Below are 72089 nucleotides of genomic sequence, written 5' to 3'. Positions count from 1 at the left end.
ACGGCGCTCGGCCGTCGCATTTGGGTGACAATCATGCTTCGTGAATCTCTCATATTTTTATACAAAAATTATTTGTTCATATTGTGATAATGTACGTTTTTTATTATTGTAAGTTGTGTTTTCTGTAGTCGGGACACGAAATTCAATATAAAATGACTCAGTTGTTATTTTAGCACAGTATTTATTTCCTATATTGACTGTTGTAAAATATTCCCAAGAAATGTGTATACAGTGCTCCCATACTTATTTGCTGCCTTTTAATGTTCCTGAAGCTAAAAATGTTTGAGAACCACTACACTAGAAACATAGTGTAAACCAGAAATGTTATCATTTTTCTTGTTTTTCTTCGAATATCACACGCGTCAATTTAATTAAAATGGGAAGTTCATGACGTGAAAATAATTAGAGTGGTGCCACTGAGGCAGTCTGTGCGACGTGTGTTTCAGTGACGACACGTGAGCAGGTGACCCCCGCTTCCCGATATCTAGGACATCGACGAATCTCAGGTAAGAGCAACGCTGTGTGTCTGTGTTCTCTTGATTTCGGGGTTGTCAGCTACCTTGCGTTGCTCCAAAGGCGCGACACGATAGATACGGTACTTCAATTACAGGCAAATAATAGGCAACGGCAATGGACCTAATTCCAGAGGTGATCAGATGAAACAGTACTGCATTTGGATTCCAAGAATAAAAAATATCTGATTGCGATTATTCGCTGGGAGACTACAAATGGTGGGATGAGTGGATTTCGTTCCGCCTCACACAAAGGCTCCATTCATTATGGTACATGGGAGTTACGTCTTGAATGTACACACTGAGTGTAGGCAACTGTAAAGGAAATCAGTATATTTGTTGTTCAATAATAATAGAAGGTAAATGTTGAAATTAATTGCCAGTGCACAGCCTATGCCTCTCGAACAGCATCAAATAGGTTTCCTAGTTTATTGTCGCCACACAAGTTACTGATCTCCTTCAACAGTCCATCAGACATTGCGGACAGTTTTAGAATTTAATCCAGGACACTGGCGTAAAACCTGGTGATCAAGAAATTTAGGCACTCCCTTCTCCTTCTCTTGTCGGGCAAATACACTAGGTGAAAGTTTCTTTTAGCTCAACGATTCGTAACCGCTATCTATCTCCAGCTCGTGTGCCGCCACATAGGCGTCTATTGGTGACTTCGGCTACAAAACACGTGTCGCTGAGGAAGTGTTTCCAGTTCCTCAGCTTCTCCCGGTATACTTTATAGCAAGACAGTCTGCAGGTGAAGGGTCGGACATCCACGTGTAACAGGTACAATATTTCGGCAAGCGACCACATTGGCATCATCACATGCATATGCGTAGATCTGTAGTTAAGCTAGCTTGGTCGCTTAAAAAATTGATAACAGCAGGTGAAGAATGACTTGATTCATCTCAAAGTATGCATATTTTGTGAACAACAAAGTCGTTCTTTACCTCCTCTATGACTTTTTATGTGACCTGGCCAACTTCACTACAGAGCTATGTATATTTATTCGAATGGCCACTAGCCTCCTACCTGACTTTATGTCACATCTTCGTCATCAGTTGTGCTGTTTAACTGATTGCCAGCGGGGACAGAGCTTGTATGTCGAAATCCACACCCTCCGACTTGGCGATCCGTATGCTGTCCGTGTTGAGGCAATTCCCCTTCCTTCCCTCCCAACCCCTCCTCCCCCCTACCCATCCATCAAGTCTTTCCTGCCGACGTTCGCTCTGTGTACCACATGTAGGCTATGTTCTTCTTCTTGACTGCGGATTCCCAGGCCTTACTGAGGATCTACCCAGTGTCACAAGTGACCGGCGATTCCCGTATTAGCATCTCGATCTCGACAGATTCTTTAATGTCACAGATCCAGAGACATCCTGTGTGCTGGACTGAGACTGGAACTCGGAACCATTGCCTGTCACAGACAAGTGCTCTATCAACTGAGGTACCCAAAGAAGACTCATGAGCCTTCCTAACAGCCTTTCTACAGACCCAGAAGTTAGATGTCCCTGTAGCGGTCATAGCATTGTCTCTTCCGTGTGATTCCGACAGGCAAGTTGCCTCCCCGGCAACGATCGTCGAAAGTATGCATCATTTAACTTATAAAAGTCATGCCACATTGGCAGGATATCTGATGAGCCCTGGGTTTCCGTAGTCTGAGGTCGTCCTTGGCATTACCAAACACTGCCTCTGTCTTAGGCGGCTGGCAAAAGACAGTCTTCACTTAATGTTTCCGGAGAATTCGACTTATCTTTTCAGATAATACGCACATGGATTAAATACAGCACGTGCACCCTCCCAAGATTCCTTCTCTGTTTCCAATGCTCAAAGGTGCCTATAACCTTCTTTTATAATGGTGCAAACGCGTGGCGGCTAGCGCCATCATTCGTGGGCTCGGAATCGCTCCAATCAGGTGTCGACACATACGAAAGAACAAGGTCAGAGCTCGGAAGTTAATGCTACTTTTAAGGTGGGTTAATAACGTCACATTGACGCCTCTTTTCACCAAAATTTTTCCGAATTCCACCATCACATACTCACTTACCCGCATTTCCACCCTTCTTTTGACACCTTTGCGATGGATGTCAGAACCGCGACGTCCAGCACTGAAATTCTTTCATGGAGTGGTCTAAAAGACTCAAAGGAACCAATGCTTTCCATCGAGCGTGGTTTACCGCTCATTTTGCGGTAAGATATGACAGTTCCCAGTATAGTGAGCAATAGGACGACGTTCTTGGGCCGCCTTTGACGTATCTGACAACAAAGCCCCTCCCCCTCCATGGACGATTCAACCCTTCTCTAAGGATACCGTGGGTCAACCACGTTGAGTGTGATCACAGCCATTTGGAGTACAGTGCGGCCAGAATCTCGTGTACAGTGTGGAGTCACTATGGACCATTCAGTACCATTACACGAAATTTTTACGCGATTTGGAGCAGCAAAGGGTGTTTCTTCAGCTCTTCAGTTTGACTCCTTCCTGTGGCATGATCACACAGGAGTGCAAAATGAACATACGTTTGAAAGAAACAGCGAAGATTCCCTCTGAGACCAGTCAGTTGCCGGCCGGTGTGGCCAAGCGGTTCTAGGCGTTACTGTCTGGAACCGCGCGACCGCTACGGTCACAGGTTCGAATCCTGCCTCGGGCATGGATGTGTGTGATGTCCTTATGTTGGTTAGGTTTAAGCAGTTCTAAGTTCTAGGGAACTGATGACTTCAGAAGTTAAGTCCCATAGTGCTCAGAGCCATTTGAACCAATTTTGAACCAGTCAGTTCATTAATACCCTCATTGCTACCCGCTCCCCCTTGTTGAGTACTTTAAAAATGTACCTGTACAGAGACAATCTCTGACGCATTTCTTGATACTTGCAGACAGACAACACCTCGACGTACCTCCGATTCTGTATGCTTCCTAGCAGGCGCAAGAGTAGCACCGTAGCCTGTCTAGACACCTCTCATCTCTAATAGCTAGACTCAAATTGAACTACGTATTTCCCCATAAACACTTTCGTTGGCTGCACATCGTAGAGACACATTTCTGCTCTTGTGGAGAGGATGTAGCTCATAATTTTTTGGGTGCCCAGTCTATATCGCCGTCCAAGATCAACTTACAGATATTCTACAATATTCTGTGTCACCCTATGTCATTGGTCAGAGACAGACATCATCTTGACTGGAGAAACACTAGCCCATGCATATGTTGCCTTTAACGCTATTATACAAACCTCTGCATTTGGAGAAGCCCATGCATATCCTGCCATTAACACTATGATACATACCTCTGGATTTAGAGAAATGCACGCTTTTGCTATCACCCGTGGTCTAGCGGTAGCGTCTTTCATTCATAGTCAAAACGTCTTCGGTCCCGGGTTCGATCCCCGCCACTGCCTAAATTTTGATAAATAACCAACATTGGCGGCCGAAGACTTCCGGCATAAGAAGACAGACTCATTCTGCCAACGGCCTTGTCATAGAGGACGGAGGAGCGGATAGAGTTTCAGGGCACTCTCTTGTTCTAGGGGTGGGAAATAGCCCCTAAAGGCGGAAGAATGATCAACGACATGAGGATGCAGAAGGCAATGGAAACCACTGCATTAAAGACACGTAACGTGTATCCACAGGACATGTGGCCTGTAATTGAAGAAGTGTCATGATGATCTCTCCATTGGCAAAAGATTCCGGAATAGTCCCCCATTCGGATCTCCGGGAGGGGCTGCCTAGAGGGAGGTTACCATGAGAAAAGAATTAAATAATCAACGAAAGGATAACGTTCTACGAGTCGGGGCGTGGAATGTCAGAAGCTGGAACGTGGTAGGGAAACTAGAAAATCTGAAAAGGGAAATGCAAAGGCTCAATCTAGATGTAGTAGGGGTCAGTGAAGTGAAGTGGAAGGAAGACAAGGATTTCTGGTCAGATGAGTATCGGGTAATATCAACAGCAGCAGAAAATGGTATAACAGGTGTAGGATTCGTTATGAATAGGAAGGTGGGGCAGAGGGTGTGTTACTGTGAACAGTTCAGTGACCGGGTTGCTCTAATCAGAATCGACAGCAGTCCAACACCGACAACGATAATTCAGGTATACATGCCGACGTCGCAAGCTGAAGATGAACAGATAGAGAAAGTGTATGAGGACTTTGAAAGGGTAATGCAGTATGTAAAGGGGGACGAAAATCTAATAGTCATGGGCGACTGGAATGCAGTTGTAGGAGAAGGAGTAGAAGTAAAGGTTACAGGAGAATATGGGCTTGGGACAAGGAATGAAAGAGGAGAAAGAATAATTGAGTTCTGTAACAAGTTTCAGCTAGTAATAGCGAATACCCTGTTCAAGAATGACAAGAGGAGGAGGTATACTTGCAAAAGGCCGGGAGATACGGGAAGATTTCAATTAGATTACATCATGGTCAGACAGAGATTCCAAAATCAGATACTGGATTGTAAGACGTATCCAGGAGCAGATATAGACTCAGATCACAATATAGTAGTGATGAATAGTAGGCTGAAGTTCAAGACATTAGTCGGGAAGAATCAATACGCAAAGAAGTGGGATACGGAAGTACTAAGGAATGACGAGATACGTTTGAAGTTCTCTAACGCTATAGATACAGCAATAAGGAATAGCGCAGTAGGCAGTACAGTTGAAGAGGAATGGACACCTCTAAAAAGAGGCATCACAGAAGTTCGGAAGAAAAACATAGGTACAAAGAAGGTAGCTGCGAAGAAACCATGGGTAACAGAAGAAGTACTTCAGTTGATTGATGAAAGGAGGAAGTACAAACATGTTCCGGGAAAATCAGGAATACAGAAATACAAATCGCTGAGGAATGAAATAAATAGGAAGTGCAGGGAAACTAATACGAAATGGCTGCAGGAAAAATGTGAAGACATCGAAAAAGATATAATTGTCGGAAGGACAGACTCAGCATACAGGAAAGTCAAAACAACATTTGGAGACATTAAAAGCAACGGTGGTAACATTAAGAGTGCAACGGGAATTCCACTGTTAAATGTAGAGGAGAGATCGGATAGGTGGAAAGAAAGCATTGAAAGCATCTATGAGGGTGAAGATTTGTCTGACGAGATAGAAGAAGAAACAGGAGTCGATTTAGAAGAGATAGGGGATCCAGTATTAGAATCGGAATTTAAAAGAGCTTTGGAGGACTTACGGTCAAATAAGGCAGAAGGGATAGATAACATTCCATCACAATTTCTAAAATCATTGGGGGAAGTGGCAACAAAACGACTATTCACGTTGGTGTGTAGAATATATGAGTCTGGCGATGTACCATCTGACTTTCGGAAAAGCATCATCCACACAATTCCGAAGACCGCAAGAGGTGACAAGTGCGAGAATTATCGCACAATCAACTTAACAGCTCATGCATCGAAGCTGCTTACAAGAATAATATACAGAAGAATGGAAAAGAAAATTGAGAATGCGCTAGGTGACGATCAGCTTGGCTTTAGGAAAAGTAAAGGGACGAGAGATGCATTTCTGACGTTGCGGCTAATAATGGAAACAAGGCTAAAGGAAAATCAAGACACTTTCATAGGATTTGTCGACCTGGAAAAAGCGTTCGACAATATAAAATGGTGCAAGCTGTTCGAGATTCTGAAAAAGTAGGGGTAAGCTATAGGGAGAGACGGGTCATATACAATACGTACAACAACCAAGAGGGAATTATAAGAGTGGACGATCAAGACCAAAGTGGTCGTATTAAGAAGGGTGTAAGACAAGGCTGTAGCCTTTCGCCCCTACTCTTCAATCTGTACATCGATGAAGCAATGATGGAAATAAAAGAAAGGTTCAGGAGTGGAATTAAAATCCAAGGTGAAAGGATATCAATGATACGATTCGCTGATGACATTGCTATCCTGAGTGAAAGTGAAGAAGAATTAAATGATCTGCTGAACGGAATGAACAGTCTAATGAGTACACAGTATGGTTTGAGAGTAAATCGGAGAAAGACGAAGGTAATGAGAAGTAGTAGAAATGAGAACAGCGAGAAACTTAACATCAGGATTGATGGTCACGAAGTCAATGAAGTTAAGGAATTCTGCTACCTAGGCAGTAAAATAACCAATGACGGACGGAGCAAGGAGGACATCAAAAGCAGACTCGCTATGGCAAAGCAGGCATTTCTGGCCAAGAGAAGTCTACTAATATCAAATACCGGCCTTAATTTGAGGAAGAAATTTCTGAGGATGTACGTCTGGAGTACAGCATTGAATGGTAGTGAAACATGGACTGTGGGAAAACCGGAACAGAAGACAATCGGAGCATTTGAGATGTGGTGCTATAGACGAATGTTGAAAATTAGGTGGACTGCTAAGGTAAGCAATGAGGAGGTTCTACGGAGAATCGGAGGGGAAAGGAATATGTGGAAAACACTGATAAGGAGAAGGGACAGGATGATAGGACATCTGCTAAGACATGAGGGAATGACTTCCATGGTACTAGAGGGAGCTGTAGAGGGCAAAAACTGTAGAGGAAGACAGAGATTGGAATACGTCAATCAAATAATTGAGGACGTAGATTGCAAGTGCTACTCTGAGATGAAGAGGTTAGCACAGGAAAGGAATTCGTGGCCGGCCGCATCAAACCAGTCAGTAGACTGATGACAAAAAAAAAAAAAAAACACACTATGATACAAATCTCTGTATTTGGAGAGGTGTCATGATTAGGAAGTAAGGAATGTTGATGAATGAAGTCGTATCGTATTCAGCTATGAATCACGGTTCTGCAAGATCCCCGATGACCTTCGTCAGCACGTAGCCCGGCGACCGTCATGATGAAGGGTTCTATCGGGTATCATTTCAGGCCAAGGCTCGCTAGGCCTACGAGATGTGTGGGAGCTGCAAAAAGCCTGTGACGCCACAGTGTCGGCTTGTCCGCCACACTTAGCTAACGCTCGGCTCCGTGCAAGGCACGGAAATCAATATTTAATTGAAAAGTTACCCATTAATGCTCTTAAGATTTTGTGCACTATCAACAATTTATGTACATTTAAACACACAGTCAAGAATTATTAAACTGGCCTGAAAATGTTACTCGTTCTCCGTCAGAGACGGCTACTGGCACTCGTAAGACCTGCAGTGTCACGTGACGTGACGTATGCACCGCCGCCTGTCTTTCTCGCGGGCCTCAATTTCTAGTGGTGAGGTAAACACGTCGGGAAGCAAACACATCCAGAGTATTACTTCTCATGTGTGTACCATGATGCCATTTTTCAACAGTACAAGACTCGTGTTTCTATGAACTATTTTCGAGATGTAGAGATACTCCCAGAGCCACCGAGATCTTAGGAGCGCCCCATAGAACATGTGTGGCGCACCTCAGACGTAAACTCCGTCCCAGTTCCAGCACCCAGAATATCAAGGACCAGTTAGACAGATGTGACAGCCTTGAATCAGAAGAGGGTACAATCGGCTGCATGACATCCTTAAGAACAGAATCAGGCCAGAGGGAGCGCAACTCAATAGTCGGAAGTGGACTCATACTTCCGAGATTTTGCAAGGTTAACTCGGCTTTGTAATATCTCAAATAACATCACACACCATGTCAAATCGTGAAGTTCCTTTTCGTTTCTTCCTACCTTGTGCTTGCTTCACTTTTTTGTCGGGCAATTTATTACAAAGGGTGGACATTACCAAAAAATCTATATCTCAAATGGGCAAATTACATCCCGAAGAATTTCTAGAAAAACATTCACATGGAAAGGCTTGACCATAAAGTTGTTCAGCAGCATATACCATTTAATTTCGGAGACACACACACATACACACACACACACACACACACACACACACACACACACACACACGCACACACACATACATATATGTATATATATATTTATATATATCATATCCATTAAAAAAATTAATTAGACATCTAATCAGTTAAACATGGCTACCTTAAACCATCATTAATCTAGAATTTGCTTTACAAATATCAAGACTAAGAAGTGTGACTTTAATTAATAACACCAAAATAATGATTGATAAATTGGATAATGCTCAGAATAAAACGGTACAGTAATATAAAAATAATCAAATTCATTTATCCCAGGGAACCAGCTCCTTAAACACAGCTGGGTGAATAAAAAATTGCTCCGTTTAAGAATATTAACTGGATCAAAATCAGAATAATAATTAACATTTTAAAATGTTACCTTAGAGAAAGTAGAGTCAAAACAGTATATAATTAAGGGAAGAAAAAGTGCCTGAAACAGTTATAGACCACTTGTAAGAACTTCAAACAGTACTGTAAGCAACTTCATGAAACATGAGAAACAAATAAATGTCATTTACTACATGGGATATTAAATGCCCACGGCCAGTTTCCAACCTCGATGAACGACAACTTAACTTTGCCAATTAGTTGTGTGGACTAGTGGCAACAGGGGTCATACACAGTTTGAGTGCCTCTATAATGGTTACACAAAACAAATGTGGTGCCCGATCTCTGAGCGTCAGTTCCAGGACGAAGCCGAGCGGACTGAGTTCCAAACGTGGACGATTAACCCAATCAAGGTAGTCCCACAGATGCAAGTACATTGACAGTTAGGTTGGGAGGTAGAACTGGCAAAAGAATGGTTCAAATGGCTCTGAGCACTATGGGGCTTAACATCGGAGGTCATCAGTCCCCTAGCATATGTTTCTCCAGTCTGTTACAGGTCATCTCATGCCAGACAAGTAGACATTGCCCTCAACGAAACTTGCAGGTTGATCACAGGTTGCTTAAGACCTACCCCAACTGATAAGCTCTACTGCCTGGCTGGAATAGCGCCACCATGGATACGCAGAACAGTGGCTGCCAACAAGGAGAGACTGAAAGTGGAACAGGACAGTGCCCACCCACTGCACGGACATAATCCACCACAGCAACGGCTGAGATCACGAAAGAGCTTCCTGAGAACATCTGAGAAACTCACCATTTCACCAGAGAAGGCAAGGCTGGAGTCATGGAAGAAGTCGGCGCCTCACCTGCAGACGCCAGAAGCTGAAGAACTACCACCTGGACCCAACGAGAGCTGGCTGGTGGGAAATCTTTAAACAGATTACGATCAGGAATTGGACGATCCAGAGACAACCTGAAGAGATGGGGCTTCATATCAGAAGATACGTGCTGTGATTGTGGACAAGAACAAACCACACGCCACATGCTCCAGTGCCTTTTGTGTCCTACATCCTGCACGAAGATTGATCTCCTGGAAGCCACTCCAAGCGCCTTGGAGGTTGCAAAGTACTGGGCACATGTAGTATAAATACAATTTGTGTATATATATGAACATATTTATTGATATGTATGGCTACTGTAAATTTGTATGTTTCTGATTCAAGAATAAATAAAAGTCCCCTAGAACTTAGAACTCCTTAAACCTAAGTAACCTAAGAACATCACACACATCCATGCCCGAGGCAGGATTCAAACCTGCGACTGTAGCAGTCGCGCGGTTCCGGACAGAAGCGCCTAGAACCGCTCGGCCACTGCGGCTGGCTTACACTTAGCAGCCCATGTGGGAAGTGCTAGAACACACAAAGATTTCCATTCGTTTTCAAAATAAATAAATGCACAATATGAAAACAAATCACTCACGTGCAAGTTTAAAGAATGTCGCATTACAAACTATCAGAACCAAAGCAGGTGAAGGCAGTGATTTGAAATACAATCTCAAACCAGGTCTCAGCCATGTTGGTTATACAAATGAAGATGGAAGCAATTACAGTGCGTGGATCCGAAGTTGGGAACAGAAATACCTTCACTTCGAGAAGATCGGTTTCAGTCTTCACAAATATGACCGTAATTCACAAACGGAAAACGCCAGGAACCAGTTCTGCCTGTCGACCAACGTGCAACCAAAATATGGCCTCCATATCCTGCAGTGCTACCACAGCGTGCAACAAGCACAACAGCGCACACTTCCTCGTAAACGGTCCTGCCGAGCTCGGCGCACTCACCTCGCTGCCGCTACCCCAACTCTCATTTGCTTAGCATACCTTCCAGTAATGGAGCGCTATCCAGCCACACAAGCAGCGTTGGGTCGACTTGAAACGAGCCGCCACGGCTCACTTTCCACCACCAACACCAGAATTTCCCCTCTCTACCCCTTATTCTGAAGAGGAAGCGATGGGAGTTATGTGGTGATTCTCCTTGACCTGACTAGTATGGAGCCAGGACTTCTTCTCGTTAGCCAAAGTACGAGCTAGGAGACTGATCAGACTCAAGAAGCTTAATACCTCACACGAACATAAAAAGTGGGGGAACAGCTTACTGGAGACACCAGCCCCGCCTTTAGACCCAACACTAAAGTTGTGAACAAAAATGCGACGACCTGCCTTGGCCTTAAATTGATAGTAACAACCCACCTGCAAGCGATGCGTCAGCTCGCTGTTGCAACTAACCCTTTTCCGATTACGACTGATAAACGTCTTAGTATGAATCAGTTATATAACGATTGGAATTCACGATATCCAGTGATTCATGGTGCTATACGACCGTTTATTTGAATAAAAGCGTATGGACCTGATGATGAAAAAAATGAAATGCCGAAACCGGTTGCTTTAAGAATAAAATAAAATATCTTAAAGTAAACGGCTGTTGGTGAAGTTTACTGACATTGGAAATTACTTACCAGCCGATGTCCCTGGCCATGACGTACCATCAGAGATAACGTGACAAGTTACCTTACAGTGAAACTCTCACTTATGAACCATAAATCAGCCAATGGAGAACTGAGTTGGCAAGCAAACTTTAACGACGTAGGTGTAGCTTGACTGGTTCATGCTGAGCAGAATCTAAGGCAAAGTTAAGCCAAGGGATTGACAGGCCCCACTTCTATGACCTAGAGTGAAATATAACTGACGCATGTTTGAGATTTTGGTTCACCATTTCCGAGGAGCATGGTGAGCATTGCCGCAAGACATTAGGTCACGTCAGGCTTGCAAGTGGACAGACCATAGGCCAGAGAGGGAGCGGGTAGAGTACTGACCTCTGGCACAGGGAAGAAGGTTTATCTGTTTAGCAGGAGTAATAGAAGGCAGATTTCAGACTACCTAACAGATCAAAATGAAAACTTCTGTTCCGATACTGACAATGTTGAGTGTTTATGGAAAAAGTTCAAGGCAATCGTAAAATGCTTTTGAGACAGGTAAGTGCCGAGTAAAACTGTCAGGGACGGGAAAAACCCACCGTGGTACAACAACAAAGTTAGGAAACTACTGCGAAAGCAAAGAGAGCTTCACTCCAAGTATAAACGCAGCCAAAACCTCTCAGACAAACAGAAGCTAAACGATGTCAAAGTTAGCGTAAGGAGGGCTATGCGTGAAGCGTTCAGTGAATTCGAAAGTAAAATTCTATGTACCGACTTGACAGAAAATCCTAGGAAGTTCTGGTCTTACATTAAATCAGTAAGTGGCTAGAAACAGCATATCCAGACACTACGGGATGATGATGGCATTGAAACAGAGGATGACACGCGTAAAGCTGAAATACTAAACACCTTTTTCCAAAGCTGTTTCACAGAGGAAGACCGCACTGCAGTTCCTTCTCTAAATTCTCGCACAAACGAAAAAATTGCTGACATCGAAATAAGTGTCCAAGGAATAGAAAAACAACTGGAATCACTCAACAGAGGAAAGTCCACTGGACCTCACGGGATACCAATTCGATTCTACACAGAGTACGTGAAAGAACTTGCCCCCCTTCTAAGAGCCGTGTACCGCAAGTCTCTGGAGGAACGGAAGGTTCCAAATGATTGGAAAAGAGCGCAGGTAGTCCAAGTCTTCAAGAAGGGTCGTCGAGCAGATGCGCAAAACTATAGACCTATATCTCTGACGTTTATCTGTTGTAGAATTTTAGAACATGTTTTTTGCTCAAGTATAATGTCGTTTTTGGAAACCCAGAATCTACTATGTAGGAATCAACATGGATTCCGGAAACAGCGATCGTGTGAGACCCAACTCGCTTTATTTGTTCATGAGACCCAGAAAATATTAGATACAGGCTCCCAGGTAGATGCTATTTTTCTTGACTTCCGGAAGGCGTTCGATACAGTTCCACACTGTCGCCTGATAAACAAAGTAAGAACCTACTGAATATCAGACCAGCTGTGTGGCTGGATTGAAGAGTTTTTAGCAAACAGAACACAGCATGTTGTTATCAATGGAGAGACGTCTACAGACGTTAAAGTAACCTCTGTCGTGCCACAGGGGAGTGTTATGGGACCATTGCTTTTCACAATATATATAAATGACCTAGTAGATAGTGTCGGAAGTTCCATGCGGCTTTTCGCGGATGATGCTGTAGTATACAGAGACGTTGCAGCATTAGAAAATTGTAGCGAAATGCAGGAAGATCTGCAGCGGATAGGCACTTGGTGCAGGGAGTGGCAACTGACCCTTAACATAGACAAATGTAATGTATTGCGAATACATAGAAAGAAGGATCCTTTACTGTATGATTATATGATAGCGGAACAAACACTGGTAGCAGTTACTTCTGTAAAATATCTGGGAGTAAGCGTGCGGAACGATTTGAAGTGGAATGATCATATAAAATTAATTGTTGGTAAGGCGGGTACCAGGTTGAGATTCATTGGAAGAGTCCTTAGAAAATGTAGTCCATCAACAAAGGAGGTGGCTTACAAAACACTCGTTCGACCTATACTTGAGTATTGCTCATCAGTGTGGGATCCGTACCAGATCGGGTTGACGGAGGAGATAGAGAAGATCCAAAGAAGAGCGGCGCGTTTCGTCACAGGGTTATTTGGTAACCGTGATAGCGTTACGGAGATGTTTAACAAACTCAAGTGGCAGACTCTGCAAGAGAGGCGCTCTGCATCGCGGTGTAGCTTGCTCGCCAGGTTTCGAGAGGGTGCGTTTCTGCATGATGTATCGAATATATTGCTTCCCCCTACTTATACCTTCCGAGGAGATCACGAATGTAAAATTAGAGAGATAAGAGCGCGCACGTAGGCTTTCATACAGTCGTTCTTCCCCCGAACCATACGCGACTGGAACAGGAAAGGGAGGTAATGACACACCGTTGGGTGGCTTGCGGAGTATAAATGTAGATGTAGATGTAGATGTGGCGGTGCGCGCTCTCTTTTTCTTACAGTTGAACCGGCGAGCAGAGAGGAAGTAGTGTGGGAAGAAAGAGGTCATGTGCGTCGTGTCTCCGATACGTGGCTTGGGCCGTGTGTGCCGTTCTGGGGAGTCCTGAATTTGTCGCTGTGCTGGACCTTCAGATACATGGGTCGTCCGTTGGCAGAAGCTGGAAAACAGGGAGTTAAAAGTCAAGAAAAGCGCGACCGTACGGAGCCATGACACGATAGCTGACAGCAGGCGAGCCCGAAGGCGCATTTTGCTGCAGCCTTCCAGCTCCTGGTACGACAGCGGTCAAAAACTTGCAGCCAGGAGGAGCCTTGCGGCGAGCTTTCGTTTAAAAGACCGCATGAGCAGCTTCTGGAACGTTACTTTAGAATTCTCTTATCATGTGGTTTAGCGTGGTTTTCGTATCATGCATTTCTCCTTTTGCGTCTCTGCCGCTTTGTTTTCATATGTGCGAGTTTGCTAGTGTACGGTGTTCTGGAAGTGATCTTTCCTGACAGCAAGCCATTATTATTGTCATCGCGTTTGACTAAGTTCAGTCTTCCGTTGGAAAAAAACCCTCCTGGTTTGTTTATTGGTTATTCATTTACTGTTTTCCCTTGATGTATACATATATTAGCGTTTCGCAACGTTTTTAAACGTTGTTATTGGATATGTTAATACACAGTTCTGAAACTTAACATTTTCCTTCTTTGCGCTCAAGTGGAAGAAGTTTACTGATTATTAAATAACGTTTTGTTTGCTTCTGTATACGAGACGTGTTTTGTCGGTCATGGACCAGTAACTGCACTTTCTGTTATATGTCTTGGATACTCTAATAGTTGTAGAATTTTGGCTCATGAGTATGAGTCTTGACCAAGGTGTGGACGTTGTATTTAGTATACAAACTGCCATTTCTTTCTTATCTGTCAAGAGGAAAATAAACTGATTTGCCTGGTCTGTGGGTCACTGAGATCGGCGTATTGCTGAGGCATGATTATATGTACTTTCGCGTTATTTTAAAAAGTGTGCTTTGTGTGTTTTAGAAGTAGCTAATCAGGGTGCCCCGGCCAGATTATTGTGAGGCGTGCCAGTGCCCCCGGATGTGAGGGCCAATCTTGTTTATGCCCCTTTTGTTTATTCTCCTCAGCGTCGGAGTCAGTCTGAGACTTTGGTACTTGATTTTGAGAAGTCACACTTTATAAGTTTTGGGGTTTGTTGCTTAATTGAAGGTGAGTAAAGTACTTTCATCTCTGTTGAAACTTTACTGCTTGTATTGCTACTTGAAACCCGATATGAGACTAGATATTTTAATGGTGCTCCAATTTCAGTTTTAAATTTAGCGGATCAAACGAGAAATTTTTTCTTGGCATTTAGGTACTCATTATTCAGTTTGGAGTTTAATTGGCTGTTTCTGTAATCGTAAAGAATATTACTGCGTTGCTTCTCATCCTCGTTCTTTTTAAAGTTGGTTTTTGCTCTTAACAAATACGTTTACCCTTGTAGTGCACAAGATGTTCAATCCGCCGCTCTTATGGTCTTTCCACGTCCTATCCTACAAGCGTGCATTCATTAATCACATTACGGACGGCTGCGGATAACAAGAGGCAGTAGTAATGTGCTGGACAGCATTCTCAAAACTAAACTTCTTGAATTCCTTGGAAATAAAGGCGGGACCATTGTTACTCACGAAGCGCTTGGAGTGATCTAATATGGAAAATATCTTGTAGAGATAGAAAACACAGAAAGCGGTTGCCTTGGATAGACCATTGAGCCTCACCACAAACTATTAGCGAGCTAGGTGCAGCGCTTACTACTTGTTCGAAAGCTCTTATAGTGTTACATATTGAAACTGAGTATGTAGAGGTTAGCCAGTCTACTTGAAAGCAGGTGTGTAAGAGTCAGGCACAACTCACTCATTGAATTAACCGGCATGAGGTTCTGAAGCAACTGCAAGTGATTGCCGAACAGATAGTTCCGTTGATCACTTGCTCGGTCAATTTAGAGAAGAACGGGGGCGCGTTAGTGTTCTTGGTTTAGAACATATCGACACCTACATCTATATCTATATGGGTACTCTGCAAATCACTCTTAAGTGCCTGGCACCATCTTCACAATACTTCTCTGTAATTCCACTCTCGAATAGCGAGCGGAAATACGAACACCTATTCTATCCGTGAGAGCTCTGATTTCCCTAGTTTTATTATGATCATTGTTTCACCCTACGTAGGTAAACGTCAACAAACTATTTTTGGATTCGCAGCAAAAAGTTGGTGATTGAAATGTCGTGAGTAGATTCCGCAGCAACGAAGTACACCTTTGTTTTAATGACGTCCATCCGTAATCTTATATCATGTGAGTGACACTCTCTCCCCTGTTTCTCGACAATGTAAAACGTGCTGCTTTTCTTTGAACTTTCTCGATGTACTCCGTTAACCACATCTGGAAAGCATCCCACACCACGCAGCAAAAAAATGGTTCAAATGGCTCTGAGCACTATGGGACTCAACTGTTGTGGTCATAAGTCCCCTAGAACTTACCTAAGGACAGCACACAACACCCAGCCATCACGAGGCAGAGAAAATCCCTGACCCCGCCGGGAATCGAACCCGGGAACCCGGGCGTGGGAAGCGAGAACGCTACCGCACGACCACGAGATGTGGGCACCACGCAGCAATACTCCAAAAGAAAACAGAACAGAAAATTGTATGTACTCTCTTTAGGTTATCAGTACCTTCATCTAAGTGCTCTGGCAACAAAACGCGCTCTGACGCTCGCGTTCCGCACAACATTATCTTGTGTTCTTTTCCGGTTTAAGTTGCTCGTAATTGTAATTCCAAGATATTTAGTTGAATATCCGGCCTCTAAATTTAATTTCACTGATCTGTCGTGTAACCGAAGTTTAATGGATTCCTTTTAGCACCCACGTGGATGACCTCACAGTTTTGATTATTTACTATCAACTGCCAATTTTATCACCACATAAATTTCTTTTTAGATCTTTTTGCAGTTTCTTTTATTATTGATGACTCTACTGGACAGTAAACGACAGCATCATCTGCACACAGCCTAAGACGGCTGCTCAGATGGTCTCTTAAATCTTTTATAAAGGTAAGGAACACCAAAGCGCCTATGACACTGCCTTGGGAAACGCCAGAAATCAGTTTCATTTTACTCGATGACTTCTCGTCAATTACTACAAACTGTGACTTCCCCGACAGGATATCAGGAATCCAGTCACATAAATGAGACGATATTCCATAAGCACCCAATGTCACTACAAGCCGCTTGTGAGGTACAGTGTGCAAATTTCCAGTCCTTGGGTACGGATTCTTCGTCGAGCGAGCGGTTGTATATGATTGTTAAGTATTGAGCTACTGCAACAGCATGCTCTGTAAGGAACCTAATTGGTACCCACTCTGGACCGGAAGACTTTCTTTTATTAAGTGATTTAAGTTGCTTCACTACTCCGAGGATATCTACTTCTAAGGTACTGATGGTGACAGCTGTTGATTCGAAATCTGGAATATTTACTTCGTCGTCTTTGGTGAAAGATTTTCGGATGGAAGTGTTTAGTAACTTTGCTTCAGCAGTACTGATATCGATCGTACTTTCATTGTTATCACGCAGAGAAGGCACTAATTTTGTCTTGCCGCTAACGTACTTTAATACGACCAGAATGTCTTTCGATTTTCTGCCAGAGGTAGTGAGGTGGGAAAGAGCTTCAGCCGTTGATCAATTGGTCCAACTTGTGGTCATGGAGGAGAGATAGCAGGGAGCAGATTGGGTGTTAGCTCTTTTGCTCCGTTTCTTAATCCCGTTGTTCACTTGCTTCAGAGAAACTGAACTTTCCGATGAACTGATTACTCAGAATGAGGTTATCCCATGGTTGACCGTACGTTTTGAATTTCAAGCCAGTTTGTTTGAAATATCCCCTCGCGTCATTCTACAGGTCTTGTACCCATTAACCCATAGGCTGTTAAGTAGAGTACTTTCGCAGGTTTTACAGGGGCAAGGGCTTCTGCGCAATTTACGCAAGCACATTATTGACTTACAGTTATCCCCCCACAGTAGAAGTTAATTCGAATATAAACATTTTTTTGCGAGTGCATTCCCTAAGTGAAACACTGGCAAGATGTATTGAGGAGATTCACATGGCAGTCTTTGCTTTAGAACTTCTGGCTGCCGAAGGGGGAATTATTAGCAATATATTCGAAGACATGGAACCTGATAATCGCTGCCGTACAACCTTCTCACGGAAGCCCATTTCATACGCGGAGCTTGATGATTTGGTAATTGACATGAAGTGATTAGGTTTGCGGATGAGCAGTGAGAATTGGATAAGGAATCTCCAAGTTATCCACATGTCAAGCAGGGAATCGCACGAGTGTCCCTTCGTGCGAACCCAAGCCGAAGGTTTGCGTGACTGTCCAGTAAGACGGGGTCTGCGTCTGGAGAGCTGACAACATCACAAAAGAGAAAGAGGCGCGCTCCTCTCCCACTCAGGTGCTGCACCCATATTAGTTACTAGCCAGGTGCTCCTGAGTGCATTTGTTCAGCTTAACTGGGAGCGAATCTACCCCTTGTTAGATTCTGTTATCACTATTTTCGTGTTGGAGTACAGCTCGTACGTGGAGTTTAGAACCATATGCAAGATGCTTTCGCTATGGGCTTCAACTCAGAGATGTCGGGTTGTCAACGGACAGGTGTTGCCCCTTATGTGGGTTGTGGGGCAGGCTAAGTATACTCTACTTTCCCTGACATGTTGATTTAATTGCGGTTAAGAATTACTCAGTTAACCTTCTTTTGGACTGTTATTTTATACAGTGATGTCTTGGTTTTGGATAACGCTCGTGGAGAGTCTTTATTTAAACTCTGCCCTTATGTAAGTACAGCCTTACGCTGTTCTCTGGTCTTCTAGAGCGTGATTACGCTCAGCCCAAGAACTCTGAATTTTTAGTTTGGTCATGTCGCACCAGTTGAGCCTATCCAAGTTATCCAAGTACTTTGCTATTTCCATGACGTCCTGACTAACAAACTGGGGCTAATAATAAAAGTAAGTACAAAATCCTCATGACAGCTGAGGTTACGGGACGATAAGCACTAAATAGACTTTCTTCTCTCCCCAAGAAAAAAATTTTGCAGCGGTTAGTGAATGATATTCTCTGTGATTGCCTGTTTCGATCTTCCACATCACCGTATCATTCCCTATATTTTTTTGTGCCTAAGGGGCATGCTGGGTCCTCGTGAACTATAGGGCGCTGAATAAGAAAATTTTTTGGGAATCTGTTCCACCTCTCGTCTCTTAGACAATGTATTGAGCGACCTCAAATTCATATCAGTTGGCAGCTATTTAGAGACGTCGTTGTTTTCCTGAACATTTTCAGCTTGTGGAGGAGGTATTGGTCTGTGAGTGAATGGGCTCTCTGTTAAGCCGTCAGATATTACTTTGACCTGTCGACAAATTACCTTCTTTTCGGCATTTAGTTTCGCCTAATGGGGTTAGTATCGGCAAAAAGCGGACGCTCGATTTGCGAAAGTTTCCACCTCCGGGCGTGGTCAGATTCTTGGGCATAGCCAAATTCTTTTGAAAATTTGTGCTATTACTGGGTCCTTTTAACAACTTGCACAAGAAGACTCAAGCTTTTGAGTGGGCTAAAAGCAAAGAGGTATGCATTGAATCCTTTAAGGCGACCCTTAGCAGCCCTCTGGTTTTGGCAGTTCCCGACATTGAATCCTTAGGAAGGGCTAGCAGTAGTCTTATTGGGCTGTAATTGTGTAATTGTGTGCGAGTTTGTATCCTTACTAGGGTTAGGAATAGCAACAACCTCCTAGTGTTTCCACGCAGAGGGGAAGCTGCCAATTCATAAGCTGTTAATGAAGATACCGGTCAGGGTATGGACTGCGCCTTGCGCCATTTGGAGGAGGATGGTGGTTTTGATCTGATCGACGTCGCCTGCTTTACGGGGTTGAGGTGGGGGGGTCTTACCTGCACTTCTTCCTCAGCTACTTCGTCAATAACGACGTCCTCGTCCCGATGTCCCAGAAAACTGGTAAACATTCTTCTAATGACCTTACGTGGTTGTCATCACCTACGTCGTCGATAGGCGTGAAATTCTCCGCCGGTGCTCGACTTGTAGAGGTGGAATGCGGTGTTTATTCGGCATAAACTGTTTGGTAATGCGCCATGCGCTATTATAAATTCTGAGGGTGCCTGTTTTGCCCTCCCAGGCCTGATTTCGGTGCTGGTCGACAACAACTTCTATTTCATGGCGAAGGCGATTTAATCGCCGTTTCGTCGCATGTTGTCGTGTCAGCTGATATTCTCGAAATATATGGCTTTTATCCGTGATCAGTTCCAGCATATTTGGCGGAAGCTGTCGGGAGAAATGTCGTTGTTGTTGAGGCCGGTGGGGAGTGGCTGTATCAACGGCTTGGAGTGCGAATTGCGTGAGTACTGTGTGCGCCTCCTCCGCACCGGCTTGGTCAGGGCTAGGAATGACAGGAAGGGTGTCTTGTAGGTGCACGTTAAAGTGATTCCAGTGGATGTTCCTTAACTGACGTCGGTTATTTACTGGGGAATTTCCGTCCAGACCGAAGTCAAAGATCACCGGTCCACTATCTTACGAAAGTGCGCACCTAGTGGATGCATAAGACTGGTTACCAGCGCCTTTTAAGATGGAAATGTCTGGGGTATCAGGGTGCCCACGATGTGGATAAATAGTTGGGTCGTAAGGCCCTACTATTATCACATCATATGCCTCAGCTATGCGCAAGAGGCGACGCCCGCTGAGGTTGGAAATGGGCGAGTTCCACTCGGCATGTTTCGCATTCAGATCACCGCCTATGAATATTCTGCCGCGTGTGGAGAGGAGCTAATCGACATCTCGTGGTTTTAAGTCCCCTCTAGGTGGGAGATATGCTGCTATGAATGTTACTTGTCCCATCGACATGATGACTGAGATATCTGTTGCTTCAGTACATTCAAGCTCAGGAAGCTGAACGAGGTGATGTCTCAGTTTGGTCTTGACTAGATGGCAGTGCTACGTCCCACCGTTTCACAGGCTCTGAGCAATATGGGACTTAACTTCTGAGGTCATCAGTCCCCTAGAACTTAGAACTACTTAAAACTAACTAACCTAAGGACATCACACACATCCATGCCCGATGCAGGATTCGAACCTGCGACCGCAGCGGTCGCACGGTTCCAGACTGTAGCGCCTAGAACCGCTCGGCCACCCCGGCCGGCACACCGTTTCACAATCAGTGCGGTAGCAGCAGTAGTTAGCAGCCCGCACATGTACTCTGGGCTTGAGGTGTGTTTCACTCATCAAGTATATATCAATTGTTCCTTCTCTTAGAAACTGACGAAATTCGCCCTCCTGTGTACGAATTCCATTTGCATTCCAAACACACACAGTTAAACTACGTACTGATGTACACTATTGGCCATTAAAATTGGTACGCCAAGAAGAATTGCAGATGATAAACGGGTATTCGTTGGACAAACATATTATACTAGAACTGACATGTGATTGCATTTTCACGGTATTTGGGTGCATATATCCTTAGAAACCAGTACCCAGAACAACCACCTATGGCCATAGTAACGACCTTGATACGCCTGGGAATTGAGTCAAAAAGAGCTTGGATGGCGTGTACAGGTACAGTTGTCCATGCAGCTTCCACACGATACCACAGTTCATCAAGAGTAGTGACAGGCGCATTGTTACGAGCCACTTGCACGGCCATCATTGACCAGACTTTATCAATTGATCTGGAGAATGCGCTTGCTAGGGCAGCAGTCGAACATTTTCTGTGTCCAGAGAGGCCCGTACTGGACTTGCAACATGCGGTCGTGCATTATCCTGCTGAAATGTAGGGTTTCGCAGGGAGCTATTTAAGGGTAGAGCCCCGGGTCGTAAAACATCTGAAATGTAACGTCCACTGCTCAAAGTGCCGTCAATGCGAACAAGAGGTGACCGACACGTATAATCAATGGCACCCCATACCATCACATAAGGTAATACGCCAGTATGGCGATGACGAATACACGCTTCCAATGTGCGTTCACCGCGATGTTGCAAAACACGGATGAGACCAACATGATGTTGTAAACAGAACCTGGATTCATCCGAAAAAAATGACGTTTTGCCATGCGTGCATCCAGGTTCGTCACTGAGTACACCATCGCAGGCGCTCCTGTCTGTGATGCAGCGTCAAGGGTAACCGCAGCCATGGTCTCCGAACCGATAGTCCATGCTGCTGTAAACGTCGTCGAACTGTTCGTGCAGATGGTTGTTCTCTTGCAAACGTCCCCATCTGTTGACTCAGGTTTCGAGACGTGACTGCACGATCCGCTACAGCCACGCGGATAAGATGCCTGTCATCTCGACTGCTAGTGATACGAGGCCGCTGGGATCCAGCACGGCATTCCGTATTACCCTCCTATACCAACCGATTCCATATTCTGCTAACAGTCATTGGATCTCGACCAACGCGACAGCAATGTCGCGATACGATAAACTGCTATCGTAATAGGCTATAATCTGATCTTTATTAAAGCCGGAAACGTGATGGTACTCATTTCTCCGCGTTACACGAGGCATCACAACAACGTTTCACCAAGCAACGCCGGTCAACTGCTGTTTGTGTATGAGAAAACGGTAGGAAATTTTAACATTCCCTCTTTCTCTCGAGCATATTGTTTGCGTCAGCTACGATATCTGTGTTTTTCACTCTCAATTTAATTTATAAGTGTTTAATGCAACTTTTTCCTTGATTTATACAATAGCTCTGACGTCAATGGGTGCCTGCAAATTCTCGTCAACAGTACGCTGCAGCACAGTTCCTTGTTAAACACTACGTTAATTGCGAAGCTTCGTTGATTGAATGACTGAATGAAAATAGCTCTAGAGAGGTATCTGTCTGTTAGAACCGTCCCCTCTGGTAACTGGAAATGCTGCTATGTGAATCCGCAGAACGCTTGTAATTGCCGGGTTCCGCGTATAAAATAAACGAAGGCCCAAAAAATCCTCCTGTGCTGCCCTGATGGCTGTTCGCAATGGCACACTTTTTTGCCTTATCGCCACATGAAAAAAAATAGTATAAAAAAGAAATAAAAATAAATGCAATGAAATGGTCTCTCATCCAAAGCTCCTCTTGCCCAGTGTAAATATCCAGCATACACTGTTATTTTAACATTTTCTTTGATAAACGTACTCCTCACCAAACTATACGACGAGACATATATCCAATGTATTAATACTAATAAGTTAGACTGTATTATTTCTGTTCCGGAAGCCTTCGAAAAGTGTTTTGTCTCTCAATAACGTCGCTGACTCTGTTACCGTTTGTCAGACACCGAACACATGAAATATGAGACTTAATGAACTTGTCAGTTGTTCACACGAATCTATTGAATGTTTCGTCTACTTGTAATAAGTATACCTTGTGTCTTCGCAGGAAACTACTTTCTTGTTCCCATAGGACCACTTCTTCATGTAACGTGTTACTTAATCATCTAATCCATACAACTGCTTCATCATTTTTTTTCAATATTCCCCAATTCATGAGTATGAGTAATAGCAATAACAAAACCTTTTTGGCAGTCGGTATATATGATGCATTGCCCTAAATTTAATTCTTATCCCTTTCATCTCCTTATGAACGGAAACTAAAGTGAACTTTCCTCTGTTAAAACTCCTCCATTCTTTTATAACCATAAGTGAAGTAGACTGAAATCATTGGTTGATGAATTTACAATGTATGTTACAAGCAGTAATCAGGATACTTATTATTCTACGAAAGAAACATTACTAACATGATGAATTTTAAAGAGAAAAATTCACTCTTGGAAGATATCAACGCCACAAAATCTCGCTCGAAATTTGGGCCGTAATTATAATTGTACTCAGTTACGAAAGTCAGAACGCACAGATTTTAGTAGATATGAGTGAGTACCAGTTATCACTCGCTCCGACCCATGGCAGCTGCTTAATGTCAGAGCGCTAAGTACCGTACAGTGAGTAAGTGGTTTTCGAAATACTGATTTCAGGTTAGTAATATGTTTCGTTCATTGTGTCAAAGAAAGCGGATTATAAGCTGTAGTTGGTTGGTGCTACAAATATCTTTGCTTTGAACATTTTGCTACTGCGATTCACAAATGCACTTTAAATGAATAGAACGAATCAGTATGTTTTTAAAGAAGTAGCGTACCGCTATTTTATATTAAAGTAGGTGTTGAGCGTTATTTTACTTGGTTTTTAAAGCTGGCTCTGTTTAAATGAAGGGGGATCCGAAGTTTCTCAGCGTGATTATTCTCATTAAATTGTAAATTGAAAGTGATTAATTTCATTTCATAATAATTCGTCAGATGCTTACCTTCATTCGTTTAGATTTTGAGGAGTATATACATTGTTGCAGAATATCAATACTAGACTATTGTTAGAATAATTTTGAACTTAGACTGCGCAACAAAATTAAACGATCTCATTTGCGAATTATCTCCCATTGGGAAGCATAAGTTATAAATTTGGCTGAAAAGTGCCTACAACCCTTATCTGTGATGGTGCAAAGGCATGCCTCCTTGAGATACGTCAGCGTGGGGCTCGCCGACGCTTCAAAAGGTGAAGTGTTGACCAATGAAAAAAAAGGCCACAGTCCAGAAGTTCATGTGAGCTGTAGTTCTGTCCAGCGCCATCATACACGATGGAAAGGCTGCCACACCTCCAGTTACCCACATTTCAACCACTCTTTCGACGCCTCTGCGATGGAGGCAGAACAGCGCAAACCAGCGTTTAAAACACACGGTAGTTATGCAAAATATTTTAGACCCACAGCCGTTCAGAATCGACACAAAAAGGCCTGATGAGGTTGCACAAAGGGCGCCATTAGAATCACGCCTTCGCTTTGGGCTTCTATTGCCACACATTTCGAACTCAAAAACGACAGTTCACAGTGCAGTGAGCAATAGGATGATGTTCTTGACAATATTCGACACAAGCCGCCAACCACTGAGCGTTTCAACTTTACACCAAGGACACTGTGGAACTGCAAACGCATTGAATGTGATGTTACCCCTTCGGAGTGTAGCTCTACCGCAAATTTTGTCCTCCTGTACAGCTTGTAACCACTAGTGACTGTTAAAAGCAGTTCGAAGAAATCCGAACGTGTTTCGAAGAAGCAAAGTGCTATATGGTTTCTCATAAATTCTTTTTCCTGTCTTCTTATGACTTGACCACGTGGGGTAGCAGCATTAAAATGTATGTGAATAAAATGGCACAAGGCCCGTCTACGTTCCCCTCAAGTTCGGCAACACCTTAGCTGTCATCTATGCTTCTAACCTGAGCACAGCATATCTACCTGCCAGAAACTGCGAAACGTACTCAGCCTCGTGGCTGCACTGGCACCTCCGGGTGAAAGGTCTCTGTTGGATTCCTTTCATGTTTAATTTCTTAAATCTGTTGTCATTTATGGAGTAAATTCCTCTCCTAAATCTACTGTGGCGTTTCTGACTATCTGGGAGGAGACCGAGTAGTGGAACGTGTTACTTTTACACATAAACAAGAACGATCTGTCACACTACTACACTTTAACACACAGTTTATATGTAATTCATGTCACACAGTCAACTACGGAACCTACATCCGCTTTCTGTTATATACTGTATATGATAAGATACTGTCATCCCCCTTCCCTTCTGTGTGAGAGGATGAATGATCAAATGTGTTTGTAGTTGCATGCTTGAGGGTAGCAGACAAGGCTGTCTGCTAGAGAACAGTAGGACCAACGTCGGAACAGGTAGCTACGCTTTCTTAAAGCAGAGAGGTTTCTATCCTTAGTATAGTTCTGTCCGTCCGTTGTCATGTTGGTATAGGAAGCTGCCCCTCTGGCCCCTTCCGTTTGTCTTTGTGAGCCACCCTCAGGAAGCACGCTCGGTAGTAGGGCAGTTGCTGTGGAACCGTGGCGAGCGTCTGAAGTGGTAAGATCTCCGGCTAAGCGCGTGTCTGCTAAATCCGTATGACAATGGATTTCTTAAGTTCAGCCTAACTGAAAACGTAATACCTTGATTTCAGATTTAGCTCTAAATTATCTAATGCTATCTTAAATTGCAGCGGAGTGTAATTCTCGTGTGAAGTTCAGATTATTTTGCGGTAGTTGCTTTGTCATTACTTTGTGAGTAAAGTGGAACCACGTGTTGATCAGTAACTCTAACTAAGTTCATCAATCTTAAATGTGAATGCTTGTGTGATTATAACGTCTCGTCTTGACAATATTTTACAATATAGCAACTTTTCTTCATGCTTTTCTTTATGTTCAACCCACGTGGAGTGTACTTTGCGAGACCAGTACCACGTGCTCATATAACTGTTTGACCCATCAGGTTACTAGTAAGACGTTAGTAACCAGTTCAAGGTTTTTCTTTTGTCAATTGCTTTTCGATCGAATTTATTTTAATTATCAAAATTACTGTGGAGTTATACGCTTTCTGTAAACCAAGTTGACCACGTGGAGCATGTGGTGTAATCATCAAAGTAGCCTTCAGCTATTCTTTTTGGGAAGATTTCACAAAGAGTTAATATGAATTTAGTATACCAGTGTGTGGTAATTACATGACGGACACGATTGTGTTACGAACGTAATTTCTTTGGGTGAAAACTGAATCTGTTGGTTGTGGTTAATTTCTTCTTGCTTATGTTTCAACGATCTTTGGGTGTTGTTTTGTGAATGCAGTGTTGTAGGCAGTCTCCCAATCTTGGCTCCATATTTGATGTGTTTCGTAATATTAAAATCTCACATTTTTACAATCCTTAAACAAGGCACCAGCTCAGTTATAACTCACGTATAATATGCTGAAATTTCAATGAACAATCTTAAAATAAATTTCCAAATATAAAGTGATTTCTTTCTTTTTATTTAAATTCTCCTTTTTATATATAGATATATTACCGGTTGTTGTATGACTGTAAAAGATTATAATCAATGTTAGTCTGATTGGTAATGTGGTAAACCTAGACTAGTTACCTGGTGAAACAGTTGCGCAGTAATGGACGGTTAACTTCTCCCCAGACAGCTCACAGCTTTTAACCCGCTTTTATTCTACTATTAGCACCCGATTTCAGCATAGAAAATTCTTGTAGCAATATTACACATGGCGGCCCTGTTCTGTGATTCCGCTAGACTCTGGAATCTCTGAGACGTTAGATTGCAAGCGTTGTATAATCTTAATTTTTTTCCCTACAACGCTCAAATAACTTCTGCGTTGTTTCTGAGGAGACTTTCTAAGGATTCACTGTGTTGTTGAGCGGCGTTGTGTTGTTTATCTTGTTGTTTTGTTTTCTATATTTGTGTGTTTTATATGTGTGTGTGGTTTTTTTTTTTTTTTCTCTCGCTTGTAAATTCCACTGTTTCGATCAAAGATAAAAATTTGTTTTGCGTGTGAAAAAGTGAGTACTAGGTTGGGTACCTTTCGTGTAACTGTCGAAATTTTTGGGGGATACATTTACTGTGATTAGTGTGTTGCGTACTGGGTATAAAGTGAACTAATGCAGACACGTAACCAAACTAAAAGTAAGCGGTCCGACAACTTAAGCAACATGGACCAAGGGGATAATTTGATTTCGAATGTTAACGCGTCGGGCGGTTCCGAAAATGCAATGGGAAATACTTCAGACGAAATGCAGAACAGCACGAACGGGCTCACATCAGAGCCACAAATTAATTTGCCTCCAACTAACCAAATTGATTTAGCAGAACTCATGAAAGCCTTATTGCAACAAAATAAAGAATCATCCGAAAAATCGATCCGCGAGCTAGGGGAACAAATGACGCAGAAAGCAGAGAACAAAAAGAATCATCAAAAAAATCGTTCCGAGAACAAAAAGAATCATCCGAAAAATCGATCTGAGAGCTACGCGAACAAATAGACAAAAAACTAATCCAGCAGACAAATAAAGTCGACAAGTCGATGCAGAGAGTGTCCGATGATATCTCACAAAGAATAAACAATTTGGCAAGTGAAATAAAAACTGATATAATGAAAGAATTAGGCCGTACATTTGAACAAATCGATGACCGTCTGCAAGCCTTAGAACTGGGCAAGCGGAGTGGCGAGGCCGAATCTAAAGAAAGCGAAGAACGGCTACTTAGGAATTTCCAAGAGCTGAGGGAAGAATGCCAAAGGGAACACCAGCAGGTACTCTCGAGGGTCCAAGAGGCGGAAACACATTGTCCCACGTCCGTTAGCAACACAATAGCGGACAACAGTTTAGCGATCCACACGTTGGAACAGCAAGTAGAACAATTGAAGCAGACTGGGGCGGAGGACAAGAGACAAATAGATGATAAGATTGCGGCATTAGTGGACATTGTAGGCACGATGAAGCTGACGGAAAGCGAGAACAATACTACACTGGTAGCGGCCGCAGAGACCGAAGAAGTGCGTTCGCTTCTGAGATTTCAGAAGGGACAGTTCGAAGTGAACAGGCGAAACAAAGCTGTAACAGGCGAATTACAAGAACGCGTGGCGCATCTGGAAAACTGCATGGCGTGTGATTCCGAACTCGCCAATAGCACTAAAAATAGCCGTACGAACAGTGCAGAGAGGGACTCCGGCCACGAGGGAGATTTTGACGACAGGGAAGAATGTAATTTAAGGGGCAGACATGAGAGACATAGAAACATTCAAGGGCCTCGCCAGGAGGAACTGCGGGGATTTGATTTCAAACATTTCCTTACAGTAAGAAAGTTTGAGATATTCCGAAATTCGCAAAAAGGAATACATCCACGAGCATGGCTCGAGCAATTTGAGTTCTGTCTTCCTCCCGGCTGGGCAAGTTCACATAAGATAGAATATATGTGTGGCTATTTGGAAGGCGAACCGGCGATTCGCATGAGGTCGGCAGCGCGTCACTGCAACTCCACTCGGGAGTTTCGACAAGCCTTTCTCTCCGCCTATTGGTCGGAAGCGGCACAAGACAGGGTCAAACATGACATAATTAAGCTGCCAAATTTGAATCAGTCTGGTTTCGGCAGCCCTGCACGCCTATTCGACCACATGCTGCAGGCAAATCAATTTTTATACGACCCATACGGGCCTGCGGAACTAATTAGGATATGCATCACCAAATTGCCGATGCACTTGCGGCACGTCATTCTTGCGGGACGATGCAAAGAGGACGTGGAAACGTTTAAAACACTTCTCCAAGAGTTGGAATATAATACAGCAGAATGCCCGCCTAATCAGGCACAAAGTTATTACGGGGCACAGCAGCGCGACCGCAGTCGTGGCCGTATTACTAATCAACGGCGTGACTGGTCGTCGCGACGCGAACGAAACAATAATCGGGACCGGCCGTATAGAAACTGGGGTAACAGTCGCGAGCACAGGTGGAACAACGGAAATGATAGAGGACGTGGACAAGATCGTGAACGCTACAGGTACGGCAACCAGAATCGATACTACGATGAATACGGTGGGAATAGGACTGTAGGCGGAGCACCTCATGATGTTGAAATTCGGCCGGCCAACCCTAGACATAATCCAGCAAATGGAAATGAACAAAACCGACAATGATAAATGATCAGCGCAGAAGGCGCCCAATCGGAACAAATGAGTGACATGGCAAATGAGTAGAAAGGACAGTGAGAAGTAGAGAGGACGGTGAGGAGAAAGAATTGATTGGTTTACATTTGTGATAAATGCATTTTGAATAATATGTTGGTAAAAATAATGATAAAGATGTTTCTATGTGATTGATTGAAATGATGTTTTTCATTTTTTTTCTTTCCTTGTGCAAATAGGATTTAGTTTGATTCAAACGTAAAGACAAAAGGTTTCCTTGTGAACCAGTGAAATGCTGTTTTTTTTGTGTGTGTAAATTGAAAAGAGCCGCTCCTGAGAGAAGTAAGATCTGTGTTGAATTAATGCAAAACTCAGGGGAATATCCGATCTGTGGGTATTATGGGTCTGGCAAACCCAGGTCCCCAGCTGTTAGTAGCCTTGTTTCCGATTTTCTGCTTTCAGTGCTACTATCTATCTATTACTATTCTATATCTGTCAGTATAAATGAGGATCTCTTACTATAGTATGCATGCTGTATGAATATTTTAAGACGGGAGAACTCTGAGAAAGGAATGAGTAAATCTGGAATCTTGAAAACAGGACGCGATAATACGATTGTTTAACCATTGGCTTCCCAGTATGCGATGATATGTTAATATTGATGATATATGTCTTTTTTGTTCTTTATAGCTGAGTACGGAAAGTGCTGTCTGTGGATTTTGTAAGTAGATTGATTCCCTTCAAGGTGAAAGAAGAATTGTGGTTTGTGTAATTTACGTCGACCTGAAATATTATTGTGGCAGTCAAATACAAGCAGTTCTCCAGCAAATGGAGAATGGAACGGAAATGTGGATCCTTTTTGTAGTCTTCACTGATGTTGAGCCAGAGCCTAAAAAAAAATTATTCTGCGTTAATACTTGTCCTAGAAAAGCGACGTTTATGTATTTTTGCTGATGCTGTGAGCATTACAGCTTACCGTTTTCGCTGGTGCGGGATGCACTGCAGCCTATATGATTTGTACTGAGGAAATTTCCCTCTTGAAGGTAGAGGATGATTAAATAATTTTGATTATGGGAACGAAGGAAAGCTTGGTTTAAGGTAATAAGGATGAAGCAAAACATTTGTCATTTAAACTGCAGGAGGATTCGGATCTTTTGTGTCTGTTGTAAGTTCAATATGTTAAGATGATACTGTTTTACAGAATAGAGGTGACCACAATTTTGCCATTCATGAGAAATGAATCCAGAATAACCACCACAGGCGAAATGATTGATTTGGAAGCGAGAGGTAACTTAAAGAAGGAACGAAATCGCAGCAAAATGGGTAAGAAAATGTAGTATAACCTGTATAGTGCAGACATTTTTACCGTTCTCAGAGCCATCTGTGTGATTAATTCTTGTGATAACGTAATTTTAGATGAAATTTTCTTACTGTTTTATGTGTGAATATATGAGTATGATAAATGTATAATTGCGAGTCTCTTTTCAGGTGTGCGAACTGGTATAAATGTTTTGGTGTGTAAATAACCATTGTTCTTTTTGCTGTGTATGTTTAAGGATAGTTTCTCCATATTTATCATGTGACAAGACGTATGCCGCGAGCGTCAAGAAGAGGACGAATTAGAACAATGTTTTAGTGGTATATACACGGTGTTGAAATAGCATTGAAGTAGCTTATTGGCTTAACTAGTAGTGGATAGAAGTAGAATATTGAGTAATGCATGTTTATGGGTAGTTAGTTTGTAGAATAGACAACAGGTGTGCATGTATGTGTGTGTAAATAACATGTGAACCCTATGCTGTCCTGACCTATACTTGCACAAGGCATAATCCTATTCATTTTAGTGAATTAATAAGTAGCATTGGATTTATTAAAACGTAAGTGAACCACATTAGTGATGGGGATTTAAATATTATATTGTCAGTTCATTTAATTTTTTATTTTTTTACATTGTAAAGTCGTTTCATTTTTATTCTTTTACATTGTCAAGTCATTTAAATTTTATTTTGTATTGTCGATTCATCTAATTTAAAAAAAAAAATTAATTCTCACGTTTGTTCTTAAAAATTGTGAAAGACAATACTAAGTGGTATTATGTATGACATTGTGTAATCACATAACTACGATAAAAAAAAAATTTTCTGTGAATGCATTTGAGAACGTGAAAGCGAACGGCTAAACTCTTACGAGACAGCGGGAGCAGCCGGACTAGTTGTAAACTGGCGGGTTTCCCAGCGGGGGACGCTGTCAACCGGGCCACTTCGGGAGCGCGGTCGACCACAAAAGAAGGGCATGCGGCAAACACTTTCCCTTGCACCTGGAGCTAATGGGCGACCGCCCCGTGCGACCCTTCCTGAAGGCGACGACCTGAGATTGGCGAGCGGTCCACCGCGCGGAAATCCATCTGCTGGCAACGCACCACACGCACGCGACCGTGACGAGACGGCCGCGGAGAAACAACACAAGGGGCGTGGAGCCTTTTGACAGGTACTGTCCAGAGAAACTGGCAGACTTCAACGACGCCTATCAACATTTCCTGATGGATGCCTACTGTCAAGCGACAGTAAATCATGGTTCGATGTTCTCTGGTCGCTAAGGGTGGCACAAAAGAAGAGCCACGAAGTGCCATCCTTGCCCAGGAATATCAACCTGGCGTGTCAATCGAGGATACCGCACGAATTTGACAACACAAACATGGAACCAAATCGAGATGTACGTGACACAGACCACCAAGAGAAACTTCATCAGAGGGCAGAGACGGCGGGATTGCACGCAACAGATGGACAAAAATCCCTACTGACAGCTGCGGCTACGCACCCCCTTCCCCTCCCCTTATATTGTGCCTCGGAACAGTGGAACTAGTGAGTGTATCAGTGAACAGTGATTATACGGTTCTTAGTTCAATGCATATACGTGTGTTTCTGTCACATAAACTTTGACTCGTGTGTTTTGCAGGGATTCGATTTATTGGTGTTTACTAGACTGACTCTTGTATTTTGCAGGTGTTCTATTTATTAATTTTTTTTAGACTTTGACTCTCGTATTTTGCAGGTGTTCTATTTATTGTTTATTTTAGACTTCGACTCTTGTATTTTGCAGGTGTTTTATTGATTGGTGTTTTTTATTAGATATTGACTATTGTACTGTTTTATTGATCAATGTTTGTTCTTGTGTGATGTATTAGATTTGTGTTATTTTGTTTCGTAAATTCATTCATGTGGCATTGCTTCGTTTATCAGTCAGATTGCTATTCATTCTCATTGGACTGTGATCGATTAGCCTTTGCATGGGGCATATTTGTAGTGAGGAACCCCTTAAGGGTAACAATCACATAATTAATTGTATTTTCAGTATAATGACACAGTGCTCATTGTTTGCTAACTAACTGAAATATAGTAGAGTGATTAAATTAATGCCACATAGTTATGTTAATTCTACAAATTATTAGTTTTATAAGATATAGAATGTTTTTTTGCGATAACCACTTTGTAAAACATGTTTTTTCTCTTATCATTTTTTTTGCTTTTGCGGATTGTGCATTGTAATGTTCTGCTTTATAATACCGATGTTATTTGATATTCTTTTTTGAATTGCTGTGGCATCTTTGCTATTTTCATAAATTTTACTTGTTAATAAACAGTCATAAATTTTCCTGTGATCAGTTGGCTCTTGCAATGAGCAAATACTGGTGAACTCCACAAGGGTAACAACCAGAAATTGTTTTCATATTAATGACACAGGAACCATTGTTTTTACTTGCTGACCGAATGAGGTCTACAATATCTTTTAAATAGGTGTCACAGATTGTTTTTTTGTTTCCACCTTGAAATTGGTATATTTTAAAGATTTGTTGAAATTATTGTGTTTCAGCATGTAGCTGGTGACCTTTTGCCTTTTCTTTACATTTTTGTTTTAAGTAGGGTGTGAGAAGCCTGCTTGGGAATGTCCTAGCATGGCCAGAAAATTCCCTGCACAGTCTTTTCCTGGAGCGTTGGGGTTATGAAAGGTCTCTGTTGGATTCCTTTCATGTTTAATTTCTTAAATCTGTTGTCATTTATGGAGTAAATTCCTCTCCTAAATCTACTGTGGCGTTTCTGACTATCTGGGAGGAGACTGAGTAGTGGAACGTGTTACTTTTACACATAAACAAGAACGATCTGTCACACTACTACACTTTAACACACAGTTTATATGTAATTCATGTCACACAGTCTCATACGGAACCTACATCCGCTTTCTGTTATATACTGTATATGATAAGATACTGTCATCCCCCTTCCCTTCTGTGTGAGAGGATGAATGATCAAATGTGTTTGTAGTTGCATGCTTGAGGGTAGCAGACAAGGCTGTCTGCTAGAGAACAGTAGGACCAACGTCGGAACAGGTAGCTACGCTTTCTTAAAGCAGAGAGGTTTCTATCCTTAGTATGGTTCTGTCCGTCCGTTGTCATGTTGGTATAGGAAGCTGCCCCTCTGGCCCCTTCCGTTTGTCTTTGTGAGCCACCCTCAGGAAGCACGCTCGGTAGTAGGGCAGTTGCTGTGGGACCGTGGCGAGCGTCTGAAGTGGTAAGATCTCCGGCTAAGCGCGTGTCTGCTAAATCCGTATGACAATGGATTTCTTAAGTTCAGCCTAGCTGAAAACGTAATACCTTGATTTCAGATTTAGCTCTAAATTATCTAATGCTATCTTAAATTGCAGCGGAGTGTAATTCTCGTGTGAAGTTCAGATTATTTTGCGGTAGTTGCTTTGTCATTACTTTGTGAGTAAAGTGGAACCACGTGTTGATCAGTAACTCTAACTAAGTTCATCAATCTTAAATGTGAATGCTTGTGTGATTATAACGTCTCGTCTTGACAATATTTTACAATATAGCAACTTTTCTTCATGCTTTTCTTTATGTTCAACCCACGTGGAGTGTACTTTGCGAGACCAGTACCACGTGCTTATATAACTGTTTGACCCATCAGGTTAATAGTAAGACGTTAGTAACCAGTTCAAGGTTTTTCTTTTGTCAATTGCTTTTCGATCGAATTTATTTTAATTATCAAAATTACTGTGGAGTTATACGCTTTCTGTAAACCAAGTTGACCACGTGGAGCATGTGGTGTAATCATCAAAGTAGCCTTCAGCTATTCTTTTTGGGAAGATTTCACAAAGAGTTAATATGAATTTAGTATACCAGTGTGTGGTAATTACATGACGGACACGATTGTGTTACGAACGTAATTTCTTTGGGTGAAAACTGAATCTGTTGGTTGTGGTTAATTACTTCTTGCTTATGTTTCAACGATCTTAGGGTGTTGTTTTGTGAATGCAGTGTTGTAGGCAGTCTCCCAATCTTGGCTCCATATTTGATGTGTTCCGTAAGATTAAAATCTCACATTTTTACAATTCTTAAACAAGGCACCAGCTCAGTTATAACTCACGTATAATATGCTGAAATTTCAATGAACAATCTTAAAATAAATTTCCAAATATAAAGTGATTTCTTTCTTTTTATTTAAATTCTCCTTTTTATATATAGATATATTACCGGCTGTTGTATGACTGTAAAAGATTATAATCAATGTTAGTCTGATTGGTAATGTGGTAAACCTAGACTAGTTACCTGGTGAAACAGTTGCGCAGTAATGGACGGTTAACTTCTCCCCAGACAGCTCACAGCTTTTAACCCGCTTTTATTCTACTATTAGCACCCGATTTCAGCATAGAAAATTCTTGTAGCAATATTACAAGGGTTACACAACCCCTGCGACAAACCTCAGCTGGTGCTTGCCTACCTTCAGGCTCAAGAGCAGCTGGAAGCAGAATGTGTGTCGAAGCTTCTGACAGGGACGCACAGTGTGAAAATTTTTGAGCTACATGAAGCAAAATCGTCATAACTTCTGAAAGTTCTGCGTTAGGACGTTAAAACTGGACTGTTGGCATCGGGGCATGATGAGAATTAGTTAGCGTGTTAGTATTGGTTTGACGACGAAGCCACTTTCATTTGGATGGGATTGGCAGTAAGCAAAATTGGCACATTTGGGGAACTGAGAAGCTACATTTCGCGATCGAGAAGTTTCTTCACTCTCAACGGGTCACTGTGTGGTGTGCAATGTCCAATCATTCTACAATCGGTGCGATATTCCTTGATGGCACGATGACTATCGAACGGTACGTTGGAAGATGATTTCATCCCCAATACCCAAAGTGACCCTGATTTCGACAAGATTGGTTAATGCAACACGCAGCTCGATCTAGTCGAAGCAGGGATGTGTTTGACGCCTGGAGGAGCGCTTTGGAGACCGCATTATGTCTGAGGGCTACCCAGACGACACTGGCATGGGCCACGATTGGCCGCCATATTCTCCGGATCTGAACATACGCGACTCTTTTTTGTGGGGCTATATATTAGAGACGATACAGCAATAACCCCAATACCATTTCTGATCTGAGAACAGCCATTTAGGAGGTCATCAACAACATCGATGTTCCGGCACTGCAGTGGGTCATGCAGAATTTCGGTCTTCGTCTGCACCACATGGTCAGCAACTAGGCCTACGAGAAAGACAGGCCGCGGCGCGTACGTCACGAATGTAGGCTTGCCCTCGCTCGCTCTCTCAACTCAGCAGACGAACTACGTTTCTACACCTGTTAACTTGTAACTAGGTGTGTACATACCAACAAGAACTGCATATTCTACTGGAATCCGCTATTATGGAGTCTTAATGTTATTAGTCCTACAACGGATGTAAGTCCGTAGGTCTACTTATAATTTGTTACGGCTGTACTGGGGTGGAATAAAATTAAAATCACACTAAAAGGATTATCAGCTGTATAAGGCGCCACTTCTTGTATGAAATGAGGTATTTTAAGCAAAAGAGACTAAATGCTATAAAGAAGTCGTTATATCGTTTATATCGAGTATTTATCTCGAATTAAATTTCGTTGTAGTACTGTTAATCAGTAAGACTTTATAATAGCAGATTTCAGGAGAAGACGCACTTCTCGTTAGTACATACTCGCCTAGTTACGACGTAACAGATTTAGAAACGCATTTTGTCTGCTGAGCTGAGCGAGCGAGCGAATTTAGGCCTACATTCGTGACGCACGCGCCGCGGCACGTCTTTCTCGTGGACCTCGGTCGCCAATGGTAGCAGGCAAATCGATCTTCTCATAACCTAAACCCGAATATCTATAGCGACGTTTATATGTCGAATAAAGTGTGTGAAAGCCGTAGAATGCAACTAATTTACGGTTTTTTCATGTAAAAAAATGGCTCTGAGCACTATGGCACTTAACATCTGTGGTCACTAGTCCCCTAGAACTTAGAACTACTTAAACCTAACCAACCTAAGGACATCACACACATCCACGCCCGAGGCAGGATTCGAACCTGCGACCGTAGCAGTCGCGCGGTTCCGGACTGCGCGCCTAGAACCGCTAGACCACCGCGGCCGGCTTTTTTCATGTAGTTCAATAATTGTCACACTGCATGTAACGTGCTCAACTAAGATGCGTAGATGGTACCGAGGGTGTTGCCAACCTGATTGGGGGGGGGAGGGACTAAGAGTGATCCTCTTGCCGTTCTATTCATTTAAGCCTTAATGTTGCAGATCCCCCACCCCCAACCCCCTACTCCACGCCACGATAGGGAGGGAATGAAAAACGATGAAAATGTATTTCTGCATTTGATCACGTTCCGATATCTTCGCATCGTTTACAACGGTCTAGTGGTTCCACGCTGTATATCGGAGCAAAAATTACAGTTGCGCTTCATTCGAAAGGGGTCAGACTACGTTCAGTATGGCTACAGCACCACGGTGTCCTTGGGTTGAAACGCCCGAGGTGTGGCAGCAGTGTCGAGTGTTGTCACGAATGTCGTCCTGTTGCTCATCAAACTGCGAACTTCGTTTTCAACCGTGAAATGTGTGGGTGTAGGTGCCCCAAGCGAAGAGTGGTTTCATTGACTAACCTTACGTAGCCTCCTGAGGCTTTTTTGTGTATGTTATGCGCGGCGGTGTGTCTGACAAGTGTCCCTCAACCACCCATAAGAAACCTGCGTGATTTCAACGCCGGATAATGCGGTTCTGACCTTGATTTCAGAGGCGTTGTAAGGAGAGACGAAATGTGGGTAAGACTGAGTATTACGACATTCTCATCGTGAGACACTTGTATTGCGGCGCTGGGCAGAATTGTGGCGAAACTTAGTGCTAATGGAACATCATTTACCCACCTTACAGCCCTGCTTTTTTTTCTTTTGTTCCTTTTATCACACTTATTGTCCGAAGCGTCGCCGAGCCCGAGGCTGACGTCACAGGGCGCCACGGTTTCGCACCATTACAGAAGAAGTTTGTAGATGTCTTCGAGCCTGATTTCAAACATAAGAGTCCTGAATGGGAGTTGAATATTTGGTTTCGAAAAAGTGATCCTTCAGTTTTGTTGCACATTATTTATGTGCATAAGGTTCACGTTACTCACAATTTTTCACGTTAAATAACATTGTTCATTGTAAAAGACATCAAAACACATTGGGCACATATGTCCATCTTTCCCCTTTCGTGCCGGCCGATGTGGCCGCGCGGTTCTGGCGCTGCAGTCTGGAACCGCGAGACCGCTACGGTCGCAGGTTCGAATCCTGCCTCGGGCGTGGATGTGTGTGATGTCCTTAGGTTAGTTAGGTTTAACTAGTTCTAAGCTCTAGGGGACTAATGACCTCAGCAGTTGAGTCCCATAGTGTTCAGAGCCATTTGAACCATTTTTTCCCCTTTCGTTTCTTCACCTTTACCATCCCTTGAATAGGAGGGCTCAGGTTTTCACGCCAATGTACAGTACTCGGGTGTTAGACGGCTGAAGTGGAGCGGAGTGAGTGGCACACGGTACACGGAAAAGTTTATAAGCAGGCCATAACTGCGTACCATTAGGAATGTTGCCAAAATTTTCGAGCAGGCTCAATATCTTACAAGTGTACTTTCTTATCCTTAAAGTATGAGGTTAAGGTGGAGAATAATTAGAACTTCTGTTGAATGGTGCGAAAGTCTGTTGAATAAAGAACATACACTGAAGAGCCAAGGAAAGAAGTACACATGCCTAATATCGTGTCGGGTCGCCGCGAGCACCCAGAAGTACCACAACGCGACATGGAATGGACTCGACTAATGTCTGAGTAGTGCTGGAGGGAAATAACACCATCAATCCTGAAGGGCTGTCCATAAATCCGTAAGACTACGATGCGGTGGAGATCTCTTCTGAACAGCACGTTGCAAGGCATCCCAGATATACTCAATAAAGCTCATTTCCGGGGACTTTGGTGGTCAGTGGAGATGTTTAAGCTCAGAAGAGTTTCCTTGTATGTCTTCTTTCTTCCACTCTCCATTACGTAGGTGAGAGGTTTTACATTTTCTGATTTTCCTGTTAGATGTCGTATCAATGCGGCAACCGTTTCGAAAGGTTCCATCCTCCATGTTACATTAATCTGGTGCTGTACGATGCACTAGTTCTGTGTATCGGTTTCAAGTAAAAACAACATATACTATAACATTAATACCACAGGACTTTTTTTAAAGAGTAAGTGATCCTTGGGCCAGTTAGCTGTGAAGACATCGTAATTCTGTCCAGGCACCACAGTAGTAACTGTTGTGTCATCGATGTCAGCGTGTTTGCGAGTTCTGTTCAGAATTAGTACCTCTCTAGCCTGCAGTAACTTTTGCTGATGCAAAAAATGGCTCTGAGCACTATGGGACTTAACATCTGAGGTCATCAGTCCCCTAGAACTTAGAACTACTTAAACCTAACTAACCTAAGGGAACACACACACCCATGCCCGAGGCAGGATTCGAACCTGCGACCGTAGCGATCGCGCGGTTCCAGACTGAAGCGCCTAGAACCGCTCTGCCCAACCCTTGCTGATGCCCCGTGGTGTATGATTTTACCTGTAGCAGTCAGTAATTAACAGCACGCCTTCAGAGCGATATCAGACGGAACATGCACATAAGTATATTGGTGATGTAATTAGATTAACTGTGGGAAAAGACAGGTAATACATAATGTTTACAAGATCCAGGAGTGAACGACAAGTCCAGGAACCAAGGTGTCGAATTAAAAAGATATAAGACAGGAATAGAGACTTTCGCCAGTACTATTCACTCTACAGATCGAAGAAGCAATGGCGGAAATAAATTAAAACCTAAAAATTGGGCGTAAAATTCAGGGTGAAAGGTCATCAATTATATGGTTTTCCGTTGACTTTGGTATCATCGAGTGTTGAGAATAATTATGAGTTCTGTCGAATGGTGTGAACAGTCTATTGAATTAAGATCATACACTGACAAGCCAAGGAAAGAGGTACACATGCCTAATATCGTGTATGGCCCCCCGCGAGCACCCAGAAGTGCCGCAACACGACGTGGCATGGACTCGACTCATGTCTAAATAGTGCTGGAGGGAACTGGCAACAGAAATCTTGCAGAGCTGTCCATAAATCCGCAAGACTACGAGGCGGTGGAGATCTCTTCTGAACAGCACGTTGCAAGGCATCCAAGATATGCTCAATAGAGTTCATGTCTGGGGAGTTTGCTGGCCAGCGGAAGTGTTTAAAGTTAGAAGAGTGTTCCTGGAGCCACTCTGTAGCAATTCTGCACGTGTGGGGTGTCGCACTATCCTGCTGGAATACCGCAAGTCCGTCAGAATGCACAATGGACATGAATGGATGAAGGTGATCATATAGAACGCTTATGTACGTGTCACGTGTCAGAGCCGTATCTAGACGTATCAAGGGTCCCACATCACTCCAACTGCACACTACCCACACCGTTATATAGCCTCCACCAGCTTCAATAGTCCCCTGCTGACATGCGGCGTCCATGGTGTCATGGGGTTGTCTCTATACACGTATACATCCATCCACTCGATACATCTACATCTACATCTGATTACTCTGCTATTCACAATAAAGTGCCTGGCAAACGATTCAATGAACCACCTTCATACTGTCTCTCTACCGTTCCACTCTCGAAAGCCACACGTGAAAAACGAGCATTTAAATTTTTCTTTGTGAGCGCTGATTTCTCTTATTTTATCGTGATGATCATTTCTCCCTATGTAGGTGGGTGCCAACAGAATGTTCTCGCAATCGGAGGAGAAAACTGGTGATTGAAATATCACGAGAAGATCTCGTCGCAACGAAAAACGCCTTTGTTTTAATCTTTGCCACTCCAATTCACGTATCATGTCTGTGACACTATCTCCTCTATTTCGCGATAGTACAAAACGAGCTGCCCTTCTTTGTACTTTTTCGATGTCATCCGTCAGTCCCACCTGCACCAGGCGAAAGGTCTACCCGACGGGAGGCCCTAGCCACACGACATTTCCATTTTATTTACCTGATGCGGATCCCACACCGCACAGCAATACTTCAGAATAGGGAGAACAAGCGTAGTGTAAGCAGTCTCTTTGGTAGACCTGTTGCACCTTCTAAGTGTTCTGCCAATGGATCGCAGTCTTTGGCTTGCTCAACCCACAATATTATCTATGTGATCGTTCCAGTTTAAGTTATTTGTAATTGTAATCCCTAAACATTTAGTTGAATTTACAGCCCTCAGATTTGTGTGACATATCGCGTAATCGAAATTTAGCCGATTTATTTTAGTACTCATGCGAATAACTTCGCACTTTATCTTTATTCAGGGTCAATTTGGAACGTGACTCAACCGATCACGCAATGTGTTTCCAGGCATCAACTGTTCGATGTCGATGTTAACGGGTCCGGGCGAGGCGTAAAGCTTTGTGTCGTGCAGTCAACAAGGGAACACGAGTGGGCCTTCGGCTCCAAAAACCCATTCAGTCTACAAATCTAAAAAGCGCTGATATTTGTTGATGGCCCAGCAAAGAAGTCTGCAGTAGTATGTGGAAGGGTTGCACTACTCTCACATTGAATGAGTCTCTTCAGTCGTCGTTGGTCTCGTTCTTACAGGATATATTTCCGGCCGCAGCAATGTCGGAGATTTAATGTTTTGCTGCATTAGTGATATTCACGGTACACTCGCGAAATGTTCGTACAGGAAAATCCCCTTCATTGCTATCCTGGAGACGCTGTGTCCGTCGCTCGTACGTCGACTGTAGCACCAAGTCTTAACACACTTACATCTAGATAGCAGTAACCGATCTAACAAGTGTGCCTGACACTTGTTGTCTTAATAGGCGTTGCCGACCGCAACGCTGTATTCTGAGTTACAAATACAGAGGTATTTGATTACGCATGGATATACCAGTTTGTTTGACGCTTCAGTGTAGGTTAAAAGTGAACTGACGAAAGACGAAAGTAATGAGAAGTAGCAAAAATGTGTATAGCGAGAAGCTGAACATCAAAGTCAGTGATCACGAATTACGAGGAGCTAGAAAATTGTGGTATCTTGGGTGTAAAACAACATGTGACGGACAGAAACAAGGAGGATAAATTAGGAAATTTGTGGTAACGTCTTATGGGGCCAAACTGTTGAGGTAATCGGTCCCTAAGCTTAAACACACTTTATTCTAACAAACTAACTTACGCTATGGGCAACACACACAGCCGTGCCCAAGGAGGGACTCGAACCTCCGACGGGAGGAGCCGCACGGACCGTGACAAGGCGCCGACAGACAGCGCGGCTAGCCCGCGCGTCGAGGAAATAAAAACAGACTACCACAGCAGAGAGGACATTACTGACTAACAGAAGACTATTAGACTATTAGAAACATTGGCATCAACTTGAGGAAGAGATTTCTTAGAAAGTTCGTTTGGAGTACAACACTGTATGGTAGTGAACCATGAACTGTGGGAATCCGGAACGGAATAGAATCGAAGAATTTGAGACCTGTAGCTAGAAAAGAGTGTTTCAAGTTAGTTGTTTTGATAAGGAAAGAGGGGATTCTTAGCAGTTTCGCCGAAGAAAGGAACATGCGAAAGAACACGGACAAGAAGAAGGAAGAGGATGACAAGACGTGTACTGAGACATCAAGCTAGAAGGAGCTGTAAAGAAACTGCAAAGGGAGTTAAAGAGTGGAATACACGTAAGTAATGATTTAAGATGTATGGATTAAGTGCTACTCTAAGATGCAAAGGTTGGCGCAGTAGAGGAATTCGTGGTGGGTAGTATCAATGTGATAAAATGACATAAAACGGCCGTCTGAGGTGTCCCTAACTTCCTTACCATGCTGAATTAACAGATAATTATTATAGATATCTCAAGGTTGATCACAAATTCTCGGCAAATCACAGTGTATGCTTACAGAAAGTTTGATTAGCCAGACGAATCATTATGTTATAAAATCCATGCATCGCAAATTTGAAGACTTTTACATAAACATTAACTTAGTGGTGAAAATTAATGGGAGGGCTTGCCCTATCTGCAGATGTACCGTCTGTGGCACGCAAATATTGTTGCTACATTAGGCGAGTGACTCGAGTATATACGCGATATCTGAGCCGTCTTTGGTGAACACAGCAGCACGATTTAATCAAATTGAACATGGGATGATGACAAAAGAAGGGAGGGCCATAACATATCGGACATTACACAGAAATTCAAGGTCAACATGGTGTATGGTGGATCTGAAGTATTGCAAAAAAAAATTTCCATATTAATATAATCGAGTCAAGTCAACCAGAAGCGCTGCATATACGGATGTTAAGTCGCCTATGCAGAGCTACACTGGACGATCTACGATCTACTTTGCGTTAGATCGCCGCCAATTTCAAAGTGGGGCTCTAGGACCTCATTTCTATTAGGACTGTACAGGGGTAACTGCACTGCACATTAAGGTGACAAAAGTTATGGTATAGTGACTTGCCCCTGTAGAGATGACGGTCGTATTGCTTTCACTAGGTATACAAGGGCAGTGCGATGACGGAGCTGTCATTTGAACTCAGGTGTCATGTGAAAAGGCCTCCGACGTGATTGCGGCCGCACGACAGGCATAACAGACTCCGAACGCAGAGTTCTAGTTGGAGCTAGCATGGGCATTCTATTCCGGAAATCGTTAGGGAATTCAATATTTCGAGATCCACAGCGTTATTGTGTGCCGAAAATAATAAATTTCAGGCATTACCTCTCACCAAGGACAACGCAGAGGCCGACGGTCTTCTCTCAAAGACCGAGAGGAACTGCGTTTGCACCGGCTGATGTGGTCGAGCGGTTCTAGGCGCTTCAGTCTGGAACCGCGCGACCGCTACGGTCGCGGGTGCGGATCCTGTCTCAAGCATGGATGTGTGTGATGTTGATAGGTTAGTTATGTTTAAGTCTAGGGGACTGATGACCTCAGATGGTAAGTCCCATAGTGCTCAGAGCCATTATTTGAATTTGAATTGCGTTTGCATAGGGTTTTCAGCGCTAACAGTCAAGCAACATTACCGCAAAAATCATTGTGAAACGTACGACGAAAGTATCCGTTAGGACCATGCGGTGATAGCTGGCGTTAATAGGCTGTGGCAGAAGATGACCTATGCGAGTGACTTTGCCAACAGCTGACATCGCCTGCCTTGTCTTTCCTTGGCTCGTGACCATATCGGTTGGAACCTAGACGACTGGAAAATCGTCGCCTGGCCAGATGAGTCACGATTTCAGTTGGTAAGAGCTGATGGTGGGCACCACTGTTGCACTGACCCCACGAAGAAATAGACTAAAGCTGCCAACAAGGCACTTTGCAAACTGGTGGTGGTTCCATAAATGTTTGGGCTGTGCTTACATCAAACGGACTGGTATCTTTCGTCCAACTAAACCGGTCACTTGGTGGAAGTGATTAAGTTCAGCTAGAGACTAAGCAGATTCAGAAGGATGTAGGTTTCAGTAGGTACTGGGAGATGAAGAAGCTTGCACAGGATAGAGTAGCATGGAGAGCTGCATCAAACCAGTATCAGGACTGAAGACCGCAACAACAACAACAGATGATTTGGAGCCATTCATGGATCTCATGTTCCCAAATAACGACGGAATTTTCATTGATGACAGTGTGCCATTTCACTGGGCTTTAATTGTGGTCGGCTGGCTTGAAGACAACTCGAGCGAACCCAGATCGGCATGCATTCCATCGAACACTTACGGGACATAATCGAGAAGTTAGTTCATGCACAATATCCTGCACTAGCAATTATTGCCGGCTATGCAGGCAGAATGGCTCAATATTTCTGCTGAGGACTTTTAATGGTAGCTGAGTCCATGTCATAACGAGTTGCTACACTATGTCGGGCAAAAGGAGGTCCTACACGATATTAGGAGGCAGTCCATGACTTTTGTCACCTGAGTGTATTTGCGACAGCAGCTGGTGACAGGCCTGTGTTAGTCTGTCTTACCATACGACTATCACTCGTACGGCACATTTTCTCAGCCTTACAATAAGAGATGACAAAATCAGTCTGGTAATATTTGGGTACACTATTAGACAAGACACATGGTTTTGCGCACACCAGAGTTACAAAATGTGCACAAAAATATGGTTCAAATGGCTCTGAGCACTATGGGACTTAACATCTGACGTCATCAGTACCCTAGAACTTAGAACTACATAAAGCTAACTAACCTCAGGACATGACACACATCCATGCCCGAGGCAGGATTCAAACCTGCGACCGTAGCGGTCGTGCGCTTCCAGACCAAAGCGCCTAGAACCACTCGGCCACACCGGCCGGCGCACAAAAATATGGAAACACCACAAACACAACAGATTAATGTTGTGACTTGGCAAGACAGCCGAGCCACTAGGAGGTGAAGCCGAAAGGCACGCGTTTAAGCTCAGGAACAGGTAAAGGAAGTTATAGTAGCAAAGGACGTACGTAGATGCGGGAATACTTTAATCCATAATTGGTGAACATCGGTCTGACGGTACATGCATCACAAGATAAATAGCAAATGATAATGGCGCCTTGCTAGGTCGTAGCAAATGACGTAGCTGAAAGCTATGCTAACTATCGTCTCGGCAAATGAGAGCGTAATTTGTCAGTGAACCATCGCTAGCAAAGTCGGCTGTACAACTGGGGCGAGTGCTAGGAAGTCTCTCTAGACCTGCCGTGTGGCGGCGCTCGGTCTGCAATCACTGATAGTGGCGACACGCGGGTCCGACGTATACTAACGGACCGCGGCCGATTTAAAGGCTAGCACCTAGCAAGTGTGGTGTCTGGCGGTGACACCACAATTACCATGCCAATCATGCAAACTTCTCTCCAAAGTAGTCCACAACGGTTTAATAACATTGAGATACTGTGACGTGGCGTCCAGAGGAGGTACAAGAATTTATCCCCGTGATCAGAGAACCAGACCTAGACGACACGATCTGTGTGAACAGTAGCCCTGCCGTCTTGGAACACTTCGCCGCACTCTCAGCAATGTTTCACTCTTGTTACGTTTTCCTGCAACGGGTATTTGCACCGCTGGTTTTCAAAAGCCAGCCTACCCTGCAATTCCCTGCTTATGGAGCTCCTACGTGTTGTTTTACTGCTGGGAGCGTTCATGAGAGCTACATTTACATCTACAGTGACTTTGGCAGCTGTCGCTCTTTTGTATGGTGCCATAATCTTCTTCAATGGTAGTGTGTCACTATCAGTTAACACTCTTCTGTCCCTCTTGTGATTTAGCAGTTTCCCTTAATGCGATATAAATGTTCGATGCGGTGCCTCTTTAAACATGAAACACTTCGGCTCCCTTGACAGACAACAATTTTCACATGCCCGAATTCTCTTAGCTCTAACATAACGCACTCGCAATTCAACAGAACGTTGTTCTGACCGCGACTGACATTTTTAACATTGAGGACATTACACAGGTAGCATTCGTAGTCAAGTACAACCGCGAAACCTCTAGGCATGGCTAGCGTCTGCATATACAAGGTGATTCAAACGTATTCGTACACTCTTTATGTACGTCATGTATGGATGGAAATAAGAGTAAAATGTTAAATGAAGCTTTGTGTGAAACTGATTTATTTATAGTTATGATACCTAGTGTCATTTGTGGTAGCCATTACATCATGGGCCAGTACAGGCTTTTTGGCGTGTCGTGTCCGCTTGCATATTGTTTTATGTTGCTTTTTACACCCCTCTACACCGCTCTGTTGATTGTGGAATGATACGCCTTTGTTTACTCGAGTTTGATGTGGCCCATTCCACTCTATATGTAGCGGCACCATACGTACTACGTACATTCATTTCTCCGTTAGTTGATAGACTGCAGTCGTTGTGCACTTTACGACAGCGTACTCAGACGGTGTGTACGTGCATATGCACCTCATCAACGGCACAGCAAATGCAATGCACGAGCAGCAAGATGACGGTACATGGAAATTTTTCTTAACAGAAGAGTACCAAATCATCAGATTTTACAGCTGTGGACTGGTGTTTAAAGTAGAGATGGGGGATGCACTCTTGAACTAATTCATAGAGTTGAATCTTTCAAAGGAGTGAACAATCAGTGATTCAGAAAAAAAGAACGGTAGCTCCAAACGTTTCCCACGGCAGAGAGAGAGAGAGAGAGAGAGAGAGAGAGAGAGACGGAGCATATCAGCGGTGCCTCTGCTGGTCACAGCACAGTGCACGCCACACAACAGCCAGCGCCGGCCTCTGCCCTGCTTCTACCTTGGCTGCCTGCATTGTGCAGTGCCCCATTGGATTTTGTGTTTCACATATGCCGTGCCGTCTCTGTGCGTCGTCTGCCGCGCGCAGTGTCTGGCGCAGCTTGACTTCGCATTGCACTCTGTCGGCGATTGTTTCAGTCGCACGTCCTGCCCTCTGGGCAGTTGATGCGAGCAACAGGACAGAGAGCCACCTAGCGGATAACATAGGAACTACTTGCAACAACCTGCTCGCAAGAGAACAGACGATTTGTTTCGGAGCGGGTGAGTTCACCGCTCCCCCCACCCTCGGAACTCGCCCGCTGGACGCTCACCCCACCGTCTCGACTCTAGCCAGAGCGTTGAGCAAAGCAACTCAGGTGTCACTCTGGTCTCTGCGGTCTCGGCTCACGCAGTAATACAGCTCGCGGCTCGACCTGCTCGACTCAGCGGCTCTGCATCGGAGTTCGTCTCTACTGTATATTGTTCTTCGTAGTAATACCGCTACGTATATTACATTATTATGTTATGTATACATCATTTGTTTTTATTTTATTTTTATTTGTTTAAACTGATTAGATTATGTTCCTGACAACTCCTCTTACTATAGGATTTTTATTATGGACACTCGAATTTACGCTTTAATTACGAGCGAACCGATAAACGTATCGCAAAATGTGATACACCAATATTTTCCTTGTTTTATTCTGCGTAAGGCTATATGCAGCACTTTCGTTCTACAGTCAAATTTATAGTTTTTTTCTTATTCTGGTACGGATTTTGCGATTTTAGGAGTCTTCGGAAGGAAACGTTCACTTTAAAAATATATGGCTTGCGATGTATTTGTATGAGGTTAATGAAATTTTAATACATTGTAGCCAAATATATTGTTAATGTAAATCTCAAGTTACAACATTTTCCGATCACCCAAAAAACCACGATAGTGCAAAATAAATCAATAATCAAAAACTTTGTCATATCGTGGAAATTTCAATAAACAATACAAAATTCTTACTCATTATCTGTGTTACTTCAAAATAGGATCAAATAAGATCAAAATACAGGTATAGTACTGGAATAAACCAAGTTTAAAGGGCAATGTGCCTTCCATTTATTTTCTATTGTAAATGAGTGGTGAGTCATGAAAAAGAGCTAATTCATTTCAGGGAGTGAACAGTTCTGATCCGATCTCTGAAAAGAACAGTTTTGCCCATCTCTAGTTTAAAGGCCGCGCGGGGTGGCCGTGCGGTCAAGGGCACATTGTCACGATTCGCGCGGTTGCCCTCGTCGGAGGTTCGAGTCCTCCCTCGGGAATGGGTGTGTGTGTGTGTTTTGTATTTAGCGTAAGTTAGTTTAGGTTAGATTAAGTAGTGTGTAATCCTTGGGACCGATGTCCTCAACAGTTTGGCCCCATAGTCTTTACCACAAATTTCCAATTTTTTGGTATATTTAAGAGAATAGGGAATTAGTGGTGCGCCATGGTTAGGTCAGCCTTAACTGGACGGAGTGATTGTTCAGAACAGACTCGAGATGGTATATGAAGATCCGACCATAAGTACTCGCCGTATATGTGCCACATTGTGGATTCCTCAGTCAACTATATGGCGCCCATTTCACCCGTTTAAACAGCACAATGCATAGGAACTGACACCTGTAGACTACCCTACACGTCAGAACATCTGACAGAGGTGGCTCGAGCGCCATCCTGCCTATCCACTGTTCGGTCGTCGTGCACTGTTTACGGATGACAGCTTCTTTACTCGAAAGGGGAGGGTGTTCTGAAAGCTCATAACATGCACGTGTGGGTATATGATAATCCTCGCGTAGCTACAGTACGAGGTTTTCAGCATCGTTTTTGAGTGAACCTTTGGTGTAGTATAGTGGATAATCAGTTGCTCGGACCACATGTTATTCCACAGCGCCTGACTAGCAGATTATATCGACAGTTTTTAGAATATAAATTGGCTAACCTGGTTCATGATGTCCCACTCGCTACACGAACCAACCCGTGGTTTATGTGCGACGGAGTCTCTACACATTTCAATTGAGAGGCAAGGGATTATCTCAGTGTTGCTTATCCCGATAAGTGGATAGGTCGTGCAGGACCAGTTGCTTGGCCCGCCAGATTTCCGGATTTCTTCTACATATGGAGCCGTCTCAGGGGGCTCACGTATGGAGTTGCAGCTGTGAATGCAGCACAACTACAGCAGCGAAGTGAATATGGCTACGCAGCTGTGCAGAATGATATCGACGGAGCCTGCCTCATTCCTAGAGTGATACGACGTCGAGCACGTTACTGTCTTCGTCTGTGTGGTTGTCATCGGGAACATGTTCTGGGGTAAATATACAACACGTAGTTGTGTTGAATTTCGGGTCTCTCCGTATCGTTGCTTTCCGAGAATAATTAATTTTTTGTGATCCGTACTCTGCTGCATAACTCTGAAATGCAGCATTTTCAGACAAAACTTTATTTAACATTTAACTCTTACTTCGATGCATACATTACACCCACGAAGTGTGTACAGTTAATTTTGAATCACCCTGTACATTTAAGCATGCATTTCTGGCGGTGTTTCCATTCTTTTGTCCTACTCCTGTGCTTGCAGATGTAGATTCAGGCTTTCTGTATCCGTAGATGCAGACTGTCTGTATCTAGATAGACGTAATAAAATTGTTGAAAGTGCAATTATGGATTTTCGATGCAGAATTTGACTTCCCTTTTCCCCATGACAATCACTGACTTGTATCTTATATATGATTGTAATTGATAAATAACGCAGCTCATATCCCATTTTGTTAACAAAACCGCACCGCCAAATCATGAATTAGACATAGTTACCAATTCTTGGCTACTGAACGGAGTAACACGCCCGCAGTGGACTGTTTAGGAGGCTCCAAATTGTGCAGAGCAGACGAGGTCCTGCGTTGTAAATGCGTTGACGCCGGTCTCTGGAATCCAGCGCAGTAGACGCTTTGCAGCGCCGCCTCGCACAGCGGCACGAATTTCCACAGATGTCAGCGACTGTGAATTACGTCTGTTCAGGTCATAAAGGACGCGGGAATATCCGTTCAAAGCGGGCCACGGCTGGCTGCGCAGGGGGAATGTGCTTTGACGAAGCTCGCCCATTTACGAGGCAGCGCGGCAGAGGTAAGTTTCCGTTCATTAGCGGGGCCTCACGCCGTGATCGTAAAATATTCTGGATAGGATTCGAATCAGTTTGACAGAGGTACTGAAAAATGCACATATTAAAGCACTTTTCCTTACAGTTCGTGTCGATTTTTTTTTTCAATTTATCGTTTTTTCCTCTCATTATCGTACTCAAAAGTCTAAATATGAAACCCAGAAACAAAAGAAGTGCTTGTATGAGACTTAGGCTACAAAGCGGACTAACAAAATGTTTAAAAGCTATGGAGAAGTTTAGGAAACGACTGAAAAAAAAATTTCAATTTGAATTACAGAATAGGTGACATAAAATTTAAAAATATTTCTCGCACCTTGTTTATTTTATGCCACACGGTACCATTTTCGGTAGACCTGTAAGGTTTGTTATGTAACAACGCGTAGCACTGTAGCTGCTGTATGATGCAGTGTGTAGACTGCACTGAGTAGGGGCCCACTATCTTGCTTCCACGTCAATAAGACGTATGGATGCTGTATTAGAACATTGTGAAAGATAATCCACAGACTCCGAAGATCTGAAATAATGCAAGAAGTGGCACTATCTGTGTACACGTCGGCTCGGACTGTCGATAAAAAAAAGGCAATTCACTCCATACCTGTAGTGTTGTATGCTGAGAAGTGTGCAGCTGCAGTATTCAGACCAGTCCTCTTCTTTACTGCCCAACTGGCGAAGCTTGGCAACAGCAACCACTGGCGCTGTTTCTCGCTGCTACAGTAACGTTGTCATCTGTCGTACACTGAGCAACAGTCACTCTGTGTGGTGCACCTGAAACTGAGCAACTTCGTTTAGAAGCATTTCTAATGGGGTTCAGACAAGGTTAAGCATATTATAGGATATACAAATACGTTGTAATATGATGTTGGCCGCTGAGAATAGGGGAACTGAAAACACATACAAAGTAGACCAGGGCGAAATTCAGTGCACTGGAAAACAGCAGCAATCGTCCTTCCCGCCATTGTAGTCGAGACAGTCGAGTCGTTACTGTAGTGGGTCCTATCAGATTTGCTTCTGGAGAAGGTCGAGTAGACACTACAACACAGACACGCACAAAATATTACTCTCGCTTTATTAAAATTTGACTTGGAAAAATCTATGTCCACAGAAATGTCTATGTGTTTCTTACTGATGCTGAAGACTATAACTTTGTTCCCTTATATTGTACAGAATCTCAGTGTACACTAGTACTGCAAGGTTCATTTTGTTTAGACACTTTGGAGGCTGCCTTGCTGAAATTGGGCTCAGCAACGCTAGTTTTAAACGCTAGGAGGAGTAAGCTTTGATTGGTCCAAAGAGGAACAGTGGTGGGGAGGGATGTGCTTGGCGCTTGAACTTTTAGCAACGTTTTGTCCACAAAGGAGTCCAAAGATTCCTTCTTGTGAGCATGTAGGTGTTTGTGAAGTACGACTTGTTTGCGTAGGTGCTCCAGTGAGAAAGGGTTAATGACGAGAGGAGGTTCAAATGGCTCTGAGCACTATGGGACTTAACTTCTAAGGTCATCAGTCCCCTAGAACTTAGAACTACTTAAACCTAACTAACCTAAGGACATCACACACATCCATGCCCGAGGCAGGATTCGAACCTGCGACCGTAGCAGCCATGCGGTTCCAGACTGTAGCGACTTTAACCGCTTGGCCACACCGGCCGGCACGAGAGGAGGGAAGTGCTTGCCACTTACAATGTTTATCTGCAAAGACATCGGCGAGCTACGATTGGCTTCTGAGACCTGGTTGCTAGGTACTCAGAGAGCGCACATGATAGGGTTACGATTGTGAGATTGTGAATGGGGGCGTAAACATTACTGTGAGCTGCACAATCAAGCACACAACTCTATTTTTTTAAGAACCACTTACTAATACATTGCTTTCAAGGATCACAACTAGAAAAATCGGCTTAAGTCCTAGTAAAAGAAAACTTGAGATGCCTCTCTGGACTGAAGGCCCAAAACCACACCAAAGACAAGGACGGCAGACGGCCTGGCTTAGAAATCAAACCAAAAAATAGAAGGTAAAAGATATTAAAAACATGAAATTGAAAACAATTAGCGGCTGAAGGCCTACACTACACGTTTGGAGGACAGCCATAATTAAAACACATTAATAAACAGTTTTTTCTAACCAAGAAATTTGTTTTTAAACTTACAACAGAACGGCCGAAAGCCGAATTAAGTAGATATTAACTTGTTGCACGGCTGAAGGCCACAAATAAATTTGAATCAAAAGCTGAAGGCCATGACAATAAGTGAAAAAAAAATTAAAGTAAACCCCTTTCTTCTTATAAAAGATTTTCCTTTAAATAATAAACACGGCTGAAGGCCTTATCAAAAGGGGTTCACGTAAATCCTCGGCTGAAGGCCACACATAACACATTGAACAACTAACGGCTTAGATCCCGGATTACAAACTATTTCAGATACAACAAATTTTAAGGAATTTTTTTAAAAAAATAAAATCAGTCTTGATATTTTTAATTTAACACGGCTGAAGGCCTTTTTGTAAAATTTAGAAAAACTGAATTAATACATGGGCAAAGGCCTGGCAAAATACTTAAAACTAAAATGAAAATCACAAAGTAAAGCAAGCAGAACAAGTGGTGCTCAGAAGTGTTTCAAGGGTCAGCCTGACAAGGTAGCTCAAACGTAAGGTGAGGTGAGACAGGTAGCCAAGGGGTGAAGTTAAATAATCAGCTGGCGACCCAAACTAGGGACGGCCCAAGGACTGACCAACAATTCAACCAATTCCCTTCCGTCCGGCCAACGTCACAACGATGGAAAATATCGGCTCAGGACGAGGATACGAACAGCACGACGTCTTCAGAAATTGACGTCTAAAAATCGCTAAGGGAACAATAACCACTCTAAGAAAAATATGAACCAAACAACTAAAAAGACTGTAGAACTACACGCCGTGCCGGACAGCATCAACAATAGGAGGAAAGACACACTGTCGGAAATCAACACTAACGATCAGGGCGGGTAACTGCGGCGTTAACGGCCACAGGGCAGAAAATTCCGCTGGTGCACTTTACAGGCAAGTAACAGTCAATTTAATAATTAATCACAATTTATGAAGACGGCTGCAAGACTAGGTGGGAGGGAGGGTGGAGGGGGCTATGTCGTGCAAGGGGCCCGCGGTATATCGAAAAGACTTCTTCTTAACAGACGATTACGTTCATCTTTTCCTCCAAAAAAAGAAGTTCCCGCCGTCGACCTCGGTGAAACGGTGATCGTACCTTTAACATTGTTTCAAATGATCGAGCGAAGTTTTGCAACTTCGGCTGACGGCGGAATCACTCATTGTCGGCTCTACTGTGACTGTACTGCTTATGTATCTCGACGCCTCCTTGCAGTCTATCAGACTTAGCGACCGTGTAATTTATTTAACCATTTTAGCTGCTGATAGCATGATGCCTAACAAGGAAAGAGATATCTCGAAACAAAACATTCAGAATTAATCGAAAACACCAAATGCAATTTTCTTCAGGAAATGTTTTATTGTATACCCAGAAGACTTTTGCTAAAATGGTGAATGTGACTTCTAAGACCGTTTTAGCTTCCTATCAGATTTCGTATAAGGTTGCTGATACGTGGCACCGATGGCACCAGTTGCTTCTCTGGAATGACGTAAAATCTCTACCATCGACTCTTCATCGCGTGGCCGCTGCATTACTCTTTGGTCACCTTTCGGCTATTTAAACGTACGTCTCTGTTCGGAGATGGCTGGTTTTGGTCGGCTGGTTTACTCTTCGATGTGCAGTCTGGTTGTCGACGATAGTGCTTGCGCATGTTATGCCTCTTTCTGTCATGTGGGCAGTGGAGCTGTGGACGGACACGTGCATTCGGTCGAGAGTGTGTACTGCATCTAGTGAGAAGGCGATGGTTTTGCCTGTGGTGCTAAACGGTGTGAACATGTTAAAGTGTCTTTGGAATCTATCAGCCTGCAACCGGATACGGTACAGAATCCCACGTTAGGAATATTTCAGGTTCTTAAAGTCCTGCTGTATCTTTGTACGTTGAATTTCATGCTGTTTGCAGTTAACGGCTGCCCCAGTGTTTGGACGCCCATGTTATCTATTTCGTGTTGACCACTGGCGCACAACGTACTGAACAGTGATTTGCCTGTTTTAAACGCACTTTAGATGCTGGCCGGGAGTGTATACGCTATGTGATCAGAAGTGGACACCTGGCTGATATTAACTAAGAAGTTCGTGGCACCCAGCACCGGTAATACTGGAATTCAATATGTTGTTGGCCCACTCTTATCCTTGATGACAGCTTCTACTTTTGCAGGAATACGTTCAATCAACTGCTGGAAGGTTTCTTTGGGAATGGCAGTCCACCCTTCACGGAGTGCTGCACTTAGGAGAGGTATCGATGTCGGTCGGTGAGGCCTGGCACGAATTCGGGTTCCAAAACATCCCTAAGGTGTCCTATAGGATTCAGGTCAGGACTTTGTGCAGGCCAGTTCATTACAGGGATGTTATTGTCCTGTAACCACTCCGTCACAGGCCGTGCATTATGAACAGGTGCTCGATCATGTTGAAAGATGCAATCGCCATGCTTTTCAACAGTGGGAAGAAAGAAGGTGCTCGAAACATCAATGTAGGCCTGTGCTGTGATAGTGCCACGCAAAACAACAAGGAGCGCGAGCCCCGTCTATGAAAAACTCGACGACACCATAACACGACCGCCTCTGAATTATACTGTTGGAACTACGCACGCTGGCAGGTGACGTTCACCGGGCATTCGCCATACCCACACCCTGCCATCGGATCGCCACATTGTATACCGTGATTCGTCACTCCATACAAAGTTTTTACACTGTTCACTCGTCCAATGTTAACACTCCTTGGACTAAGCGATGCGTCGTTTGGCATTCACCGGCGTGATGTGTGGCTTCAGCCGCTCGACAATGAAATCCAAGTTTTCTCACCTCTCGCCTAATTGCCATAGTACTTGCAGTGAATCCTGATGCAGTTTGGAATTCGTGTGTGATGGTCTGGATAGTTGTCTGCCTATTACACATTACTGTCTGCTTATTACTCATTCGGAACCTCTTCAACTGTCGGTGGTCTCTGTCAGTCAACAGACGAGGTCGGCCTGTACGCTTTTGTGCTGTTTGCGTCCACGTTTCCACTTCACTATCGCCTCGGAAACAGCCGAACTAGTTATGTTTAGGAGTGTGGAAATCTCGCGTAGAGACGTATGACACAAGTGACACCCAAACACCTGGCCACGTTCGAAGGCCGTGAGTTCAGCGGTGCGCCCCATTCCGCTCTCTCACGATATCTAATGACTACTGAGGTCGCTGATATGGAGTACCTGGCAGTAGGTGGCAACGCAATGCACCTAATATAAAAACGTATGTTTCTAGGTGTTTCCGCATTGATCACATAGTGCATCTAAGTGGAGGCCTGTGCACTACGAAAGAACTACGGGTTTGATTTTCTGGCACTCCTTTCTGCCTTTTGCTGTTACGTGCACTCCACCTATAGTGGCATTCTTTGTGATATTAAGAGATTTTAGGCCTTGTTTTTCTTCTTGTATGTAATTATAATTTAGAATTATAAGTCAGAACACATATTCTGGTTTCTACACGTTCTTCAGTGTTCTCATATGAATGTTAATGTATCGTGGCTCCTGTGCAAAGGCAGATGTGAAGCGTTGATTTAAACAGTGATTACAAGAGATTTAATTTGGCTGCAAAGAGTAATTGTATTACATTTTTGAAATGTTCCTGATTGTATAAGGATTGTTTTGCTCTGGATACTGCCCAGTTGCTGTATGGTTTTGTGTTGTTGTTTCAGTGGTATAATCAGCGGAGCGCATCATCCGTTATAGGGGGACGACGCATTGGCGGTCGCTGTGTAATCGGTAGACTCCAGTTCTTCGGCGAATTAGAGTATTTTATTATTTGTTCCTGGTGACGCATATACGTCCGTCTTTTCTTCTTCACCGTTCCTTTCAGCTTTCATTCCGGCTCGATCTGAGTTGTGGTTTCCGCGCACCTCTGACGTGCCATCCATTGTCACTGAAATTTTGTAATACCTGCAAGATTCATGTCATTGTATTCGTTTTTTAGAAACCTATGTAAAAGAGAAATTGTGAGGCGTTTCTGCTGTTATGTCTTAAAAGATGTCTTGCTTCTGGGTGAGTTTTTCCCAGTAAACCATTTATTGTATGATTCTTAAGATTTACGTATAGAGGGTTTTAAAATTATTTATTGTTTGGGGTGGGCTTTCGGGCCGTTGATATTTTGTCTGTTTAGTAATGTTTCAAATTCTTGGGCATTTATGTGTATTATTCTGGGGTAACAGCAGTTTGCTACTGTCATGCAATTGTTAAAGAAAATCTGTGGGAAATTACAAGCCGGAGTTTCTGTTTGATTGGTAATTATTGCCTTGTCATTATTAAGTATCCTTGCCAAATGCAAGAATCCACACACAACTGCAATAGTTCTGGTTTTACCAGCATCGATTCATACGGTTTCAACAGTGTTTGGTCATTCATTTGCTCATCATTTGAAAAGTATTCCTATCTCTAATGCCACAGTGTGTAGAAGAATTTCAGACATATCTGACAATTTACGAGAGCAGTTCATGGATAAATTTCATAATAGCTGATTTGAGGTTTAAGTGGACGAAACGACTGATATTCATAACATGTTCATTTCAGTGATCAGTTGATGAGTTTGATATTCAAGGGAAATCTCTGCCAGCCGCATCTTAAACAGCTGCAGCTCAAAGACTTTTCCACATCATCAGTTCTTCGTTAATCAAAGCGAAATATCGTGGAATGAGTGCATCGAAGTACATATAAATGGAGCTCGTTCATTGGAATTCGTGGTGGGCTGCAAGAGAAAGTTAAAGATGTAGCAGTATGTGCTCACAGCATGACAGGCTAGGAGGCTCTGGCCTTTAAGGAACTTATTCCACCCCTTCCTGAAGCAGTGCAAAGGGTTATACAAGTAGTTAATATACTAAGGCTATACACCAATAGAAACCACTGATGCTCAAATAGTTGTAGGCGCTGAAAGCTGGCTAAAGCCCGAGATAATTTCAGCAGAAATGTTTGCTAAGTACCTAACGGTGTTCGGAAAGGACAGGCTAATTACAGTTAGCGGTAGTGTGATTGCTGCTGTTAGAAGTATTTTTCGTTGCGGAGTGTAATGGTACTTGAATTACGCAACCATTACGGCACCTCACCTGAACCTCTAGATACCAGCTATATTCTATTATGTTTCTGCAAAGTAGTTGACATATTTCTGAGACAACATTCAGACTTTATTTCATTTGTGATACATCGATATGTTTATATTGCAATGATATTATTCTTATGTGTATTCTTTCTTTCGTCACTATGATCTTCGACGTACTTGTAACTCTGATTTTTGGGCGTGTAAGCGATTATTAGATAGTTTTTAAAGAGTTAGTTGTTAAGTTGTTACAGAGTCGGACCATGTGAAGGTCAAGTGTTGGACGTTATGTTGGAAAGACGCATAACGTAGTCAGCTTATAAAATGTGAACTTTAACAGTGACTGTGAGGAAGGTGTTTTCAAGTATGTTTTGTATTGTGAAGTGATATTTTGTGTGTTACGTGATATTGCAATAAAAGCAATTAAAAGGAAGTGTAACTTAAATTCGGAGTGCTGATTATTGTTCACATCACCATTGTCCTAACTTTGAAAGGTTTAATCTTGAAGAATGTTTTGTGAAGCGCATCTACAAAGTTTGTAAATATAGCAGGATAAAACCTAGGCCTCTTTGCATCCGAGCTTGGAATCATACCCACCTAGATTTTCAACGATTGAGCCATGATTTTACGAGGAGACTGGCGTGGGAAACACAAAAAGAAGAGTGCCTAGTTTTTTCATTATTAAATGAAATGACTATTAACTGTGCTCTAATGACACCTGCCACATAATATGACTGTTGTTGCCCGAAAATACAGTATTTAGCAGCGTGAGCAACACCACAATCGTTATTAAAGTTTGACCTTTCTTGTGGTGGGGTTGTTAGAAGAGAAACTGAAGTAGGTAGTACATGTAAGTAGAGGTCATTCCTGGTAACCGGGCTAAAATAACAACTGTATCCCTTTACCGACCTACCAACTCAGATGATACAACTGCTGAAATGTTCAAAGAAACCTTGAGTCTGATTTCAAACGTTTACCCGACTCTTACTATTACAGTTGGTGGTGGCTTTAATTTACCCTCGATATGTTGGCGAAAATACATGTTTCAGCCCCTAGGTACGCGTATAACCTCACTCGAAACTGTGTTAAACGCATTATCTGAAAACCAATTCGAGCAATTAGTTTATGATCCCACTCGAAGAGCAAATGGTTGTGTAAACACATTTGACCTCTTAGCAACAAATCATCCTGAGCTAATATCGAGCATCAAAACGGACTCAGAAATTAGTGAAGACATGGTTATCGTATCGAGACTGAATATTGTAAGCCCCAAATCCATCAAAAATAATCGAAAAATATACCTCTTCAAAAAGCCAGACAAAAATTCACTTGTAGACTTCCTAAAAGACAATCTCCAGTCCTTCAAAATTAATAATGTGAGTGTAGACCAGATGTGGCTTGGATTCAACGAGTCTCGACAGCAACTGAGAGATTTACACCAAATCGGTTAACAAGCAACGCTGCTACGGTCGCAGGTTCGAATCCTGCCTCGGGCATGGATGTGTGTGATGTCCTTAGGTTATTTAGGTTTAAGTAGTTCTAAGTTCTGGGGGACTGATGACCAAAGCAGTTGAGTCCCATAGTGCTCAGAGCCATTTGAACAAGCAACGGAGCTGATCCCCCATGGTACACAAAACTGGTCAGAACACTGTTGCAGAAACAATAAAACAAGCATGTCACATTCAAACGAAGGCCAAATCTCCAAGATTGGTGGTTTTTATCAGAAGCCCGACATTTAGCGCGGACATCAGCGCAAGATGCCTATAATGGTTTCCACAATCAAACTTTCTCTGGAATCCTCGCAGAAGATCCAAAGAGATTCTGACTGTGTGTGTAACGTATTGTAGTGGAAAGTCGCAGACAATGCCTTTCCTGCGTGATAGCAGTAGAAATACTATCGATGAAACTGCTGCTAAAGCATACTAAACACAGCCTTCCCTAATTCCTTCGCCAAAGATAACGAAGTAAATATTCCAGAACTCTAATCAAGAGCAGCTGTCAACATGAGTAACTTAAGAGTGGATATCCTTGGAATAGTGAAGCAATTTAAATCGCTTAACAAAATCAATGCTTCCGGTCCAGACTGTATACCAGTCAGGTTCCTATCAAAGTACGCTGCTGCAACAGCTCCGTACTTAACAATAATACACAACCGTTAGGTCGACGAAAGGCAATAGGAATAATCCACAGACTTTCAGGCCAATATCAATAACGTCGATTTGTCGCTGGATCTCGTGTTCGAAACTAGAAGAGAAATGTCTATTGACGCAAAATCAGTACTCATATAGAAATCATCTTTCTTCTGAAACACAATTAGCTCCTTACTCACACGAATTTCTGGAGGGCTACCAATAAGGATTTCAAGTTGATTCCGTATATCCAGATTTCCAGAAGTCTTTTGACGCTAAATCTCATAAGCCGCTTGCAATCAAATTTCGTTCTAATGGAATATTATCGCAGTTACACGACTGGATTCGTCATTTCCTATCAGAGAGGCCACAGTTCGTAGTAACGGATCGAAAGTCATCGGGTAAAACAGAAGTGATTTCTGGCGTTCCTCAAGGTAATATTACAGACCTCTGCTATCCCATATCTATACTAACGATTTAGGAGACAATCTGAGCAGCCCTAGGCTTTTGGCAGTTGACGTTGTCGTTTATTGCCTAGTTAAAATCATCAGCTCAAAACCATTTGCAGAACTACAGGGTGTTTCAAAAATGACCGGTATATTTGAATCGGCAATAAAAACTAAACGAGCAGCGATAGAAATACACCGTTTATTGCAATATGCTTGGGACAACAGTACATTTTCAGGCAGACAAACTTTCGAAATTACAGTAGTTACAATTTTCAACAACAGATTGCGCTGCGGTCTGGGAAACTCTATAGTACGAAATTTTCCACATATCCACCATGTGTAGCAATAATATGGCGTAGTCTCTGAATGAAATTACCCGAAACCTTTGACAACGTGTCTGGCTGAATGGCTTCACATGCAGATGATATGTACTGCTTCAGCTGTTCAATTGTTTCTGGATTCTGGCGGTACACCTGGTCTTTCAAGTGTCCCCACAGAAAGAAGTCACTGGGGTTCATGTCTGACGAATAGGGAGGCCAATCCACGCCGCCTCCTGTATGTTTCGGATAGCCCAAAGCAATCACACGATCATCAAAATATTCATTCAGGAAATTAAAGAAGTCGGCCGTGCGATGTGGCCGGGCACCATCTTGCATAAACCACGAGGTGTTCGCAGTGTCGTCTAAGGCAGTTTGTACCACCAAAAATTCACGAAGAATGTCTCGATAGCGTGATGCAGTAATCGTTTCGGATCTGAAAAATGGGCCAATGATTCCTTTGGAAGGAATGGCGGCCCAGACCAGTACTTTTTGAGGATGCAGGGACGATGGGACTGCAAAATGGGGCTTTTCGGTTCCCCATATGCGCCAGTTCTGTTTATTGACGAAGCCATCCAGGTAAAAATAAGCTTCGTCAGTAAACCAAATGCTGCCCACATGCATATCGTCGTCATCAATCCTGTGCACTATATCGTTAGCGAATGTCTCTCGTGCAGCAATGGTAGCGGCGCTGAGGGGTTGCCGCGTTTGAATTTTGTATGGATAGAGATGTAAACTCTGGCGCATGAGACGATACGTGGACGTTGGCGTCATTTGGACCGCAGCTGCAACACGGCGAACGGAAACCCGAGGCCGCTGTTGGATCACCTGCTGCACTAGCTGCGCGTTGCCCTCTGTGGTTGCCGTACGCGGTCGCCCTACCTTTCCAGCACGTTCATCCGTCACGTTCCCAGTGCGTTGAAATTTTTCAAACAGATCCTTTATTGTATCGCTTTTCGGTCCTTTGGTTACATTAAACCTCCGTTGAAAACTTCGTCTTGTTGGAACAACACTGTGTTCTAGGCGGTGGAATTCCAACACCAGAAAAATCCTCTGTTCCAAGGAATAAACCATGTTGTCTACAGCACACTTGCACTTTGTGAACAGCACAAGCTTACAGCAGAAAGACGACGTACAGAATGGCGCACCCACAGACTGCGGTGTCTTCTATATCTTTCAAATCACTTGCAGCGCCATCTGTTGATGAAAATTGTAACTACTGTAATTTCGAAAGTTTGTCCGCCTGAAAATGTACTGTTGTCCCAAGCATATTGCAACAAACGGTGTATTTCTATCGCTGCTCGTTTAGTTTTTATTGCCGTTTCAAATATACCGGTCTTTTTGAAACACCCTGTATTTAGAGAAGATATCTATATGTTGCGAAAGTTGGTAATAGACCCTAAATTACGAATAGTGTGAGGTCATCCATAAGAACGCTAAAAGGAACCCGTTAAACTTCGTTTACACGATAAATCAATCAAATCCAAAGGCCTTAAATTCAATGAAATACTCAGGATTTGCAATTAAGAGCAAATAAAATTGGAAAGAACTCCTAGAAAATATTTTGAGGAATGCGAACCAAAGACTGCGTTATACTGGAAAAAAGACTTTAGAAGATGCAAAAGGACTATTAAAGAGACTGCCTACACTACGCTTGTCTATCCACTTTTTGAGTACTGCTGTGCAGTGTGGGGTCCTTACCACATATGATTAACGGAGTACGTTGAGAAAATTCAAACAAGAGCAGTACATTTTGTATTTACGAGAAATAAGGGAAAGTGTCACGCACATGATACAGGATTTGGAATGGCAATCATTAAAACAAAGGTGTCTCTCTTTGCGGCGGGATCTCCTTCAGTAACCAACTTTCTTCTCCGAATGCGACAGTATTTTATTGATGCCGACCTATACAGGGAGAAGTGATCATCGTAGTAACATAAGGAAAATCATAGCTCGCACTGAAAAGCAGACGTGTTGGTTTTTTCTGTGAGCTTTTCGAGAGTGGAATAATAGAGTATTATTGTGATGATGATTCGATGACCCCTCTCCGTGGCAATTAGGTGTGGTTTATAGAGTACCCATGTAGACGCAGATGTAGATTAAGGAGAAATCCATAAATTCAATGCTTTTCAAAGTGCTGTGTTAGGAGGTGTGTACTGAATACACTTAGCTCAGTCTGTCAGCAATGCTCTATGGCTTTCAAGCGGTAAAGCAGTGAGGATTTTTTTTCTTAGAGGAGAAAAGTCACTTTGTGGTAGACCGTTTCAGCAACGGAGTTTTTTTTATTGAAAGTATCTACCCAACCTTACATTTTGAGAAACAAAATATTGTTAATACTTCACTTCAAGGTAATCAGGTAACTATATTATCCTGGAACGAAACAGTGAAGGCATTCACCGTATTGACTTCGGCACGCCAGATATGTTCCTTACACAAGTGTCAATCTCAAAGGACACAGACAGATTATCCGATAACTCCAGTGGACATAATAGCCTGCCTTCTTCATCATCTTGCAACACTGAAAGTTCACTTCAAAAAGTGTTTCAGCAACGATACTGATAAATCTAATTGCATTAAAAATCCATTCGAAAATGCTCCTGCACCATCATTGTTGTAACGGCGACCGGAACGGTCGCGGGGTTGAAGTGACAGAAAGCGCGAAAGCGCGGCTGGACCCGCGGAGCGGCCCACAAACAAAAACACAACGGGAGAAGACAGACACGACCAACGACGGACAGAACGAACAACAACAAGATCGAGACAACGGAGTCACAAGAAAACCTAACAACCACGTCCTCTCGTACACAGAACAAGAAAGTAAATTAGCTTTCTAAGGTGGCCGGCCGGGGTGGCCGAGCGGTTCTCGATGCTTCAGTCTAGAACAGCGCAGCCACTACGGTCGCAGGTTCGAATCCTGCCTCGGGCATGGATGTGTGTCATCTCCTTTCGTTAGTTAGGTTTAAGTAGTTTTAAGTTCTAAGGGACTGATGACCTCAGAAGTTGAGACCCATAGCGCTCAGAGCCATTATTTATTTATTTTAGACGTATGCAAGGTTAGACTAGCTGGCTGGCGGAGCGAGAGGCGGGCGCTTAAATACTCTATCGGGGGCGCCGCTATTGGCCGCTGGAACCACGTGTTCCAGTAGCGCCCTCACACTAAATGCGGGACAGGAGGCGCGCGCCGCCATACCTTACGGCGCATGGTGCAGAGACCTCTAGGGGTCTTCGACTTCCATGACGTCTGGAAGGGATTCAAATTCCGCGGCGTGCGGTACCAGATAATCTCTGAATACAAAGTACCAAGTACGAGGTACTGATCTCATTTGTGATACATCACTCAAGTATAAATTTAATGAGGTGTCTTTGTTGGATTTTTTATACAAATTAGCAAGCAATTCCCAACGATGCGGCAAAAGAAAATGAAAACTGTCATAAATTTTTCAAAAATCTAGTTGTGTGAGACTGACGTTTAAGCTTTGACAACTATGAAGTGGAACTACCGTTCAAATTAAAATGTGACGTAGAAACTTAGAGTGGCTATTTCTGCTACTACAATAAATCTTGGGAGATTTTCTTGTCAGAAGCAAGCTCTTCCATCACACTGATCTATTTTACTTCAATTTTCAACGCTCTTGTAATTCTTGCTTGCTGAATTGTAATTATTGTTCAATTTACAGTTTTTGAGTAAACGAGAACGTGGTAAAGATAGATAATTTCTTGCTTAATTCCGTTACGATAATCCAAGTAGGTTTGGTTTCTGCAAGCAGAATCCTTCCAAACTGAATTTGGGAAACAGAAAATAGAGCAAAGGGAATACTATAAAAACACTGTATTTATTAATAAATTATCCTGTGGGAGCGGGACCGCGTGGGCTACTTTTCTCCTTGAAGCGGGGCCTAGAGTGAAAACGTTTGACAACCACTAGTGTATGCCATTATTATTATCCAACGCTACCAAGTGAGCACGGGGCCCGTCGTAAAAAACGGCTTTAAATTTACAAAATTAAACTTTCGGGAAATTTCAAGGTCGATTTTCACGATAATTGTTGCTTTAGGTGACTGATATTTGAGTTCTGAACTTTACTTATTCTAAATATAACAAATCAAAACCTCCGACTGCCGAGTGACCTTCTTGTTAGGGTAAAAACAAATCACAATCTATTCGTGACGCAAGTCGTAGCTTAACGGTTACCCTAGAGAGCAACACTCCTTACTTGGCATACGGCAGCATTCCCGTGAGGTCATCTTTCCACCAGAGAACACCGGTCTGCTCTCTCGCGGCCTGTGTATCTCCATTGGGTTGTGTCAAGAACGCATTTCCTGCATGCTCACTCACGGCGCTACACGTGTTTTCCATCCTCTGAGACGCAGTAGCAGCGCGGACTTCGCATGCACTCTCACAGTACTTTTCTCCACTCTCCCTAAATTTCTCAGTAGGGTGCGACGCTCGGTGGATGATTATTTTTGCGGAAAGAATGTTATAATGGCTTCGTTAATGATGGAAGAAACCTCCCAGAATCCTGCAATCATCAAATGCATTTAAAGTGTTTATTTTATTTTTTAAAAAAAACTTCATGAGTGGAATTGGGCACCAATTGAAATTCTTACAGTTACCAGGAAAAACAAAACTGGCATTCTACGGATCGGAGTGTGGAATGTCATATCCCTTCATCGGACGGGTGGATAGCTTAAAGTTAGATATTGTAGGAGTTAGTGAAGTTCGGTGGTAGAAGGGACTAGACTTCTGGTCAGGTGAATACAGGGTTATGAATACAGAATCAAATAAGGGTAAGCCAGGTTTAATAACGAATAAAAAGTAGGAACTCGGACAATCCGCTACGAGCAGCATAGTGCACGCATTATAATAGCAAGAATAGACACGAGGCCACATCTACCACAATAGTACAATTTGGTCTGCCCAGTAGCTTCAGAGATCATGAAGAGATTGAAAAAGTGTTGTTGTTTTTGTTGTAGTCTTCAGTCCTGAGACTGGTTTGATGCAGCTCTCCATGATACTCCATCTGTGCAAGCTTCTTCATCTCCCATTACCTACAGCAACCTACATCCTTCTGATTCTCTGCCTCGTGGTGACTGGGTGTTGTGCGATGTCCTTAGGTTAGTTAGGTTTAAGTAGTTCTAACTTCTAGGGGACTGATGACCATAGATGTTAAGTCCCATAGTGCTCAGAGCCATTTGAACTACATCCTTCTGAATATGCTTAGTGTACTCGTCTCTTGGTCTCCCTCTACACTCCGCCCTGCCCTCCAATACTAAATTGGTGGTCCCTTGATGCCGCATAACATGTCCTACCAACTGATCCCTTCTTCTAGTCAGGTTGTGCCACAAACTTGTCTTCTCCCCAATTCTGTTCATTACCTCCTCATTGGTTAGGTGATCTACCCATCTAATCTTCAGCATTCTTCTGTAGCACCACATTTCGAAAGATCCTATTCTCTTCTTGTCCAAACTATCTATCGTCCATGATTCACTTCCATACTTTGCTACGCTCCATACAAATACTTTCAGAAACGACTTCCTGACACTTAAATCTATACTCGATGTTAACAAATTTCTCTTCTTCAGAATCGCTTTCCTTGCCATTGCCAGTCTACGTTTTACACCCTCTCTATTTCGACCATCATCAGTTATTTTGCTCCCCAAACAGCAAAACTCCTTTACTAATTTTAGTGTCTCGTTTCCTAATGTAATACCCTCACCATCACCCGATTTAATTCGACTACATTCCATTATCCTCGTTTTGCTTTTGTTGATGTTTATCTTATATCCCCCGATCAAGACACTGTCCATTCCGTTTAGCTGCTCTTCCTGGTGCTTTGCTGTCTCTGACAGAATTACAGTGTCATTGGCAAACCTCAAAGTTTTTATTTCTTCTCCATGGATTTTAATAGCAACTCCGAATTTTTCTTTTGTTTCTTTTACTGCTAGCTCCATATACAGATTGAATAATATCTGGGAGAGGCTACAACCCTGTCTCACTCCCTTCCCAACCACTGCTTCCCTTTGATGTCCCTCGACTCTTATAACTGCCATCTGGTTTCTGTGCAGATTGTAAAGAGCCTTTCGCTCCCTGTATTTTACCCCGGGCCACCTGCCATCTGGTTTCTGTACAGATTGTAAATAGCCTTTCGCTCCCTGTATTTTACCCCTGCCACCTTCAGATTTTGAAGGAGAGTATTCCAGTCAACATTGTCAAAAGTTTTCTCTAAGTATACAAATGCTAGAAACGTAGGTTTGTCTTTCCTTAATCTATATTCTAAGGTAAGTCGTAGGGTCTGTATTGCTTCACCTCGGAGAACATCAGTTTAGATTCAGTAGAAATGTTGGAACACGAGAGGCATTACTGACCCTACGAGTTACCTTAGAAGATAGGTTAAGGAAAAGAAAACCTACTATTCTAGCGTCTGTAGACTTACAGAAAGCTTCTGACAATGCTGGCTGGAACACACTCTTTCAAATTCTGAATGTGGCAGGGGTAAAACACAGGGAGCGAAAGACTATTTACAACTTGTACAGAAACTAAATCGCAGTTATAAGAATTGAGGGGCACAAAAGGGGAGCACTGGTTGAGAAGGGAGCCAGACAGGGTTTTTGCCTATCCCCGATGTTATTCAACCTGTATAATGGCCAAGCAGTAAAGGAAACAAAAGAAAAATTTGGGGTAGGAATTAAAATCCACAGAAAAAAAACAAAAACTATGAGGTTTGCCGACGACATTGTAATTCTTTCAAAGGTATCGAAGGACCTGGGAGAGCAGCTGAACGGAATTGACAGTATCTTGAAAGGGGGATATAAGATGAACATCAACAAAAGCAAAAAGAGGGTAATGCAATGTAGTCGGTACTGATGAAGTTAGATTAGGAAATGAGACACTTAAAGTACTAGATGAGTTTTGCTATTCGGGGAGCAAAATAACTGATGAGGTTCGAATTAAAGAGGATATAAAATGTAGACTGGCAATGGCAATTAAAGCGTTTCTAAAGAAGAGAAATTTGTTAATATCAGGTACAGAGTTAAGTGCGAAGAAGTCTCTCCTGAAAGTATTTGTATGGAGTGTAGCCATATATGGAAGTAAAACATGGACAATAATTTAGACAAAAAGTGAACAGATAATTTCGAAGTGTAGTGCTAGAGAAGAATGCTGAAGATTAGATTGGTGGATCTCTCAACTGATGAGGAGGTACTGAACAGAACTGGGGAGAAGAGTAATTCGTGCCACGACGTGACTAGAAGAACAGATCGGTTGGTAGGACTCGTTCTGAGGCATCTAGGGATCACCAGTTTAGTATTTGAGAGAAGCTTGGATTGTAAAAATGGTGGAGGGAGACAGATGAATACACTGAGCAGCTTCAGAAGGATGTGGGTTGCAGTAATTGTTCGATGATGACGAGGCTTGCACAGGATAGAGTATCGTGGAGAGCAGTACCATACCAATCTCTGGACTGAAGACGACAACAAGAACAACAACAGAGTTAGTGAAAGAGAGGAAGAACGGACGCAGTCTTGTGGTGGTATAGTAAGCACAACCTTCTGTTTTTCCTAGATGTTCTGACTGTTGCTTCCTTCGTTATTCTCAGGCAAGCAAAATCTTATGTCTAGAGAAGTTCTCCTATCACAATGACAGCATCGGGCTTCTCGTCATAATGCGATCTTTCTGCCGAAACTTTCTCTATCAGTATATTGCGATAGGTGGGCGTCTTAAAGAGAAGAAAAAGTAGAATTTTAACTTAATTTAGACATATACACCTAAGCAAATGAAATTTAAGGCAGCCTTTCTCTTATGGGAGCTACTAATCGTCAGTGTCATATTACCAGAAATGTTACCAGAGAAGTTCGCTTACTTCAGCCCACAATTTGTTAAGAACGGATCTAAAAGATGGCACTACAGAAAGTAAGTACTATACTTGAATAAGAAACGAAGTAAATGGTTTGATTTTCAAATGCAAACGAGTGTTAGTTACACAGAGAGAGAGAATTGGAATTGTTAATTAGCCTTGAGAGTTTGGAAGTCGCCTGTTCATTTGCAACTTCACTTTTTGCTCGAGATATTCTCGCTTTTCTTAAATTCTTACATAATCTTCGCCGTGCTTTGAGTGTTTCTGTTACAGGCAGCTTAGTTTAGTTGGAATATTCGCTGGTTTTGGCTGTGAGCCAGTGGTAACATTCTCGATTTCTGATCAACTAGGTACTTTTAGTTCGAGTGAACATATGCCATTCTGCTTTCCGTTTCTACTGTACTTAGAGTTCTGTTCTGATCTGTTCGATTTTGGAGGAAGTACGGATTTGTCTGGAGTTCATCAGAGCTGGTTCAAAGTTTTTACTACGATGAATAAAACGGTTAAGATCTTTTTAATTACTTGCTACAACGAATATTAGGCTAATTCATGGGTTATATCGGAAGTATAATCTGAAATTCTACACATTTAACATGTGATCACTCTGTGTTCAGGCTTGCGACGGTATTTTTCCTAAAGACGAAATAAAAACTCACCGGTTTGAGATGTCATGTTAAAAGGAAGCTGAATGTAGAAGCGAACGTTATCTTTGTAATCAATTATTCTGCAGACTAAAAACTTTATCAACCTTTCCCGATTTATAAAACGGTTGCCCTGTTAAAAGCGGTGCTAAGCAGTACGTAATTCCTATTATACGTTTCGAGAATGTTTCTTACATTTGTCGCACCAAGAACCTTCTTTTGCTTGTGAATCTGCTACATTATGTTGAAAGTAATATAAATGTATATATTCGTAATATTCTTCTCTGAATTATTTCGTCCAGACCAAGTCATTTAATTGCTACCCCTACTTAACGCCATTCCATGCTACCGTGCCTCTTCATTTTGTGCACACTTACTGATACCGACTGCGGCGCATAAATTATCTGAGATGGCGCAAACAGTTAAGTGAATTAATAATGATGGTCAGGTCCTGCAGGAAATGTCGTCACTTCTGTCTCTATGCTGTTCATTTTTGGAACACAACCTACGACCAGCCTGGACAGAAGTGAATGAAGGATCTGACCATCATTTTGCAGGACAATGCTCAAGCACGTACAGTGCAGGGTGTTACTGATTTGTTTGACCGATAGGGCTGCTAAGTGCTATACCACCCATTGCACTCCCCTGACTTAAGCCTTCGTGAGTTCAACTCGATTTCTAAACTGAAGGAGACACTTCACGGCATTCGCTTCGCAACTGCTACAAATTCGTCAGTCAATAGACCCCACCGCTCGAACTTTCAACCTAACTGCCACTGGTAAGACTATCCTAAGACTTCCACATCGCTGGCAGTGGGTTGCACACAATGGTGGTGACTACTCTGATGGTCAGCAAAACTTTGAATTACGTATCTATTAGCTACGAGCTGTAAATAAATACGTGCCACTATTAAAGTTCCAACCCTCGTAATAGACTGGAAGTAAGTGATAGGAGAGAAAATGAAAAGTTTCTGGGAGGATTTAAAAGATAATTCTTAGGGACTGAATGGACTTAATGAGGAGATGGATACCAGTGAAATAGGACTTGGTAAGGAAACAGGGAATACTAAATGGAAAGCAAACATAGTAATAGAAAATTGGATGTGAAGAGAGGGGGAGGAATAAAGACCAGTGTCAGGGAGATAAACAGAAATTAGGAGCTAACGCGGGGGAACAAAAAATTATTGTTATTATTTTACAGGGAAAGACCCTTACCTTACAGCAAAAATTTGAATCTCTCTTGGAAGCTTTCTGACTAGCAAACCGCTAAAAAGGTACTCATATTGTTAAACACAAGCGATCACAAAGAAATAAAACGAGAAAAAAATAACATATAGTTATTAATAAATGTGCTGGACGTGCACTCCCAGGTCTTTCGACGACTAGAAACCACAAGCCGTTACTTCTATGGGATGAAAATTTCAAACGAAAATGCCAGCCGTACAAATTGAGTAAAACACAAGCCATATTATCAATTGACCAGTGAGGTGGCCATACACCGTGCCAGTAACTGAATCATAAGTAATTCTAATATGACTGTTAAATGTGAAACTTGAATGCGTAACAGCAATCTGTAAGATGGCATTCCGTACCCTATTAGAACAAAATCAACTCGCAATGCCACGAGTCGTATCTTGTGGAACATAAGTTAGGGTAATGTAAATCCATGTAAAATTGAAGACAGGTACATAACCACTAAATGTGTCACATACAACTAAAGTAATTGCATGTTAAAGAGAAGTAGACATTCGAAGATATCTAGCTGCAATTCTAGGGCTAACATACACAGTTCTGCCACCAACCATCTAATTAGGAGCAAATGGCATCAACGTTCACATCAGCTGGTTTCCTGACAAACAACCCACACAAAAAGTACTCATATGTGTTGTATATAAGTCAATACGCAAAAAATTCAATGTTATTTAAATTTCATACACATATAAGTAAATGTACTGTAACCAGTGCACACATTGGTCTTGGAGCCACATCAAAACTAAAAACCACTATATTCGTGCAATCGGGTTTCGAAAGAGCCATACTGGTCATACATATCGTCTCACAGACAGTCAAATTATCAGTTTGCCAGTGAGGACCCCACACAACAAGCAAATAATTAAATCGTAAGTAAATCCTAAACTTGTGTTTGACGAAGACTATGAACATGTTACAGTGATCTACGAGTGGACAATGCACCCACTATTACAACAACAACGCTGGAAATGCGACAGTCCTGTCCAGTGGAACCTGAGTGATGGTAAATGCACACTTATTTAAACTTGAAAACGGGTGTATAACCTATGGTGTCACCGCCAGGCACCACACTTGCTAGGTGGTAGCCTTTAAATCGGCCGCGGTCCGTTAGTATACGTCGGACCCGCGTGTCGCCACTGGCAGTGATTGCAGACCGAGCGCCGCCACACGGCAGGTGTAGAGAGACTTCCTAGCACTCGCCCCAGTTGTACAGCCGACTTTGCTAGCGATGGTTCACTGACAAATTACGCTCTCATTTGCCGAGACGGTAGTTAGCATAGCCTTCAGCTACGTCATTTGCTACGACCTAGCAAGGCGCCATTATCATTTGCAATTTATCTTGTGATGCATGTACCGTCAAGAGCGATGCTCACCAATTATGGATTAAAGTTAAGTATTCCAGAAGCCACGTACCTTTTTTTACTAGTCTCACCTCCTTTAACTGTTCCAGACCTCACGCCAGCCTGCGTGAGCTTAAACCCGTGCCTTTCGGCTACCCGTCACAGTGGATTGGCTGTCTTGCCAGTCCACAGCATAACCACTAAATGTGTCACGTACGACTAAAATAACTGCTCGCGAAAGAAATGGAGACATTTTATTTACAAGAGTTCAACTTAAAAACTGTATACATTCCAGTAAAGATAACGTCGTTTCCTGATGCTCTTTCAGGATCTGTTTTAGGAATAAACCACGGGGTGGCGGATCACCATCATGAAAACAATTTCTCATGTATTTGTTAATTGTAGCGGTTAATCGTTTCATTATGTGTTTGCCTGAGAATATTACAAAGGAGGAGGGAATGAAAATAATTTTGTTATTAGACAATTTTACTTGGTGGAAGATGAGATTTCGATTAGAAAAATGAAAATAATTCACAGTGGGTTGTGTGTATTCCTGATGAACTGATATATGCTGTAAAGAAATGACTTCGTAAACCTTCTAATATGTGCTGTTTTCGGATCATGGAGAAACACATCTCTATGGCCTTTGCTTCATGCAAGCATTGTCAAAAGACTAAACTGCCAAAAGCATCTAAATGTGCACCTTTATATCCTATTAATCCATCAAGATTGAGAGAGCTTCCCGCAGTTGATTTGTCTGATTTCCTTCCAAGCATTAGTCACTGTCATTCTTTTTTGGTATTTGTTGAGTTGAATTCCGAGATTATATCACTGAGGAGAGCTACTAGAAAGCCGTCTGTATGAAAATTTAGGAATCACTTTCTGTGTAAAGATGGTGTATTGAAAAAACAACCGTAGGCCACAATTCACACCGGTAATTTGGGAGCATACTTTGCATATCAAGAGGATAAAGGCTACTGACATTTCGTTGTACCATCCAGCAACTAATCCAGTGCTGCATATG

The sequence above is a fragment of the Schistocerca piceifrons genome, chromosome 6 (assembly GCF_021461385.2).
Source record: "Schistocerca piceifrons isolate TAMUIC-IGC-003096 chromosome 6, iqSchPice1.1, whole genome shotgun sequence".
Lineage (NCBI taxonomy): Eukaryota > Metazoa > Arthropoda > Insecta > Orthoptera > Acrididae > Schistocerca > Schistocerca piceifrons.
Note: the sequence above shows the minus strand (reverse complement) of the source record.